The 72,089-nt window shown below is 44.5% G+C and overlaps 1 protein-coding gene across 1 annotated transcript; it reads left to right on the top strand.

Annotated features, from left to right (window-relative positions):
- The first annotated feature begins 40,893 nt into the window (after positions 1-40,893).
- On the top strand, positions 40,894-50,910 carry LOC141271360 (uncharacterized). Its single transcript, XM_073681464.1, has 5 exons — positions 40,894-41,083; positions 41,374-41,469; positions 43,263-43,334; positions 45,600-45,671; positions 50,421-50,910. The coding sequence occupies exons 1-5, from the start codon at positions 40,909-40,911 to the stop codon at positions 50,795-50,797; spliced, it is 792 nt and encodes a 263-aa protein (XP_073537565.1). The 5' UTR covers positions 40,894-40,908; the 3' UTR covers positions 50,798-50,910.
- Positions 50,911-72,089: the final 21,179 nt, after the last annotated feature.

The raw sequence follows: 72,089 nt of genomic DNA, 5'->3' as shown, positions 1-72,089 counted from the left end.
GGCCATCTCAGGTCTCTGACACATTTGCATATGTTCACTATATTCTCCATATTATGTAAGTTTAATTTCTCTCCTCTCTATATATACTCCTTAATGTCGTTTATATATGGATTTAATATAAGATTGTATTTATATGAATTGCATGGCCACTTTATTTAGTATTGCACTTATTCACTTTATACAATTTTTAATAGGTAATCTCTATTCTATTTGTGGCGCTTCCACTTGTCTCCTACCCATTTTTTGGTCCTGTCCTCCCGATCTCCCGTTGTGTAATTGATATAGTGGACAGATTGGTACCCATGGCTACGGGTAGGCGTTTACATGCATGCGCCGTCTGTGCTCCGTGAGGCTGCGGTCACGTGTCTCTATGCATCAGGTGACCCGGGTCACGTGTGTTCCCGACGTCAGCTGATGCATGACGCGATGCCCGCGGCTTCCGGTCCCTCCGGCCGGCGCATGCGTGTACATCAAACGCTGCCTGTACACATCGGTGGACACACAGCTGTACGCGCCCGCCTCGATTTAGGTCATGATTGCGGGTGGCCTTAATTATGTAGGATATCCGGTGCCTGCCGATTGGTCGCATCAGTATTTTTAAACACGCTGGTTCTTATGGACGCTACCCCCTGACGAAGGACGTGTGTCCGAAACGCGCGTCGGGGCTACGCCGCTTGGTGCCTGTCTACTTACGCTGACCAGCGTGCAGGTATATACTCTTTCATATATTCGTTTATGATTTGAGTCAGTAGATCGATTACTTTGATTACTACATAGATGGGTATGGCATACATGAATTGTCATTGATATGGAATATAGAGGAACTTTCCCCTCCATAGTGGTATATATTATCATGATATGGACATCTTTATGTTACCTTTTATTGCCCATTTGGTGATCTGAGTCTACTCTGTACCGTTTTCCAATTTTTAGTACATTGTATTTATTTATTCTAGTATCTACCTGCATACTCTATAGCATATATTGTAACTACATTGTATGGTCACTGTTATGCGGCTCTCCTTGTGCATGTAGTGTCACTTTAACCATAACTCTAATAAAGGTATTTAATTAATTACCTTTGTCTGATTGGACCTATCATTCGGTGGTTCTCTTTATTCTTGTATAAGACTACCAGTCTATTCATGGAAAAAAGACCCAATTACTACCTATATATATATCTCAACATGACTGCAGTTCATGGTTTGAGTTAACGAGCGACTGGGCCTCTATTACTGGTGCACTGGCACACACAATGCCACTAAAATTCAATCACATAGCCACCCCAACAAGTTTCACCACAAGGGCCTCCTCAGGGGGCTGGGGATATGTGATTGAATTTTAGTGGCATTGTGTGTGCCAGTGCGCCAGTAATAGAGGCCCAGTCGCTCATTAACTCAAACCATGAACTGTAGTCATTTGAGATGATGGACACTGGTGCAAATTCAGACAGTGCAGACCCTGGAACACTATGAAAAGATGGGTAACAGGTTCAGGTGATGGTTCAGACTAGACAGGTTGTGGAACACTTTGACACGACGGGTAACAGATTCAGGTGCTGGTTCAGACTAGATGGGTTCTGGACTCAGGATCAGGTTACGGTATGACAGGCTTAGGAACAGGTTCAAGTTCAGACAGGATGGATTTAGGTTCAGGTATTCAGCTTCATGTATTGGCAGAGCAGTTTCAGGTTCAGGGACAGACAAGATGATTTCATGTTCAGGTACCGACAGAGCAGTTTCAAGTTCAGGTACCGAAAAGGCTGTTTCAGGTTCAAGTTCAGGTTCAGGGACTGACAAGGCGGTTTTAGGTTCAGGGACCGAGAGAGCGGTTTCAGGTTCATGGACCGACAAGGTGGTTTCAGGTTCAGGGACCGAGAGAGCGGTTGTAGGTTTAGAGACCGACAAGGCTGTTTCAGATTCAGGTATAGACAGGGTAATTTCAGGTTCAGGATTCAGAATCAGGTACTGACGGGTTGGTTCAGGATTCAGGTTCAGGAACAGGGACCTGACAGAGAACTTGGCAGCATGTGAAATAACTAAACACAAATGTTGCAAATGTGTGGATCCTGGAACACTTGACAGGACGGACACTGGTGCAGGTTCAGACAGTGCGGACCCTGGAACACTTTACAGGATGGACACTGGCACAGGATCAGACAGTGTAGGTCCTGGAACAATATGAAAAGATGGGTAACAGATTGAGGTGCTGGTTCAGACTAGATGGGTTCTGGACTCAGGATCAGGTTCCAGCAGGACAACAAGCTTAGGAACTGGTTCAGGTTCAGACAGGATGGATTCAGGTTCAGGTATTCAGACTCAGGTACTGACAGAGCAGTCTCAGCTTCAGGGACAGACAGATCGGTTTCAGGTTCAGGTACAGACAAGGCGGTTTAAGATTCAGGTAGCGGCAGAGTGTTCTTTAGGTTCAGGTACCAACAGGGTGGTTTCAGGTTCAAATTCAGGTTCAGCAATGGACAAGGCAGTTTCAGGTTCAGGGACAGACATAATGGTTTTGACGCGCCCCTGGGCCTACTTGGTGTAGCGTTGCGCACGCGGGGACTACCCGGAGCCGGGCCTGTTGGGGGTAGTAGTCTCGTGGCGGTGACCCGGTCCGTGCCCAGGGAGTCAAACTGTGTGGCTGAGTATTAGCAGTAGATGTTGGACGACTACGCCACCCGTTGAATGCAGCTATGGAGCTGCCGCTGCAGGGCAGACCGCTGAGGCCGGTGGTAGGATTGTGCAGCGTGGATGGGATAACCCCCAACGGGAGGGGTATGGCCTCAGGGCAGCCGACGTGGATGATGGGGGTAGCAGGAACCACTCAGAGACGATGCGGTGTAGTTCAGGGTCTTTACTGGTGATAAAGATAGACCCTCCCGGAGTACTGGCTAGCGATCGGGGCCTGGTCAGTCTTTGAGCAGATGGGATTTCCCCTGGCCAGGCGGAGTTGTAGGCCTCCCCAACTAATTGTACTCTTCTGGCTACCTTGCTAGAGGCGGGTAAAAGTAGCCCACGTCCCTGAGTGTACCGTGTGGTGCTCACCCATATGGCCGGTGACTCGGGGCCTTCTAGTGGCTTCCGCTCCACGACGGCGGTGCTGGTCCCACGCGTGTGACCGTGCCTTCGGGTTTCTTGGCCAGAGGACCTGAAATCCCCTGCCGGTCGGTTTCTGCTGCTGGGTAAGGATTAGTCCCCACAGCCTCGGACTCCGGGTCCGGTGATAATTCTTCAATCAGGGCGAGCTCTACAGCTGCCAGCCCCTGATTCCTTGTAGCACTGCTCCCACTGAGCTCCTGATCTTTCTTTCCTATAGCTGCTTCTCCTCTTCTTAACTCCCTAACCCTGCCTCAGCCCAAGTTTTATATAGGGGAAGTTCTTCCCCTCCCAGGACTGGGCAGGAAGTGTGGCATGCATAGGATTCCTGACCAAGAGACCTCCCACCTGCTCTCAGACGTAATATCTCTATTACTGTGGCAACCAGACCCCTGGGGTGTCACAGTTTCAGGTTCAGGAACCAACACAGTGGTGTCAGGTTCAAGTTCAAGTTCAGGGGTTGACAAGGCAGTTTCAGATTCAAGGACTGACAGAGCGGTTTCAGGTTCAGGGACCGGCAGAGTGGTTTCAGGTTCAAGTACTGTTTCATATTCAAGCTCAGATTCAAGGACCAACAAGGTGGTTTCAGGTTCTGATATAGAGAGGGCAGGTTCAAGTTTAGGATTCAGATTTTGGTTCCGACAGGTCGGTTCAGGTTCAGGATTCAGATTCCGGAACAGGGACCTTACAACGGATGTATCAGCTTACGTACTAAACACAAATGTTTCACAGGCACCTGCCTACTGGGGAAGGTGCCTTAAATACTTTATTGTCTCCTAGCCATTGGTTGGGGACTAGTGATGAGCGAGCGTGCTCGTTTAACCCTTTAATCGAGCAAGCTCGGGTGCTCAGCGAGTATTTGTGGCTTGCTTGGCATCTATGTTTGATCTACCGCGGCTGCATGTTTCACAGCTGTTAGACAGCTGCGACACATGCAGAGATTTCCTGTTTGTTAGACAATCCCTGCATGTGTCGCAGCTGTTTAACAGCCGTGACACTTGCAGCCTCAGCAGATCAAACAAAGATGCCGAGCACGCCACAAATACTCAGCGAACACCCGAACGTGCTCGATTGAACTGTTAAATGAGCATGCTCACTCATCACTATTGGGGACACATCAGGAGTGCTGGCGCTACTCCTTTAACAGGTGGACTAAGCAAGCTGACAGGAGATCTGAGCATCAAGTGCAGGTCCTGGAACATGGGAGCCAGAGCAGAGGACATAACAGTGTGGTCGAGGTGGTGAACATGTCAGCATCCCTGCAATTAGGAAGGGAAGGATCCATGCAGGAATGCAGGTGTTACAGTACCCCCTTCCCTTACAAACCCTCTTCTTCAAAGCTGCAAGGAATTTCTACAGAGGAAGTTAGGCATGGCCAGCCAATTTAGAAGAGTGTCCCCACAGCAGAATGTGCCTCCCATCTAATTCTGACACTAAGTCTGCTCTGGAGGAACCAAAACAAGTTCATCAGGGCCACAGCAATCATTCTGGATGGCTGGGACTCCACCTCTTGGTCAGTTTAAATGACAACTGCATGAACTGCCCCTTCGATTAGGTAGCGCCACTCCACTAAATCTATCTTAATTGCCCATAACTTATGATCGCTAATCGAGTAGTTGAGTAGTTATGTTTGGGAACAGAGAAGAAACTGCAGGCTACCTTTCAGGATGGAGAAAGGCCTCTGAATGAACCATCTTGCTGAGTTCTCCTTAAAGTAACTGAACAAAGCTTTAGTCTCAGCCTGAGACAGATAGATGCGACCTAGAGGAGAAGAAGATCCCAGGAGCAGGTCAGACAGGTTAGATGGAGTCACTGACGGTCAAACTGGACATACAGGGACAAGACACCTCTCGTGGCAAGACACACACACAGGAGGTGCAGGAGCGCCCTGACAACCACTGCTATCAAGGATTCTGCCATTTAGGCATCCCCTCAGGGGTCATCATTAGTTATGAGCAAACGTGCTCGCCACTACTCGGTACTCGTCCGAGCACCACGGTGCTCGACAAACTCGGCGAGTATTTCCAGGTTGTTCAGGCAGGAGCTCGGGTCCCCACCCTGCATGTTTGGCACTCTTTAGAGAGGCACGGTGGCTCAGTGTTTAGCACTGCAGCCTTTCAGTGCTGGGGTCCTGCGTTCAATCCCACCAAGGACAACATCTGCAAGGAGTTTGCATGTTCTCCCCATGTTTGCGTGGGTTTCCTCCAGTTCTCCGGTTTCCTCCCACTTTCCAAAGACATTCTGATAGGGAATTTAGATTGTGAGCCTCAATGGGGACAGTGCCCATAATGTCTATAAAGCGCTGTGGAATTAATGGCGCTATATAAGTGAGTAAAATAAAGAAATAAAAATAAATAAATGAACACGCAGGGATTGCTTGCCACACACTGTAATGCCATAGCCATGTTGGTTGTGGGCATTACAGTGATTGGCTGGCTGCATAGCGTTATCGGGTCTATATAAGACCTGGTGCCACTATGCTCGTCACAGTCTACACCGGAAACAGGCAGAGTAGAGACAGCTGCTGCTGAGTCAGGGAGAGATTTGCTTGTTTATAGTTAGCATAGGTATTCCACAGCATATCTATATATCCATCTAAACTAACAGTCTTTCTGAGGACTAATTCAGCTCCATATATTCAGTGGTGAATGGTGATAGCAATGTCATGCAAGGTGTTGGAAAGATTGAATGCAACACAAAGGGAAGAGGGGAAGGGAACCCAGACTCTAGGGAAAGGAAGGAAGTCCTAGAGACCTCCCAACCTAGGTTGATCTAGTGTCTCCCTGTCTCCCCTAACGTCACTGTATTGGCTCTTCACCAATGGCCGCACGCGTTCCTCGCCCTGTCTTTCCCTGGCTTTTGGCTAAGGAAGGGAGGAGATGAGCACTAGTCGATCTCCACTGAACACTATAGACAGCAAGGGTGAACAAACAGGGGGAAATTGCTTAGCTTAGATTTAGATGACTACAGACAAATGCGCACACGTCCTCAAGCTCCAGAGAGGACGAAGTGCTGCTCTTGCTAAAGCCTTCAGAACTAGTAATGAATATCGCCGGAATTTCCCTCTGAAACACAGCAGGTATTTATACGCCCAGGCCAGGGAGTTAATTAGCCAGAGGGAGGTAGCCGCTGGGTCCTAGAGACAGCCTCTAGTAAGATGTCTGTAATGCCAAACATAGAGATCTCCTGCAACTAACTGCAGGGCAACTGTATGTCACTTCTGACACACCCGTGAAAGTACCCCCTACTCTACAAGTGGCCTCCAGACACCCAGGACCGGGTTTCTCAGGATAAGAGGTGTGGAATGAGCGAACAATTTGGAAGCGTTCACCTCTGAGGCTGAAACCCATATCCTCTCCTCTGGACCATAGCCCTTTCAGTGCACTAAGTATTGTAGAGAACGATGCTGCAGACGAGAATCTACAATCCTCGAAACCTGGTACTCCAGATTACATCAACCATTACTGGGGGTAGTGGTAGAGGTGACGGCCCAAGAGGTTCCATATACTTTTTGAGTAAGGACCTGTTGAACACGTTGTGGATCTTAAGGGCCTGAGGAAGTTCAAAACAAAACGCTGCTGGGTTAATGACGGCAGTTATTTTATAGGGAACAACAAACCTAGGTCCCAACTTTCGAGAATGAACTTTCAATCTTATATTCCTGGTAGACAACCACACAAAGTCATTCGCATTCAGGTCCGGAACTGGCAAGCGTTTCCTGTCAGCCATACGTTTATACCTGTCTCCCATTATCTTTAAATTACTCAAAACACCCTGCCATACCGAGGAGAGTGACGAAGCAAACCATTCCTCGTCAGGAACTCCTGAAGCTCCTCCCCCACTAAAGGCACCAAACTGTGGGTGATAACCGTATGCACCGAAGAACGGTGACCTGCCAGTGGAATCTTGTCGATGATTATTAATTGCAAATTCTGCCAGCCGTTAGTAAGAGACCCAATCCTCCTGATTTTCGGAGACGAAACACCTGAGGTAGGTCTCCAAATTCTGATTGACACGCTCAGTCTGACCATTCGACTGAGGGTGGAAGGCAGAGGAAAAGGACAGCTGCACCCCCAGTCGAGAACAGAATGCCTTCCAGAACTTGGAAACAAACTGGGTCCCCCGATCTGACACCACATCAGATGGAACCTCGTGAAGCTTCACCATATCATTTATGAACACCTGAGCAAGTGTCTTGGCATTTGGAAGTGCAGGCAATGCGACGAAGTGAACCATTTTACTGAACCTATCTACTACCACCAAAACCACCGTTTTGCCTGCAGAAACCGGTAGGTCGGTAATAAAATCCACGGACAAGTGTGTCCATGGCCTCCTAGGGATAGGTAGCAGAAGAAGAGTACCAGTCGGACGGGTATGCGAAATCTTAGAACACGCGTAAATACTACAAGCAGCATACGTGTTCAATCACATCCCGATGTAACCCCGGCCACCAAAAACGACGAGAGAGGAGGTCCACGGTTGCCTTACCATCTGGATGCCCAGCAAGCAGAGTTATGATGTTCCTTAAATACTTTTCGGCACAGATTCGATGGAACAAATAACCTTCCTGTGGGGCAGGAGGCAGGGGCGTCCCCCTGAGCCTCCAACACCTCACCCTCCAATTCAGGATACAGTGCCGAAATGACTACTCCTTTCTGTAACATTGGGGCAGGGTTCTCATGGTCACCACCACCAGGGAAGCACCAGCAAAGCATCAGCCTTGACATTTTTGACCCCTGGACGAAAAGTGACAACAAAATAGAACCTAGTAAAAAACAGGGACCATCTGGCTTGCCTAAGGTTGAGACGTTTAGCTGACTGGAGGTATAACAGGTTCTTATGGTCAGTAATAACAGTAATAGGATGGACAGCCCCATCCAACCAATGTCACCATTCCTAGAACGCCAATTTGATCACCAAAAGTTCCGTATTACCCACATCATAATTTCTCTCAGCCAAAGACTATTTTTTAGAAAAGAAGGCGCATGAACGCCATTTACCAGGGGACGAACCCTGAGACCACACAGCGCCAACCCCGACATCCAACGCATCAACCCGCACAATAAACGGTTGGGAAACATTGGGTTGACTGAGAATAGGTGCAGTGCCAAAATGATTCTTTAAGGAAGAAAAAGCCTGGAGGGAAGCATTCGACCATTTGGAAAAATCAGACCCCTTCTTAGTCATCTCAGTAAGGGGTTTTACAATAACAGAGTAATTTTGGATGAATTTCCTGTAAAAATAAGTAAAGCCCAGAAAATGTTGTAGAGCCTTCAGGTTCTCAGGACGTTCCCAATCAAGGACTGCACGGATTTTCTCCGGATCCATCCGAAAACCCAAAGATGACAACAAGTACCCTAAAAACTGCACCTCCCGAACAGCGAAAACACATTTTTCCAGTTTGGAATAAAGTTTGTTATCCCTTAATATCTGGAGCACCTGCTTAACATGCCCCCGATGAGTGAGTAAACCAAAATATCATCCAGATAGACCACCACAAACCTCCCCACCAAATGATTCAAAATATAATTTATGAAATGCTGGAATACCGCAGGTGCATTGGTCAAACCAAAATGTATAACCAGACTCTCGAAATGTCCTTCCGGGGAATTGACCGCTGTTTTCCATTCGTCCCCTCCTCTGATTCAAGCCAGGTTGTTGGCTCCCCTTAAATCCTAGTTGGAGAATACTTTAGCACCTACAACCTGGCTGAACAAATTAGGAATCAGAGGAAGAAGGTATGGATCACGGTAATTTGGTAATTTGATTTAATTCCCGTAAATCTAAACAGGCACTTAGACCGCCATCTTATTTCTTCACAAAGAAGAACCCTGCCACCACAGGGGAAGATGAGGGTCTGATACGCCCCTTCTCCAGACTTTCCGCAATGAAATTCCTCATGGGTTGTCTCTCAGGACCAGAAAGACTATACAGTTTGAATTTCGGTACATTAGCTCCGGGGGTCAGGTTACTAGGACAGTCATAAGCATGATGAGGAGTCATATCCTGACACCCCCTCTCAGAAAAAACGTTCTTAAAACCAGACAGAAAAGCAGGTAATATTTCCATAGAAGCAGTAGCAATGGAAATATCTAGACAGTTCTCCTAGCAGTAATCTCCCCATTCAATAATCTCCCCGGTTTGCCAATCCACCAACGGATTATGTTTAACAAGCCAAGGAATACCCAAAACAATTGGTGTGGGAAGATTCTCCAGGACATAGCAAGGGATTATTTCACAATGAACTGACTCCACCCTCAGTTTCACATTATGTACAATCTGAGTAAATGCTTTCTGTGCAAGTGGCGCCGAGTCAATGGCAAAGATGGAAATAGGTTCAAGCACAGAAAGTAAGACCATGAGTTTTCACAAACTCAGCATCAACCATGCTGACTCCGGCCCCACTGTCAACAAGCACAGAAATTTTCTCTGATTTGCTCTCTAGCACCACCTCTGCTGACAGGACAAAGCGGGAACTGCAGGTTGGTAACAAATGCACACCTTGTTTATCCAACTCCAGACTACCAAGAGTTAATCAAGACTCCTTTTGTTTAGGACTTGCAGGACAGGTCCCAACTAAATGTTTCTTTTTCCCACAAAAAAACATACAGCTTTTTTCCTGCAAATCTCCGCGGAGATGTATGATATAGAGACACTCCCTAATTGCATGGGTTCCTCCACCTCCCCCAGTACTGGCTCAACCCCAGACCACTCCCCCGATAATAAGGCCCCGGAGAAGGTGGTCTCACCCGTCTATCCCGAAGTAGTCTATCAAGACGTATGGCCAATGTCATGGCAGCCTCCAAGGACTGAGGGGTTTCATTTACTGCCAAGGCATCTTTCGCCCTTTCAGTAAGCTCCTCACAAAATTGACTTCTAAGGGTTGAGTCATTCCATTTGGAATCCATTGCCCATCTATGGAATGTATGTCTCCACTGACCAATTCCCCTGCTGAAGGCAATGTGGCCTAGACTCAGCCAAGGCGACTCAGTCAGGGTCATCATAGATGAGGGCCAGAGCCCCGAAAAACCCCTCCACAGATTGGGGACAAACCGAACCCTACGGTAAGGAAAATGCCCACAACTGAGGATCTCCCTGCAATAGAGGGATCACAATACAAACCCGTTGCTCCTCATTTCCGCAGGAGTAAGGACGAAGTTTAAAATACAATTTGCATGCCTCCTTAAATACAAAAAACTTGTCCCTACCTCCTGAAAACCTGTCCAGGAGGGAAACCTTGGGTTCAGGCTGGACAGGCCTACCTGCAGAGACCCTCACAGTGGAGGACATTCACCTCCAGAGACAGACAGCGGAACTGCTCTGCGAGCTCTGCAACTGAACCCATACCAAGGGAGAAAGGAAAAATAAAAAGTCCACGCTCAAAAACAGACAGGAAAAACAACAAAATGTTTTTTTTTTCCTTTTAAAATGTACTGGGCCAGTGTTAATTTCACGCAAGGTGTGGGAAACACTTAGTGCAACACAAAGGGAAGAGGGGAAGGGAGCCCAGACTCCAGGGAAAAGGGGGAAGTGGAGACCTCCTAGGTTGATCTAGCGTCACCCTGTCTCCCTTAACGTCCCTGTATTGGCTCTTCACCAATCGCCGCACGCATGCCTCGCCCTGTCTTTCCCTGGCGTATGGCTAAGGCTAGGGAAGGGATCACTAGTCGATCTCCACTGAACACTATAGACAACAAGGCTGAACAAACAGAGAGAAATTGCTTAGCTTTGCCTTAGATGACTCCAGACAAATGCGCACATGTCCTCAAGCTCCAGAGAGGACGAAGTGCTGCTCTTGCTAAAGCCTTCAGAAGTAGTAATGAATATCGCCAGCACCTCCCTCTGAAACACAGCAGGTATTTATACACCGAGGCCAGAGTGTTAATTAGCCAGAGGGAGGTAGCCACAGGGTCCTAGAGACAGCCTCTAAGAAGATGTCTGTAATGCCAAACATAGAGATCTCCTGCAACTAACTGCAGGGCGACTGTCTGTCACTTCTGACACACCCATGACAAGCAGGAGTTAGGTAGGCAGGCAGGGTTTGTGGCAGACTGCAGTACATATAGCACAAGGAGGTCCATTGCACGTTCTGTCTGCTACTGTGGTTGTTTCAGATATTTGTAGACATAGCCCCAGATATCAGGGGCCAGGGCTAATTTTTTTTTTATCCTAATCCTGGTTGTTTGCTTAAAAAGCAAGGCAGGCAGTGTATGTGGCAAACTGCAGTGCTTACTGCTCAAGAAGGGCCATTGCACGTCCTGCTGATCCTGCTATTTGTGGACATAGCTCCAGATATCAGGGGCCAGGGCTAATTTTTTTTAATCTTAATCCTGATTATTTGCTTAAAAACAATCCAAAGTACACCATTTTTTCTGCTCCATTTGCTTGTTAACACTGCAGAATACAGCCAGATCTTTTCCATATTACAGCGATAAAAATCCAGAAATTTGAACTGAACATGGAAAATATTGGCCTCCTTTTCCATTTTGTTGCAATGTGTCGGTGAAGCTATTCACACAAGGTCGCTGTGAAGAATAGTATTAGTAAACTACAGGCCCGGTTTTTAAAACCGTGATTCTCCGTCAGGCGTATCACATATAAGTGCATTCCAAAATCAGCGATTTCTGGCTTCCATTTCCATTTTTTTGCAATGTGTCGGGAATCTATTCACATGAGGTAGCTGTGAAGAATAGTATACGTAAACTACAGGCCAGCTTTTTAAAACAGTGTTTCTCCGTCAGACGTATCACATATAACTGCAGTTCAAATCCAGCCATTTGTAGTGAACGTGGAAAATATTGTCCTCCATTTAAAATGGGCAAGGTGCGTGGCAATGGGCAGGGAAATGAATGTGATGGTGATGGTGAATGCAGAGGTCGAGGCCGTGGCCATGGACAACCTGAAATTGTGCCACAACAAACACCCACATCTTGTCGCTCGACCTTCCTGTCCCAATTACTAGGGGACCACAGAACACCACTATTGAACCCAAAGCAGTGTCCAAAAGTTGTTGGTTGGATAGCAGATAATGCTTCCAGTTACTTTGCCACCACCACCACCACTACCACCACCCTGTCTTCCACACGGTCAAGTCTCAGTAGCTGTGAGTCTGGACCACATATTTCTCACCCTGATCCTCCTTCCTTCCAAAATGTTGAGTGCCCGGAGAGAACTGATCCCACACTTGGACAATCAGAAGAGCTGTTCACCATTCCATTTATAGATTCGGGCCTCTGCTGGCCAGATTCAAGAGGGTGAAGATGAGAACGCGTGTACCGATGCCCAAATATTTGAGCAGCCACAGTCACACGAAGGCAACAGTGGGAAAATGCACTTACTGTCGCAAGAGGTGGATGATTACGAGACACAATTGCCAGAAAGTCAGAAGGAGGACCAGGGTACAGAAGTGGAAGACAAGGTGGTGGATGATATAGTAACTAACCCAACCTGGCAGGAAGTTGCAGTGTCGTGGCCGCAGACACAAGGCGGGAAAGCGTTCACCGTAACGCCAACACGACGGAAGTTGCCAGTATAACTGTTAGTTCTTCCGAGTCTGGTTGTTTTTTAAAGACTCTGCAGATAACTCCAAAAAGGCCATTTGTACTACCTGCCAGGCCAGCATCCTCGACATTTGCCTTAATTGGTCAATCTGACCAATTATGAGACAGTGGTGAAAGTTGAGTAACTTTATATACAAATTGGCATTGTCAAATTGGCATAACATAACATTTATATCAACCTATTCTATGACCTTTTTCTTGTAGTACTTCTGTAAGAAATAAACAATTAACACAATTAAAACAATCAGCATCTTTTCCGCTGGAGCTTTTCGTATGTGTAACGGGTCTGGGAGGCGGAACCTCTGAGCAACTTATACAAGGGGGCAGTCCTTGTAAGGAAGCGGGTGGAGACCAGGGAAGACAGGCAGGCGGTCACAGCAGGTGACCGGGACAGTCTCTGGGTAAACGGGCAGGAGGTCACAGCAAGTGACTGGGACAGTCTCTGGGTAAACGGGCAGGAGGTCACAGCAAGTGACCGGGGCAGTCTCTGGGTAAACGGGCAGGAGGTCGCGGCAAGTGACCGGGGCAGTCTCTGGGTAAACGGGCAGGAGGTCACAGCAAGTGACCGGGGCAGTCTCTGGGTAAACGGGCAGGAGGTCACGGCAAGTGACCGAGGCAGTCTCTGGGTAAACGGGCAGGAGGTCACGGCAAGTGACCGGGGCAGTCTCTGGGTAAACGGGCAGGTACGACCTGTGACGGCTGAGCCTCCAGGTAGGCTAGCAGGCAGATGGCAGATGAGTGCTCCCAGGTGAGCAGGCGAGAGTCTCAGGATAAGCAGGTGGTCACAGCATGTGACGGCGGAGCCTCCAGGTAGGCTAACAGGCAGGTAGCAGATGAGCGCTACCAGGTGAGCGGGCAAGAGTCTCTGGACTGGCAGGTGGTCACAGCACGTGACGGCGGAGCCTCTAGGTAGGCTAACAGGCAGGTAGCAGATGAGCGCTCCCAGGTGAGCGGGCAAGAGTCTCTGGACTGGCAGGTGGTCACAGCACGTGACGGCGGAGCCTCTAGGTAGGCTAACAGGCAGGTAGCAGATGAGCGCTCCCAGGTGAGCGGGCAATAGTCTCTGGACTGGCAGGTGGTCACAGCACGTGACGGCGGAGCCTCTAGGTAGGCTAACAGGCAGGTAGCAGATGAGCGCTCCCAGGTGAGCGGGCAAGAGTCTCTGGACTGGCAGGTGGTCACAGCACGTGACGGCGGAGCCACTAGGTAGGCTAACAGGCAGGTAGCAGATGAGCACTCCCAGGTGAGCGGGCAAGCTGGTCCATAGACAGACTGACAAGTGTCGGAAGGCAGACCGTCGGACCTCAGGCTAGCAAGCGGGAAAGCGGATGACAGGCAGGAATCAGGCAGCAAACTGGCAGGAGACTGGCAGGTAACTGGCAGGTAACTGGCAGGAAACTGGCAGGAAACTGGCAACGGGACCTGAGGGCTGAAGCAGAGTAGTGAACAGTGCAACAACATTGCTCGGGCACCTCCATTTTGGAGGAGGTGCCTTATATATGGAGGGATCCTCCGGCCATTGGCCGGGGACTCCTTAGGGCGACGCACGCGGCCCCTTTAAGAGAGGGGGAGCGCGCGCCGGGCACGGAGCAGAGAGGTGAGGGGAACAGCGTCCCTGCCTAGCAGGAGGCAGGGACGCCGACGCTATAGTATGTCTTCAACCAGCTTTCTCTCTCACTAGGCCAAAACAAGTCTTTCCACCAGGTAACATTGTCTATACTGTCTCTCGGTGGTGAATACCACTCAAGTGGACTTACCTGGTCCGCCTGCAGAGATACCTGTTTCCTGTCACCTGTGCTTGTGTTATTTGTAATAGTTGCTGGATGCTTTTGAAGCAACAGCACTAATTCTGCATGTCACAGTCTTCCCTCCTTTTTGAATGTCCTCCTTAACATTCAATCTGAAAAATTCTGAGACACTGGTGAAAGATGGATAACTTTATATACAAATATGGCATTGTGAAATAGGTATAACGTTCATAAACATTGATAACCTAATCGTACGACCTTTTTCGTGTAGGATACCTATAAGAAATAAACAATTAACACAATTAAAACAATAAACATCTCTTCAGCTGGAGCTTTTCGTATGTCTTCAACCAGCTCTCTCTCACTAGGCTTTAACAGTTCTTTGGTTCTGCAAAGTCTTTAAACCACTTCGCGCCAGAGCCTGTTTTTGCCTTCGTGACCGGGCCAATTTTTTCAATTCTGACCACTGTCACTTCATGAAGTAATTACTCTGGAACGCTTCAACGGATTCCCCTAATTCTGAGATTATTTTTTTGTGACATATTGTACTTCATGATAGTGGTAAAATTTCTTCGATATCACTTGCGTTTATTTGTGAAAAAATCGGAAATTTGGCAAAAATTTGGAAAATTTTGCAATTTTCAAACTTTGAATTGTCATGCCCTTAAATCAGAGAGATATGTCACACAAAATAGTTAATAAATAACATTTCCCACATGTCTACTTTACATCAGCACAATTTTGGAACCAACATTTTTTTTTGTTAGGAAGCTATGAGGGTTAAATATTTTTTTAGGGACCACATCTTATTTGAAGTGACTTTGAGGGGCCTTTATGACAGAAAATACCCCAAAGTGACACCATTCTAAAAACTGCACCTCTCAAGGTGCTCAAAACCACATTCAAGAAGTTTATTAACCCTTCAGGTGTTTCACAGGAATTTTTGGAATGTGGAAGAAAATAATGAACATTTAACTTTTTTTCACAAAAATGTTACTTTAGACCCAATTTTTTTATTTTCACAAGGGTAACAGGAAAAAATGGAATACACAATTTGTAGTGCAATTTCTCATGAGCGCGCTGATATTTATAATATTGAGCTGTAAAAATAACATTTTCACATTTTTCCCACAAAAAACGTTTTTCATCCCTTAATTTTGCATTATCGTAAGGGTAATAGGATAATTTGCACCATGAAATTTGTTGTGCAATTTCTCCTGAACATGCCGATACCCCATATGTGGAGGCAAACCACAGTTTGGGCACAAGGCAGGGTTTGGAAGGGAAGGAGAGCCATTTGACTTTTTGAATGTAAAATTTGCTTGAATAATTAGCGGAAGCCATGTTGCATTTGGGGAGCCCCTGATGTGCCTAAACAGTGGAAACCCCCCACAAGTGACACCATTTTGGAAACTAGACCCCTTAGGTAACTTATCTAGATGTGTGGTGAGCACCGTGCACCCCCAGGTGCTTCACAGAAGTTTATAATATTGAGCCGTAAAAATAAAATTTTCACATTTTTCCCACAAAAAATGTTTTTCATTCCCTAATTTTGCATTATCATAAGGATAACAGGAGAAATTGCACCATGAAATTTGTTGTGGAATTTCTCCTGAGTATGCTGATACCCAATATGTGGAGGAAAACCACTGCTTTGGTGTACGGCAGGGTTCGGAAGAGAAAGGAGCGCTATGTTGGCTGGGATAGGTTGCAGACACCATGTCACATTTGAAGAGTCGCTGACATGCCAAAACAGCAGAAGCCCCCACAAGTGACCCCATTTTGTAAACTACACCTCTCAAGGAATTCATCTAGGGAAGTAGTGAGTGTTTTTTAATTTTAAATTTATACCATTGGGCAGTGAAAAAAACATAATTATATTTTTACCGCAAAAAAATGTTTTACCCTCAGATTTTACATTTTCACACAGGGCAATGGGTAAAATTGGTGCCGAAATGTGTCACACAATTTCTTCTAAAAGTGGCAATACCCCATATGTGACTGTATCGTACCGCTTAGCCATACGGCGAAATCTGGGAGGGACGGAGCGCTATTTGACAATTGGAGAACAAATGATTGTAGAATAGGCATTTGGATTTGGGAGCACAAAATTTTCTGAATTTCTTTTGGGGGGCAAGGGCCATTCGCTTTTCCAGAGCCTTTCTGCTACCGGTAACTTGGAATATTTTTAACAGATGACGGACCTGAGTGGTGACTAGCTTTTTTTGAGGACTGAGTTGAAGCTTTTATTGGGAACATTTTACGTAACATTTATCCGGCGCTCGAGGCTGAGCACTTACATCGGGGTTTCCATCTAACTTTCCAAGTGATGTAATTCAGATGAAACCCCTGCGGGATGCATTCGCTGTAATGAGGCAGCAGAGTTACTCTGGACTCCGTCTGGCCTGTGTTTAGCGGTGTTCTTTTTTTCAGAAGTGCACAAAACTGTGGCCAACCGCACTTTTATGCACGCCTAAAAAAACTGACACCGTGGGATCACAGTCCAGATGGCATCCACAGTGGCCTATATCTGCCTCATTACAGGGAATCTTCCGTCATGGGTTTCGTCTGAATCACTTATTTCAGAGATTTACATAGAAACTCTGGCGTAAGTGCTCAGCGCAGAGCGCAGGATAATTGTGAGCAGAGCTTTACTGCGATCTTTGGGAGACATAATAAACAAATCAGTAGCAGGTGAAGAATTGGTTTTATTTATTTTTTACGCCGTTCCTCGTGTGGTATAAGTGATGAGATTACTTTATTCTTCGGGTCGGTGCGATTACAGAGATACCAGATTTATATCGGGTATTTATGATTGACAGCTGTCACACGCTAAGAGACGCTTTTTTTTGCAAAATCTAGTTTTTGCATCGCCATATTTTGGAGCTATAATTTTTCCATATTTCGGCCGACAGAGTCATGTGACAGCTTGTTTTTTGCGGGATGAGTTGACATTTTTATTGGTATCATTTTTGGGTACGTGACATTTTTTGATCGCTTTCTATTCCGTTTTTTGGGAGGTAAAATTAACAAAAACCAACAATTCAGGAATTGTTTTTTGAGGTTTTTTTTTATGCCGTTCTGCGTGTGGTAAAAGTGATAAGGCGGCATTATTCTTCGGGTCAGTACGTTTACAGCAATACTACACTTACTGTATATTTTTTTATGTTTTGGCGCTTTACACAATAAAACAATATTATAGAAAAAATATTTTTTTTGCATCGTTTTATTCTGAGAGGTATAACTTTCTTATTTTTCGGCTGATGGAGCTGTATGACGGCTTTTTTTTTGCGGAACAATAGTACCGTCAGCGGTACCATTTTTATTTCCATTTTGCTTTTTGATCGCATTTTTTTCCACTTTTTGTTTGGCGATATGATGAAAAAGCATAGTCTTTTGCTCAGTTTTTTTTTTATTTTTATTACGGTGTGCACAGAAGGAGTTAATTAGTGTGACAGTTTTATAGATCAGGTTGTTTCGGATGCGGCGATACCAAATATGTGTACTTTTTTTGTTTTTGCATAAATATACGGATTTATTGGTTTAATATTTTATTTATTTATTTTTATTTATTTTGTGTTTTTTTTTAAACACTTTGAAAACATTTTTTAGACTTTTTTTTACATTTTTACTTAGTCCCTGTATGGGACATTAATTTTTATTTTTCTAATCACTGAATCACTGGGGGTCCTGAGGGCTGCGAGACCACCCACCATTTTTAAACGTCGGCGCTGCACAGAGCCCAGGCAGCGCCGACGTTTGTGTACAGTGGGCGGTCCTGAACCGGTTAAGGAAATCAAGGCATGAAAACCAGTCTTTCCAGTAGGGAACATCTTCCATACTGCCGCTCAGTGGTGAATACCACTCAAGTGGGCTTACCTGGTCCATAGGCAGAGATACCTGTTTTCAGGCGACAGTCCTTGGCACTTGACTCGGTTATCCAAGTGTCTCGTAAGTCAGCATCACGGGCCTTCTCATTTCTCAAGTCGACATCCTCCTGGTGGGTTGTTCCTCAGATACCACGGTTTCTTCGGTTACAGGAGTTTCTTCTGCCACTCTCATTTCTCGTACTTCCTCAAATGATATTGGAACTGCCTATGTAAATTCCTGTACTTCTCTTGAATCGTCCGTTTCCATCTGGTCTGGTAATTCTGCTACTCCTAAGTGTCGATCGGTCTCTTCAGTGACCGGTGTTCAATCATCAGATCTGAATTGGACTCCATCTATACTCCTTGGTACAAACTCTGGAGCCTCGGGACTTAGTTCACTCTTTTGAGGATGGTACATCCTTCTCCTTGCCGGTATGAGAAATACAACGGTGTGCTCTTCCTCATCTGAACTTTCAAGGTCCCTATCCACCACCAGAACTTCAGTCTGTGGTGGTCCCTTAGTCGATCTCGGTCGATGTCGGTCTGCTTCTGGGAAGTCTTGTTGTGGTGGGATATAATTACAGGGTAATAATAAATTCCGATGGACTATTCTGGCTTTCTTGTTCCCTTTTTCCAATCGGATTTCATACACTGGACAGTCATCGGCTTTCCTCTTTACTACCACATACACGTTGTCTTCCCAGTAGGAACAAAGTTTTCCTGAACCACCTTTCTCATGTACGTTCTTGACTAGCACCCGGCTTTCCGGTGCCAATTCTGCTCCTTAACATTTTTGATCATAGTACTCCTTACTCTTGCTCTGTACTTGCGTAACCACTTTGGACACTATGTTGTATGCCTCTGCCATCCGTTCCTTCCATTTCCGAACGTACTCCTTATACGTTCTGAAAGTCTCTGACACCTTAGTATCGAACATGATTTTGATTGGCAAGCTTGGCGATCATCCATACAATAGGAACGTGGGTGAGTAACCCGTTGCATTGCTCTGTGTACAGTTATAGGCATGTACCACTTTTGACAGACAACTCTTCCAGTCTTTCTTCTCGTCAGCTGTTAAAGTACACAACATTGACAACAATGTGCGGTTAAAACGTTCCACTTGCCATTACCCCCTGGGTGATAGGGCGTTGTGTGGGATTCTACAGTACTTTCCTAGCTTGTCAAACAGCTGGTTCTCAAATTCTCTTCCTTGGTTGTGGTGTAACCTCATAGGGAACCCTAACCTCAAAGTAAAATCATTGAAGATCTTCTCTGCCACAGTTCAACCAGCTTTATTGGTGGTGGCATATGCTTGGGCAAATGGAGTAAAATGGTCCATTACCACCAATATGTATTCATAACCACCCTTGCACGTCTCGAGATGTAGAAAGTTTATTGAGACCATCTCAAATGGATACGTAGTTTGTATGTTGCCCATAGGTGCCCAGGTTGATGTGCTGGGATGTTTATCTTTCAGACATCCACACTCCTTGGTAACGTACCTCTCAATATCTCTCTGCATGTACGGCCAGAAGAAAAGTTCACGGATCAAGTTGGTTGGCCTTTCCACTCCCAGGTGTCCCTTTTCACTCTCAGTTGTGCCATGTTTTCATGGAGTTCTTTGAAGACCAACCTACGGAATACTCTGGGTAGTACCAACTGACGGTTTTGTCCTCCTTTATAATACAGGATACCGTGTTCACAGCATTCCACCAATTATCTGATCTTCCCGTTGTGCTCTATGGATTTTTCCTTTTGGTAATTGTTGAATGGACAGTGGGTGATCTTGTTCTCTCACTTGTTAGGTGGTTTCCACTGTCAACAGACACCACAATGCTGTGTCTTCCTCTTGATAAGCTTGCACTGCTTGGGTAGTGCTCTCAATTGCTTCCAAACTGACTTCCTCCGAGCATTCTTGCATGAACTCCTCAGGCTCTAGTGGCATTCTTGACAATCCATCACCATCCGCATTGAATTTTCCTGGCCTGTACTTGATGCTGAAATTGAAGACAGATAGTCCCTCAACCCATTTCTGACCTGTTGCATTCAGTTTGGCTGTAGTGAGTACAAAAGTCAAAGGGTTGTTGTCAGTGTATACCTCAAACTCTTTGCTGTAGTTCAGATAATCTCTAAATTGTTCACAGATAGCCCATTTCAATGCCAGGAACTCCAATTTCCCGGACTGTAGATGGTATTTCTTCCCGGTGTCTGTCAACGTTCTAGAACCGTAACCGATGACTCTCAATTTTCCATCTTGATGCTGATACAGGGCAGCCCCCAGTCCAACTTGAGAAGCGTCACAATGAAGAAAAAATGGTAAGTTGAAATCAGGATATCCCAAGATGGGTGGTTTTACCAGGTAGTCTACTAGTTCTTCCAATACCTCCTGGTGGTCTGCTGTCCAGAGAATGGGCTGTTGGAAAGAAAAGGGGCATTATATGGGGGGGTGACATCCTGCATGGGGCATTATATGGGGGGGTGACATCCTGCATGGGGCATTATATGAGGGGGTGACATCTTGCATGGGGCATTATATGGGGGGTGACATCCTGCATGGGGCATTATATGAGGGGGAGAGATGACATCCTGCTTGGGGCATTTTATGGGGGGGGGAGGTGACATCCTGCATGGGGCATTATATGGGGGAGAGGTGACATCTTGCATGGGGCATTGTATGTGGGTGGAAAGGTGACATCCTCCATGGGGCATTATGTGGGGGCCAGTATTCTGTATGGAGCATTATAAGGGGGCCAGTATCCTATATGGAGCGTTATATGCGGGCACGTATCCTGTATGGAGCATTATATGGGGACAAGTTTCCTGTATGGAGCGTTATATGGGGACCAGTATCCTGTATGGAGCGTTATATGGGGACCAGTATCCTGTATGGAGCGTTACATGGGGACTAGTATCCTGTATGGAGCAATATATGGGGCCCATAATACTGTAAGGAGGACTATACTGTCTGGTCTGCACTGTGCGTTGAGAGAATTAGCTGGTTTCTGAGCTATTGTAGAATTTACAATAGATATCGCTTATGTAATGTAAGAAGTGAAATCTTTGGCTTTGTAATATATATATATTTCTCTGTGGTATCTGTGTATCATGAATCGTGGTATGTGTTAAAGGGGCCCAATGAGACTTTTTCGCCCAGGGCCCACAAAAACCTGGAGCCGGCCCTGCTCAGGGCGACCATAGGCTGAAGCTTCTCTCAGGCACACGATAGATTCAATTGCAGACGAGACACATCTGATAAGAGTCTTTTTCAACAATTTAACAGTGGAATTTAATCTGAAGCACGGCCAGAGCAATTCAGGGATCTTACAGCAACAATCTTCGTTACAGTACAGTCTGAGTTTATTGAGCAACCGGCTACAGTAACAATACAGTATTTTCTTCACAAGGCACAGTATTACAGTCTCTTCAGTAGCATAATTCAGCACAGATTAGATCTCTTGGCAGCACACTTCTATGCATACAAACAACCACAGGCTTTTCCTTCACAAGGAGACAATAGTACACAGCATTCTTTTTCCTGCCTGGAGGTGGATTGGGGGAGGGTTTTCTGAAGGAGATGATCCCTGTGACTTAATTCCTTCCAGTCCTTATCTTACTGCCCAATAATAATCTGCACTGTTAGTTCAGGGAGTTTATCTGACCTGTTTCTCTCCTGATCTGAATCCTGTTCAGTTGCCTTCTGTCTGATACAGATAAGACACTACCTTTCTCTCTGGCTTCAGCCAGACTACAGTAACAAGTTCCCCACAATTCCCCTGGGGCTCTGCTAAAACACTCCCTGTCTCCTGTGACTGTGTTAACCCCTCTGGTTGCTGGATGCTTCTGAAGCAACAGCACTACTTCGCATGTCACAGGAATCCAAGCTGGACACGTGGCATGAACTGGCTCTCTACGCCTTGGAGATCGTGGCCTGGCCTGCCACTAGCCTTTTGTCAGAGCGGGTTTTTAGTGCTGCTGGTGGAATTATAAATTATAGGCACATCCGCCTGTCATTTGAAAATGCTGACAGGCTGGCTCTTATAAAAATGAACAAGGGCTGGATTGGACCAGACTTCTCAACACCACAGAATGATAGCAGCGTAACATAAACTCAAATACAGTGTCTTTTTTTTTGGGAGATCTAACTCTATTCCCATGCAGCTCTGTCTTCACACCCAGGCATGTGTATACGGTTCCTGATTTTGTTTATTTTCTCTTGTCCTCCTCCTCCTATTCCCATCCTCATGCTCCACCACCATATCTAGTGTAAGGGGCATTGGAGTTCCTCCAAATGTTTTGGCAGTCGTTCCATTCACTGCATAGGCAAACAGTATGGGAGACCCACTTCCTAATAATGGGAACATTTTTTTCAGGAGGCCCTTCAGTATCCTGTATGGAGCGTTATATGGGGACCAGTATCCTGTCCTACATCCTACATCTCTTGAAAGGGGCATTGGAGTGCCTCCATTTTTTTGGCAGCCTTTGAATTCACTGCATAGTCAAACAGTATGGGAGACCCACTTCCTAATAATGAGAACATTTTTTTCAGGAGGCCCTCCTCTACGTCTCTTGCAAGGGGCATTTGTGTGACTCCAAATTTTTGGCAGCCGTTGCATTCACTGCATAGGCAAATAGTATGGGAGACCCACTTCTTAATAATAGGAAAACTATTTTCAGGAGGCCCTAGTCTGCATCTCTTGCAAGGGGCATTGGAGTTCCTCCAAATTTTTGGCAGCCCTTGCATTCACTGCATATGAAAATAGTATGGGAGACCCACTATCTAATAATGGGAAAAAAAATTCAGGAAGCCCTCCGACCTCTACTTCTCTTGCAAGGGGCATTGGAGTGCCTCCAAATTTTTGGCAGCCGTTGTATTCACTGCATAGGCAAACAGTATGGGAGACCCACTTCCTAATAATGGGAACATTTTTTTCAGGGGGCCCTTCAGTATCCTGCATGGAGCGTTATATGGGGACCAGTATTCTGTCCTACATCCTACATCTCTTGAAAGGGGCATTGGAGTGCCTCCAATTTTTTGGCAGTCATTGTATTCACTGCATAGACAAACAGTATGGGAGACCCACTTCCTAATAATGGGAACATTTTTTAGGAGGCCCTTCTCTGCATCTCTTGCAAGGGGCATTGGAGTGCCTCCAAATTTCTGGCAGCCATTGTATTCACTGCATAGGCAAACGGTATGGGAGACCCACATCCTAATAATGGGAAAAAAAAATTCAGGAGGACCTCCGACCTCTACATCTCTTCCAAGGGGCACTGGAGTGCCTCCAATTTTTGGCAGCTGTTGCATTCACTGCATAGGCAAACAGTATGTGAGACCCACTTCCTAATAATGGAAAAAAAAATTCAGGAGGTCCTCCTCTACATTACTTGCAAGGGGCATTGGAGTGCCTCCAAATTTTTGGCAGCCATTGCAGACACTGCATACGCAAAAACAGTATGGGAGACCCACTCCTTTCTAATGGGAACATGTCGTTACTGTGGACCACCTCTATGTGTCTTTAAATTGTTATTAGTGTTATTCCTAAATTTTTGCAGCTGTTGTACTCACTGCATACCCTATAACTGGACAGCAGAACTGCTCCTTTCTAATGGGAACATGTCATTACTGTGGCCCACCTCTATGTGTCTTTAAATTGTTATTGGGGTTTTTCCTAAATTTTGGCAGCTGTTGTACTCACTGCATACCCTATAACTGGATAACAGACCTGCTCTTTTCTAATGGGAACATGTCATTACTGTGGCCCACCTTTATGTGTCTTTAAATTGTTATTGGGGTTTTCCAAATTTTGACAGCCCTTGCAGTCACTGTATGGGCATTACAACTATAGGAGACCCATTTTTTATAATGGGAACATTTTTTTTACTGAGGTCCTCCTCTATGTCTCTTCAAAGGGGCATTGGGGTGCGTCCAAATTTTTGGCAGCCCTTGCAGTCACTTCATACGCAATAACAGTATTGGAGACCCACTCTTTAATAATGGGAACAACAAAGCATAGCCAGCTGATGGCCCTCTAACAATAGTGAGGGCCGACTGCTGGCACTTTAAAAATAGTAAGGGCTGCCTGATGGCCCTATAAAAATAGGCTTTGTGACTTTCAGAGTCCCTCCTTCATATGAAACAGGATTTTTCTGATCATGTCTCATACATCACATAGCCAGATAAGGTAGTAAAATGTTAAAATGACATTTATCGGTGAATGTATTTTTCACCGTTGAAAGCAATGCAAAAGTGCAAAAATGCATCAAAAATGCTACGTGTGAACAAAGCCCAAGGTGTGGAGGAGCATTTTTGTTTTTGGTTATTTATTTTGCCTTATATACAAGTTATTATCCTGGAAAGGATGTTCCTTAACATTTTTCCCAGAAAAATCCGTTTTGCTTTAGTTTTTGTATGTTTGATTTATTCTGAGTCTATAAAAGTGGCTAACAACATTGTTGACAGCAGTGACCTGAGAGTCAGGAATGCTTCCAGGGGTCTTCCCCATGCTATTCTCATGTCATTTGAGCCCTGTTCCCATCGATTTGTGCAATTTTTAGGCCATTTGCAGACCGGCGGGGGGCACTGGAAAAATGTTTGAGTTTGCCATAGACTTACATTGGGCTCGTTGCTAGGATCGAGCACTCGAGCATTCTAATTTGCTCGACCCGAGCAACCAGTACCCGAGTATTATTTGGAGCATTCCAGATTTTCCCAGAGCGACTATGTGAACAAGGCCCAGGAGCAGGTCAAAACGTTAAGTCACCTCTAACTTAAGTATCTCTACCTTATCCACCACTTGCACTTGTCTTGAATTATGATTAAAAACATTTTGCATTGAGCTTTTGAGTGTGCGGTTAAAATTTCTATACATCAGTGATCTTGAAGCCCGCTTCTTCCTTCCACCTGCACCTCACTCTACTGCTGTGTGCACACCATTCTCTTAATTATTACCTCTTGTGGCAAGACTGTCCCCAAAGAAGCACTTCACTGGATCTCCAGTCTAGGACGGGTTCAGGAAGACATAACCATCGCAGACCCAGGAAAAGTAGATGTGGCGGCCTAGGCAACACATAGAAGGCAATCTTCTTCGTATACCGAATTTCCATCCAAAGTCCCAACTACTTGGCAACAAAATTAATAGTTTAAGATAGAACTCCTCCAACGACAAATGACACCATCAAAGGACTTTGGAGACGTCAGTCACGAAGCTGGTAGCGATCCACCAAGGCCTGCTGTATGACGTTTCCAGCCAATCCGGAATCTAAGTAGACTGTCTCAGAGAATTGAGTATCTCCACTTGACATGGTTAAGGACAGGGTCAATGGTAGAGAGGAATTACTTTCACCTAGGCTAGCCCCTCCAACAGAGCCTAGCATTGAGAGCTCTCCCAACTTCTCGTTACAGGATTGGGAAACAGAAGTAGCACAATCCCTTGGATACCTCAACAGATTTCTTGCCGTTGCTCGGCCAGCTTCACGTGGTTGACCTGGATATCTTCAGGGTAGACAGCTTACATTGATAACCAAAGAATAACACGGGAGCTGGAGCAGATGACATAGCTGAGCAGTCAAGGAGGTAAACATGTTGACATCCCTGTGGAGAGGAAGCGGGGAATCATGCAGAGACGCAGGCCTTTCAATACCTGAATGCAGGTTTTAAAAGAGGGTTTGTATTCCATTAAACCGGTTATTGAAAGCATCAGAGCAAGATGTTAGGTGTCAGCCATTCAAATATGTGATTGATATAGCAGTTTTTTTCTCCAAACAATAGTGCTTCTTTAATAAGGCTGTGTTTGTTAATTTATTTCAGTTCTTCAATACAAAAAATTAAACTCATATATTATATAGAGTCATTACAAACAAATTGATCTATTTCAAGTGTTTATTTCTGATAATGTTGATGATTATGGTTTACAGCCAATGAAAACACAAAAGTCATGATCTCAGTAAATTAAAATAATTAACAAAAAACACCTGCAATGGCTTCTTAAGCATTTAAAAAGGTCCCTTAGCCTGTTTCAGTAGGCTCCACATTCATAGGGAAGACTGCTGACTGGACAGATGTCCAGAAGGCAGTCATTGACCCACTCCAAAAGGTCCCATAGTTAAAATTTTCATTTGGAAATCAAGGTCTGGAGGGAGAGTAAAGAGGCACACAATCCAAGCTGCTTGTGGTCTAGTGTGAAGTTTGCACAATCAGTGATGGTTTGGGGAGCCATGTCATCTGTTGGTGTAGGTTCACTGTGTTTTATCAAGACCAAAGTCAGCGCAGCCGTCTACCAGGTAATTTTATAGCGCTCCATGCTTCCGTCTGCCGACAAGCTTTTTGGAGATGAAAATTTCATCTCCAGCGGAACTTGGCACCTGTCCACACTGTCAAAAGAAGAAAAAAATGGTTTGAAAACAACAGTATCACTGGGCTTCTATAACACTTCAGCAGTGTCACAGGTTGATCGCCTCCATGCCACGCCGCATTGATGCCCTAATTGATGCAAAAGGAGACCTGATCAAGTATTGAGTACATTTACTGAACATACATTTCAGTAGGCCAACATTTCAGATTTTAAAAACATTTTTCAAGCTGTTGCTATAAAGTATTCTAATTTAATTTACTGTCATAATGACTTTTGTATTTTCATTAGCTGTACGCCATAATCATCAACATTAACAGAAATAAACACTTGAAATAGATCACTCTGTTTGTAATGACTCTATATAATTGTTACACGCATGCCGCTAGGTTCAGATAGGTGGGAAATAGGTTGCATGAATTCTTTGGAATCCTGGGGGAACCGTTACTCAGGGCGACCATAGACCATGTTGTGCAGCTTCTCTCAGGTACACAGAGGTATTGACCTTCAGGCACAGACACGTAGGTTGTTTCACTTGCTGACCAGACGCACTTGACAAGAGTCCTCATAAACGGTAGCATTTAATAAGAAGGCGCGCAGCCAGTGCAAGTTAAGTCCAGTGACAAACAGTACAGTTTCCTTAGCAGCACAGCAGTTCACAGTCTTCCCAGTAGTATAGGACAGCACAGTTCTAATGCAAAAGCACATTAACAAACACAGCACTCTTTACAGCACAGTGAGATGGAGGGTGGGGAGGGTTTGCTGAGGGAGATGATCTCTGTGACACCATTTCTTCCAGTCCTTATCTTTATGCCTGACAATGCTCTGCACTGCTAGTTCAGTAACTCTACCTGACCTGTGCTTAGCTTCACTCCAGACTTAAACCCTTTTCACTTGCAGGGATGCTTCTGTGAGATACAGAACACACACACCACCATTTTCTTCGGCTCCAGCCAGACAATAAACAACTTCCCCCTAATCACCCTGGGGCTCTGCTAAAACACTCCCCTTCTCCTGTGACTGTGTTAACCCCTCTACTTGCTGGATGCTTTCAAAGCACCAGCACTACTTCTGCAAGTCTCACTCTGCAAAAGCACTATTTCTGCATGTCACATAATATATGAGTTTCACTTTTTGTATTGAAGAACTGAAATAAATTAACTTTTCGATGATATTCTAATTTAGTGAGAAGCACTTGTAAAAGGAGTTCAATATAGTTCTTAAAAGATCTCAGAGTCTTTTACACGTATTTTCTGGCCAATTACAGGCTCATACTGGGAAAATTTGACAAAGCTGATAAATTCAAATTTCAAGCACTTATCTCTAGTCAAATTCAAACTTTCAATGCTCATCTCTTGTCACAACTATTCCAAAATGTGTAAGCAGATGATTGGATTCAAAGCAATAACTAGCACAAGGCGGAACAGACAACTAAATTGCCTATTACTTCCAATGTGGCGGGAATTTGTGGAACTGGGGAAGCAGTTTAACAATAGGAAACAACACAAACACAAGTGGGTTATGCAATTCAAAACACCGAATAAGTTTCACAGTTCAATCAGAATAATCAGGGAAGTTTCTTAAAGATTATAATAGTGTCTCTTTGGCAGGGGATGATACAACCATTCCTGAGAGAGCCGATATGATAGCTCCTCTTGGCACAATGGCCCTAACGGGGGTCACCAGGTATTCCCACTAGGCCACAAGTCCTCCTAATGAAGTCAATCAAGGAACGCTGAGCTTCCTTCTCTCCAGCCGACCCCCAACCCACCTGTTGTCCTAACCCACGCCGACACCTGTACCGTATATTGGTGTAGGAAGTGATGGCCTGTCTGATTTGTGTCTCCCTCATTTAACCATAAGCGTTCTCCCCCAGTTGAAGTCTCCTCTTGGCTCTTCGGTGCTTTACTGATGGCGGATGTCTCCTAGTCCTAGAGGAAAGAGGGCTGGGCTCTGGCTCATGTCTGGCTTGGTCTGGTTTCTGTAACTTGACAGGTGTAGATTGGGGGCTTGGGCCTTGACCCACACAGTCTTAACTCTGGGCCTTGACCGGCATGGATCTGGTCAAGGATCCACACAGTTTTTGAACAAGCTTAGCAGGGACGTTGTTCCAATCTTGGGGAACTAAAGCAGATCGTCTGTGGTTGTAGACTTGTATAAATCATTTTTTCTCTTCATGTCATCCCAGACAGATTTAATGATGTTGAGATCTGGGCTCTGTGGGGGCCATATCATCACTTTCAGGGATCCTCATTCTTCTTTAGGGCTCATTCAGATGTCTGTGCAAATTGGTACAATTTCGGAACGCAATGCAAGGACTGATAGCGGCTCTCCTGACCAAAGCATCACAACATCTACGAATATGAAGCTGTTATGCTCTGGTTGGCCAATCTGTACATTGTAGTCCAAAATCAGACCGATTTACATAGATATCTGCATGAGCCCTTATGCTGAATAATTTAAGATATTTCTTAATAACACTGGTAGTACATTTTGGGTCATTGTTCTTCTGCAGAATAAATTTGGAGCCAGATACAGCCATGATGGCATTGCATGATGGATAAGTATTTGCCTGAATTTCTTAGCATTGTGAACACCATTAATCCTGACCAAATCCACAACTCTATTTGCTAAATTGCGCCCTAAAATTATAAGGAGCCTCCACCATGCTTCACTGATACCTGCAGACACTCATCACTGTACTGCTCTCCAGCCCTTTGGCAAAAAAAATTGCCTTCTCTTACAACCAAATATTTCATATTTTGACTCATCAGTCTAGAGCACCTGCTTCCAATTTTTTGTGGCCCAATTTCTGAGTTTTCATGCATAGTTGAGTCACTTGGTCTTGCTTCCATGTGAAAGTTAAGATTTTTTATCTCTATTCTTTCATGAAGACCACTTCTGTCAGACTTCTCTGAAGAGTAAATGAGTGAAGCTGGGTCCCCCTGGTTACTGCCAATTCTGAGCTGCTGGTCATCTTCTAATTTCAAAAAGATCTAAGCATTAAGTATATTTCATCAGCTGCGCTGTTTCCTTTGCCAATCACTGCATCTACAGTCATCAATGTTACCAATTTATTGGTGTTCTCAATGCTGAGAAGTACAAACAGATACTTTACCCCATCATGCAATTCAATCAGGGAGGCATGTAATTGGCTACAAATTTGTCCTGCAGCAGGACAATGACCTAAAACACACAGCCAATGTAATTAAAAACTAAAGAGGAACAATGAGTCCTGAAATTGATTATATAGTCTCACTGAGCCCTTGTCTCAGCATCAAGATGTTTGTATGTACATGAAAAGACAGAAGGCTTTGTACAAACCGATATCCACAGAAGATCTATAATTAATTCTCCATGAAGTTTGCAACAACGTCTTTGCTGAGTTCCTTCAAAAGCTGTTTGCAAGTGCACCTATAATAGAAAAATTGATAATTTTATGCTGTTTTGCAGACGAGTTGTACTTTGGAATGACACCATTCATATTGTCATGTGATGTACTGGAAAGAATCCACAATTGTTTTTTGAGCTTTTTCATTTCGGTATTCCATATATGGTAAAAATGAACAGGTTATATGACTCTCCGGATCAGTACAATTACCGAGACACCAAACTTGCACCATTTTTTTCATATAAGTGGTGAAAAAAAAAATAAATTTGTAAAAAAAAAAAATTAGCTTCTGTCACCATTTTCCACGACCCAAAATATTTAAAATTTTTGGTCAATGGAGCTGAGTGATTGCTTGTTTTCACTTAGTGAAAAATAATATCAGCTGGTTCAACTGATGGCCTATAAAAATGTGACTCATTACCAAAGTGCCACACAAGAAACATTTCATGATCAGCAAAATTAGAGAGCTGTTTTAAGACCTTCACAGCCTTATGGTGGTGCATTACCTCACATACATGTTACATAAGTCTAGCAAACCATTATGGACGCCTCCATTGGAACAAACAGGTTGAAGTGTCTTGCTATGGTCCCTCATGGCTAGTCTCAATTCCATGTTGATTTGTGAGGATCTCACTGGCTGAGGTACATTGGTACAGTTCCTCACTACTACTCTCAAAATCAATTTGATAACGGCCATACAGTCCCTGCTGTGCCACTTCATCTTCAGTTCCTCGTAGGAGAACTTGTGTCCCAGTGTGGTGACACTCAAGCTTCTTATCTAGTATAGATTAAGAATCACTTGTCTTCAGCTTATTCCTTGCTTTAGACCTCCTGGCCTGAAATAAGGAACCCACCCTCCTCTTAGTCTTTGTTAGGCCTGAGATCCAGATTTCTTCTGCCACTTAATCATTGGTTCCTTCAGAACATACTATCTGATATATGATGGTCTCCCCTCTTCGAACACGAACGCCGGCTACAAGGCAGGTCTGCGAGCAATAAGACATTAGGTCTGTTCACTTGTCACTGCATTCCCTATCTAACTAATTAACAAGATACCGCATTCCTATGTGCCTACATAATCCCTCCCATCCTGGGCTAGTCCAAATAATTAAGCCTGTCTGCTGCTAACTCACTGTTGCTAGGTAAAAATAGATACAATGGGGAAAAAAGTATTTAGTCAGCCACCAATTGTGCAAGTTCTCCCACTTAAAAAGATGAGAGAGGCCTGTAACTGACATCATAGGTAGACCTCAACTATGAGAGACAAAATGAGAAAACAAATCCTGAAAGTCCCATTGTCTGATTTGGAAAGAAATTTTTTTTAAATTTTGGTGGAAAATAAGTATTTGGTCAATTACAAACAAGCAAGATTTCTGGCTCTCACAAACCTGTAACTTCTTCTTTAAGAGGCTCTTCTGTCCTCCACTCATTACCTGTAGTACTGGCACCTGTTTGAACTTGTTATCAGTATAAAAGACACCTGTCCGAGATACTTTTTTTCCCCACTATATAACAATATTTTAAACATAGCAATGCATTATATAATCATGTATTCATCAAGGGGTGTGTGGGCAGCATCTTCACCCCCCCGCCATCCTGGACCTGTAAAACAACAAAAACAATAACACCATAAAACAATATAATGTAATCTTGAACTTTGGAGGCTCTGGAGCCTTTAAGATGCAACAGTCTCTAGAGTTGATCTGATCCTTCTCGGTAAGGGCCCCGAACAGAAACAAACACTATTTCCTTTAATTCTATAACAGTTCATAGTGTCATGGTAGTAACTCACATACATTCCCAGCACCGTGCTACTCACTGTGTTCACAGCTCTGCTTATCCTCATGTCAGGCCGCTGCACTGACTCCTCATGCAGCACTTCCAACTTTGCTGTATATCCCTGATGCCTTCACATGGCTATAAGGGCGGCGCAGCCAGATCCTGCAGGAAGTTAAACCTATTAAACATAAACAAAGTGTGGATCAAAAATTCCACAAGAAAAAGTAAAATCACTCCAAAATAGCAAGATAAAACAGGAGAAAAAATTGGAGTTTGAATGGTTAAAAAGGCATATTTTATTTATACAAAATTGGCAATAGAATATTTAATTACATAGTACAAAAAAGACAGACAGGTAACAATTGCTGGTAAAAATTAGATGTATAGGAAGTAGTTTAAACAACATACCAGCTGGGTAAACATGGAAACTCCCAAATGGGTAACATAATAGTCAAAAGTACCCAGAATTTTAATAGCATATAATCAATATTTGTAGGTTAAGGAGAGACAACCTTAATAGTGTTGAGCGAGCACTAAAATGCTCGGGTGCTCGAAGCTCGGGCCGAGCTCACCGTGATACTCGGGTGCTCGACCCGAGCAATGAGCTCAATGTTAGTCTATGGGAGACGAGAGCATTTTTGCGGCGGCACCCCCGGCAGTCTGTAGAAAGCCTAAAAAGTGCCCAAAACGATAGTGACAGTGCTCAAATGACATGGGGACAGCATGGGGATCGCCCCTGGAAGCATTTCTGACCCCCAGGTCACTGCTGTCAACAACATGGTCAGAGGTATTAAGCCACTTTTACGGGCTCACAATAAAACATACAAAAGCGAAACTGAAAATGTTTCCTGTGAAATATGTTAAGGAACATCCTTTCCAGGGTAAAGACTTATATATAAGGTAAAATAAATAACCAAAAACAAAAATACTCCTCCACACCTTGGGCTATGTTCACAAGTAGCATTTTTTATGCGTTTTTGCAATTTTGTATTGCTTTCAACCGTGACAAATGCTTTCACCGTGAAATGTCATTTTAACATTTTACAACCTTATCTGGTCATGTGCTGTGTGACACATGCATACAGTGCTGAAAAGACATGGGAACAGCATGGGGAAGACTCCTGGAAGCATCTCTGACACCGAGGTCACTGCCTAAACGTGTGACCATCAGAAGTGATCCTTGCCGCATCAGAAGATGCAGACTTGCAACTATTCCTGTTCAAGTCCTTGTCCCAGGGTAGTGTTCAATTGTACCTCCCCCTTTCCTTGCAATGCAAGCGCAAGTATGCAGCCTGCCACCCACCCACCCCCAGGCTGCAATACCATACAGCTTGCTTTCTTGCACTTGAAATTGGGCCTTTTAGGCATGTGGAGGCGGAATCTGGCCACCACGTCATGGCTGCATCGGCGGCCTGGTATCCATACTCAGTCCCCAGCCGCCCGGCGGCCGGGTGTCCACGCCAGGTCCCCTGCCACCAGGGGGCGGCCGGGTGTCCATACTCGGTCCCCAGCCACCAGGGGGCGGCCGGGTGTACATACTCGGTCCCCAGCCGCCCCGCGGCCGTGTGCCCACACACGGTCCCCAGCCACCTGGGGGTGGCCGGGTGTCCATAAACGGTCCCCAGCCACCCCTATTTGTCCCGGTGCGCCTTATATACAAGCGCGCATACCAAAACATTACCTGTGCCCTCCCCAGTGCATTTAGTGGGAAGGACAGCCTAACCACAAACACGTAGACAAGTGAATGTGGCCAGGGATGGTCCATCTCACTGACGCCTTCACACTGGGTTAATATTGTGGAAGCCGGGACACAGTTGGACACTGGGATGCAACACGTCCTCCAGACAAAGAGGATTGCGGGTCCTGGGTCAATCAGGCTTCAACACAAAGTTCAGAAGGTAGACAGCAGCTGTGGTCGGCCTCCTACACAACGATTAAATTATTCATGATCATGAGGCCATCCATCTCCTTAGCTTTCTGTTCCTTGGAATGCAAGCGCATGTATGTAGTAGCGGCTAGGCCTGAGGTGGTCAGCGTTTTGGCGCATATCCTACCTCCTCCGAGGATTGCTGGATATTTTCCTGCTACTATCCCTGTTCTATGACTCCCATTAAAACAAAGCTTCAGGTGATGAATGATGGATGAGGTGGTGGCAAAGGAGAAAGATCAGGAGGAACAGGGACCATTCGCATCAATATCAGGCCAGTCAACCACACATGTCTTGTAGGATATGTTTCTGTACCAAAAGGAGTGATTCAGCTACACAGTTATAGGGCATACAGTGAGTGCAATGCCTACCAAAAATTTTGAGGCACTCCAATGCCCCTTGTAAATGACATGGAGGTCAGAGGGCCTTAACTAAACCCTTTTTTCCATTTGTAGCAACTGGGTCTCCTGTACACTGTTGGCCTAAGCAGTGAATGGAAGGCTTTCCAAAAATTATGAGGAACTGCAATGCCCCTTGAAACAGACGTGGATTACAGCATACTAATATCCTTCTACCGATTATTAGGGAATGGGTCTCACTTAGTGTTCGCCTATGCATTGAAAAGCAAAAGCTGACTAAAATTAGGAGGAAATGCAATGCCCGTTAGAAGAGCCGTGGAGGTTAGAGGTATTTAAAAACAACATTTCAATGCCCCTTGGTAGAGACGTGGAGGTCCCAGTGGAATAAAAAGACAATATCAATGCCCCTTGGAAGAGTGGTGGAGGTTACAGTGGAATAAAAAGACAATATCAATGTCCCTTGGATGAGTGGTGGAGGTCGCAGTAGAATAAAAAGACAATATCAATGCCCCTTGGAAGAGACGTGGAGGTCACAGTAGCTTAACAAGACGGTTTTAATGCCCCTTGGAAGAGACGTGGAGTTCAGAGTGGTTTAACAAGACGGTTTTAATGCCCATTGGGAGAGACGTGGATGTCCCAGAGGAATAAAAAGACAATATCAATGCCCTTTGGAAGAGTGGTGGAAGTCGCAGTGGAATAAAAAGACAATATCAATGACCCTTGGAAGAGTGGTGGAGGTCTCAGTGGAATAAAAAGACAATATCAATTCACCTTGGAAGTGTGGTGGAGGTCCCAGTGGAATAAAAAGACAATATCAATGACCTTTGGAAGAGTGGTGGAGGTCGCAGTGGAATAAAAAGACAATATCAATGCCCCTTGGAAGAGTGGTAGAGGTGCCAGTGGAATAAAAAGACAATATCAATGACCCTTGGAAGAGACGTGGAGGTCACAGTAGCTTAACAAGACAATTTTAATGCCCCTTGGAAGAGACGTGGAGTTCAGCGTGGTTTAACAAGACTGTTTTAATGCCCCTTGGAAGAGACGTGGAGGTCACAGCAGCTTAACAAGACGGTTTTAATGCCCCTTGGAAGAGACGTGGAGTTCAGAGTGGTTTAACAAGAGGGTTTTAATGCCCCTTGGAAGAGAAGTGGAGGTCCCAGTGGAATAAAAAGACAATATCAATGCCCCTTGGAAGAGTGGTGGAGGTCACTGTGGAATAAAAAGACAATATCAATGACCCTTGGAAGAGTGGTGGAGGTCTCAGTGGAATAAAAAGACAATATCAATTCACCTTGGAAGTGTGGTGGAGGTCCCAGTGGAATAAAAAGACAATATCAATGACCTTTGGAAGAGTGGTGGAGGTCGCAGTGGAATAAAAAGACAATATCAATGCCCCTTGGAAGAGTGGTAGAGGTGCCAGTGGAATAAAAAGACAATATCAATGACCCTTGGAAGAGACGTGGAGGTCACAGTAGCTTAACAAGACAATTTTAATGCCCCTTGGAAGAGACGTGGAGTTCAGCGTGGTTTAACAAGACTGTTTTAATGCCCCTTGGAAGAGACGTGGAGGTCACAGCAGCTTAACAAGACGGTTTTAATGCCCCTTGGAAGAGACGTGGAGTTCAGAGTGGTTTAACAAGAGGGTTTTAATGCCCCTTGGAAGAGAAGTGGAGGTCCCAGTGGAATAAAAAGACAATATCAATGCCCCTTGGAAGAGTGGTGGAGGTCACTGTGGAATAAAAAGACAATATCAATGACCCTTGGAAGAGTGGTGGAGGTCGCAGTGGAATAAAAAGACAATATCAATGCCACTTGGAAGAGATGTGGAGGTCACAGTAGCTTAACAAGATGATTTTAATGTCCCTTGGAAGAGACATGGAATTCAAAGTGGTCTAACAAGACGGTTTTAATGACCCCTGGAAGAGACGTTGAGGTCCCAGCGGAATAAAAAGACAATATCAATGCCCCTTGGAAGAGTGGTGGAGGTCGCAGTGGAATAAAAAGACAATATCAATGACCCTTGGAAGAGTTGTGGAGGTCGCAGTGGAATAAAAAGACAATATCAATGACCCTTGGAAGAGAAGTGGAGGTCACAGTAGCTTAACAAGACGACTTTAATGCCCCTTACAAGAGCCATGCAGTACAGCATATTAAAAACATTATTCCCATTATTGGGGAGTGGGTCTCCCATAGTCTTTGCCTATGCCTTCCAAGCAAAAGCTGCCAAAAATTAGGACAGAGGAACTTGCTATACCCCTTACAAGAGCCATGCAGTACAGCATATTAAAAACATTATTCCCATTATTGGGGAGTTGGTCTCCCATAGTCTTTGCCTATGCCTTCCAAGCAAAAGTTGCCAAAAATTAGGACAGAGGAACTTGCAATGCCCCTTACAAGAGCCATGCAGTACAGCATATTAAAAACATTATTCCCATTATTGGGGACTTGGTCTCCCATAGTCTTTGCCTATGCCTTCCAAGCAAAAGCTGCCAAAAATTAGGACGGAGGAACTTGCAATGCCCCTTACAAGAGCCATGCAGTACAACATATTAGAAACATTATTCCCATTATTGGGGAGAGGGGCTCCCATGGTCTTTGCCTATGCCTTCCAAGTAAAAGCTGCTAAAAATTAGGATGAAGGAACTTGCAATTCCCCTTACAAGAGCCATGCTGTACAGCATATTAAAACATTATTCCCATTATTGGGGAGTGGGTCTCCCATAGTCTTTGCCTATGCCTTCCAAGCAAAAGCTGCCAAAAATTAGGACAGAGGAACTTGCAATGCCCCTTACAAGAGCCATGCAGTACAGCATATTATAAACATTATTCCCATTATTGGGGAGTGGGTCTCCCATAGTCTTTGCCTATGCCTTCCAAGCAAAAGCTGCCAAAAATTAGGACGGAGGAACTCAGCTAAAAACGGAGGGTAGAGTAATAGTAAAAAGAAAAATAACCAATCAATTACAAGAAGGACACAAAGCTAAATGATTAATTTAATCCCACAGGAGTCATTGTACCTAGGGTAAAAATCCACCTTGTCTTTTGTTGAGCAATAAAAAAAAATTATATTGCCCCCCCTGATTCCAGGAAGGATGGATGATGTCAATACAAGGGGTATCTGAAGAGATTTGGGATCACTATTGTGAAAAATTCTACAATAATGGGGAATGGTCTTTAGTTCAGAAACATCCGCCACTGTCTTGGTGGCGCCAATGTCCCTCACATGCACATGCACCCTGACTCTTAGTTCTCTTGACATAAGGCCCACATATTTCATAGGACAGCCACAAGTGGCATAATAAATCGTGCTACTGCAGGATATGTGTTGATTAATTCGGAAGTGTTCCTTGCCATCTGCCTCGTCAAAGGTGGTGCTGTGAAAGACTTTGACACAGGCAAAACAGCGGCAGCAGAGAAAACATACCAAAAAAGGCCTGTGGATACTCAATGATAGGATGGTATAGGTAGCGGCCGCACCAAGATTATCCTCAAACCACAAAAGAGGAATATTTAAAAGACACTGAATAGAGTGATGATCTCAGTGAATACATAGTTTACATGTGTCTGAGAATATACTGACTCATGCGAAATTTTAAAATTATATTCCTTTAATTCAGTAATTAAAAGTTATATTTTATAGTTATTAGTTAAGGAGTATTTGCCTAAGGCAATTTCTTAGAAGTATTGGACCCATACCTATGTGATATTTATGACCTATAATATGAGTGGACAACCCCTTTAACTTTATGTTTGTCTAAGAGGTGGTTCCTTCCTAGCTCTTGGTGAGGTGCAGCTAATGAGGCAGTTTTCACAGAAGCAAATTTAAAAGGCACAGTCTTTCCTCTTATCCCAGCAATCTCTGCTTTAGCAACATTAATCACTCCGTTTGTTCATATTTTAGTGTTATGCAGAGTACAGTAGATAAATGAAAGCTATGTTAAACAGCATTTTTTTTAATTTTGGCATTTTCTTCCACATAGATTGTGATAAGAATAGTTGGTTTAAAGAATGAGATCCCAGAAGAAAAAGTTTGAAATCCCCTAATATAACTCACTTAAAGGGAATCTGTCAGATTCATGTTGCCTCTTTCAATCTGAAATGATGGTGTGTTTCAGAGAAAACAGTTTGAAAAGCTGGCCTGGGACTATAGAGAGACCGAACTAGTCCGATGAGGTCACAGACCAACTCCAGTTGATTTGCAGGTCTCTCCCATGTCTGTACATATAGAGAGACCTGTCAATCAACTGGAAAAGGGCAGGGAAAAGCCATGCCGGGATAAGTCAATTAGTTAATCCGGCAGCATGAATCTAATGACAGGTTTTCTTTAAATTTGCAAATACATATTATTATAATATTTAATTCATTCAAATATGTAGTCCCTGTAATTTTAACACTAGTCTCAATATTTAGCGCAGTGTTGATTTGCTAGTTGCTAGGTAATAGTATTAATAGATTAGTTACTATTCAAATAATAATATTGTGTTTTTCTGCCCTTACAAAATAAAGTTATATGAACAAACTTTGCAGCAATAAGGTCATTGCATCATGGATTGGTCAAGTTCATCATGAAATACGCCACTCAGATTTGTTCTGAACAACTATAAATACTTGAAAGTTCAGTTTGGTAATTTCAAATACCCTTTAATCCTTTAGTGTTTGCAATTTGGAAATATCTGAGTTAATTCAAGATGTTTTATAATACTTATAGAAATAATAAGGAAACTGTAAAGTGGATATTTACTTTCCAAAGTAACATCATATTACCATCTGATGCAAATAAGTGTTACAAAACAATATAAAAACACGAGAAAGTGACCAATGTCCTCTACACTTGGATTTTTCAGAGGTATGTATGACAAGGGTCTTCTCATCTCAGTATAACAAATTTATATGATTGTCACTTAAAGTGGCTATTGCCTTAAATATCAGATTGATATGGGTCTGACTCCTATGTCCCTATTGATAAGCTGATTAATGGGGCCATGACACACCGGTTAGCACTGCAGCCCTTTATTATTTCATTGTCATAGCGCCATACATTTTGTAGTGGATGTGTCTGGTAATGCAGCAAAGAGAATGGGACTGAGCTGCAAAATCTGGCACAGTGGCTGAAAAATGCACGCTGCAATGCCAGGTAACAAAGTACAAGAGTACCACAGCCTTATAATAAGCTAAATATTGGGAGTGCTGGAAGTTGTACAACCCATTGTTACTAATGGTCTTTCCTAAGTAAAGACAATTAACCCTTGCACCCCGAGCCATTTTCCGTTTTTTAGTTTTCGTTTTTTCCTCCCCTTCTTCCAAGAGCCATAAGTTTATTATTTTTTTGTCAACATAGCCATATGAGGGTTTGTTTTTTGTGGGACTGGTTGTACTTTTGAATGTCACTATTCATTCTACCACATAGTGTACTAGAAAACGGTAAAAAAATTCCAAGTGCATTGAAACTGCAAAAAAAGTGCAATTTCACAATTGTTTTTTGGGTTTTATATTAACCATGTTTACTATATGGTAAAACTGACTTGGCAATATGATTTTCCAGGTCAGTACGAGTACACAGATACCAAATGTATGTTTTTTTTTTCATTTAAGTGGTGAAAAAAATTGAAAAATTTGCAAAGAAAAAACTTTTCCGACACCCATAACGTTTTCATTTTTTGGGATATAGGGCAGTTTAATGGCTTATTTTTTGCACCCTAAGCAGACATTTTTACTGACACCATTTGAGGATAAATACAATGTTTTCTGATCACCTGTTACTGCATTTTTTGCAATGTTCTGGTGGCCAAAAAAACTTAATCCTGCCGTTTTGACTTTTTTTTCCCCTCGTTATGCCGTTTACCGATTGGATTCATTTATCTTATATTTTGATAGATCGGACTTTTACGAATACAGGGATACCAAATGTGTACTTTTTATTTTTTTTAATTGTTTTATTTTCAATGAGGTAAAAGGGGGTGATTTGAACTTTTGTGTTTTTTCTATTTTTTTCATATTTTTACAAACTTTTTTTTCACTGGATTTAATAGTTTCCTTAGGGGACTTAAAACTGCAGTCATCTCATTGCTTGTGCTAAACATAGCAGTGCATCATCACTTCTATTTATAGCAGAAATCACGATCTCTTATGAACGCCAGCCACGGGCTGGTTTTCACAGGAGGGTCGTAATGACAAGCATGAGTGACCTTCAGCAGACCATGTGCTGTCATGAGAACCTATCTGCGCCCTGCGATCATGTCACAGTCATATGGATGGGAGCGTGGAACTCCGATGGGAGCGTGGAGCATGGCTCTCCTGTCGGTGCATGTTAAATGCCGCTGGCAGATGTTGACAGCGGGATTTAACAGGTTAACAGTCATGGACGGAGCACCACTCCACCCATGGCTGTTAAAAATCCATGATGGCTAATTAAATCAGTTATCATATGTGGAGAAAGATGCGGGCTCAGAATGCGAGCCTACATCAAAGTGAGGGAGCCGGCATAAGTCGGTAAGATGTTAATAATTTAACATCTTTAAATTTGATGCATTAGGGGCATAAAGAAAACACATTGCTATGTTGTAGCTTATTTAAATTTGCCAGCATTTGAAGAACCTTCTACCACACATTAGAATAAAGCAAACATGGTGGCTGGAGAATTCTGCTGTAAATTCTTATGGGACCCAGAAACATCCAGTCCAAGACTGTCAGAGCCAAATCAGACTCTCTATTGGACTTAATGTTCCTACATTAGAAAGATAAGAATGGTTGTAATTTTGTTTTGTTGTTTTTTTATTTTATTCATTAGGCAAATTATAAAATTTCAGCTTTCTTTCCTCAGCTATCCACAAAAATGTTGTGTCATGGATCCCTGGTGCTCACAGTAGTAGTCGGTCTGGTGTCTTCCTTTCCTCAGCCATTTGATTTTGGGAAACTTCCATTAGTTGAAAATCTTCCAATTCCTTTGCCTCCCAAGGCAGATGCACAGATACCAAATACGTCATGGGGAATAATGGATAAAATCTTAGGTATGTGATTTCTAAAATTACCATTAACGTAAATACAACTGAATTTTTTTTTTCTTTATTTGATCATTTATATAAAAGCCTCCCTGACTTGACCAGTGTAGTTAGATTGAAAGATATTTTATCTGGTTAGGACAATAAATAAAATGTCTTCCTTAAGTATAGAAAGGCTGCTATACATTTTAAGTAGGATGAGCATAAAACTTACAGAAATGAAACAAGTTTTAACCAATATTTTTAGACAATTGCTAATACACTAAGTTAATGAAACCTTATGTATCTCTGTCTTTAAGGACTGCTTCGATTACTCGGACTATTATCAACACCCATACCTGGATTAGATAGTATAATGGGAGCCACGTCAAGTTTACCAGCCTTTGGTCTTCCAGGTGGATATGAAACAATAAATATATTCATGAATCTTGACATCACATTGTAAATTCTTAATGATTGATTATAAAAGTAGTTTTAATACTAATAACATTATTTATAAAGGTTGTTACATTTGGTATATACACTGTGTTCCAAATTATTATGCAAATATTATTTTCTCAGATTTTCCCAAATTACCTATATGAATTGCAGTCATTGTAATTTTCCAGTCAAATAACTATTAGAGTACAATTGAAAGGTTTTTGTACAAACTGCCTATGATAATAGTATATTTTTAAAAAAATAAACAACTCAAACTGCACTCAAAATGCATGTTCCAAATTATTATGCACAGCAGAGTTTTCAACCTTTTCATTTTAATAAAGAACAAAAAAATGGTCATTTTTGAAATTATAAGCATTAGCAGGTTATTACAAACTGAAATCAAACAGTTTTCAACTCAAAACTTTATTCTAGGTGATGTTACATTTGCACATAGGACCCCTTGTTCAAAAGGAGCTTCTGAACTCTCTCGTCCATTGAATTTGTCAGGTTTTGGATGGTTTCTGCTATAATTGTTTTGCATGAGGACAGAATACCCTCCCAGAGCTGTTGCTTAGATGTGAACTGCCTCCCACCATCATAGACACTCCTTTTGATGATGCTCCAGAGGTTCTCAATGGGGTTGAGGTCAGTGGAGCATGGGTGCCACACCATAAGTTTGTCCCCTTTTAAGCCCATAGCAGCCAGATATGTAGATGTGTTATGTGCAGCATGAGACGGGGCATGATCATGCATGAAATGATCTCGATGGTCCAGATGGATGGAGTGGAGGATGGCTGGTTGATGGACAACCCATGCAAACACGGCTACGGCGCTAACAATGAGGAGGTGGAGTAATGTTTTGGGCTGGAATCATGGGGAGAGAGATTGTCGGCCCTTTTAGGATCCCTGAAGGGGTAAAGATGAACTCCATAATGTATGTTGAGTTTCTCAAACAGCACTTCCTTCCATTGATAAAGAAGAAGAACCTTGCATTCCGCAGCAAGATAATTTTCATGCATGATAATGCCCCGTCTCATGCTGCACATAACACATCTGCATCTCTGGCTGCTATGGGCATAAAAGGGGACAAACTTATGGTGTGGCACCCATGCTCCCCTGACCTCAACCCCATTGAGAACCTCTGGAGCATCATCAAAAGGAGTGTCTATGATGGCGGGAGGCAGTTCACATCTAAGCAACAGCTCTGGGAGGGTATTCTGTCCTCATGCAAAACAATTATAGCAGAAACCATCCAAAACCTGACAAATTCAATGGACAAGAGAGTTCAGAAGCTCCTTTCGAACAAGCGGTCCTATGTGCAAATGTAACATCACCTAGAATAAAGTTTTGAGTTGAAAACTGTTCGATTTCAGTTTGTAATAACCTGCTAATGCTTATAATTTCAAAAATGACCATTTTTTTGTAATTTATTAAAATGAAAAGGTTGAAAACTCTGCTGTGCCTAATAATTTGGAACATGCATTTTGAGTGCAGTTTGAGTTTTTTATTTTTTTAAAAATACACTGTTATCATAGGCAGTTTGTACAAAAACCTTTCAGTTGTACTCTAATAGTTATTTGACTGGAAAATTACAATGACTGCAATTCATATAGGTACTTTGGGAAAATCTGAGAAAATATTATTTGCTTAATAATTTGGAACACAGTGTATGTTTGATGCACATTGTATGAATGTATTAATTGAGTGATGTAATAGAGAGACTTGAGATGATGCCCGTCCATTTAATATTAATTTTTATCATTAGGTATCCCTGCTGTAGGAGGCTCACCTAACGAACTGAAAGATGCAAACAGTCCGATAAGCACACTGGGAGCAGGTTTGCAAATCTTTAACCTAACAGATAATTAATTAAATATAGTTTTCAGGTTTTTCATAAGTTTACACACTGCCAGTTTAGAAAGAGAATGTGATTCGTAAACACAGTACTATATTTTTAACATGAATTGTCTAAAATTGACAACTCCTTTAACACATGAAGTCTGTTCTATGAACGGTTGATCACAAAGGGAAGCTGTGGTGGCTGTATAGTACATGAATGGCCCAAGTACATTACGTATTACGAGTATTTTTATATCTGTGTCCGTTACTTGAAAAGAGGAACTCTCTGTGAATATTGTGCTGTATTCTGACACCTAATCACTACTGGATTCTGCACCCATATGAATGTCCACTTCAAATATGATGAAATTCCACCCATCATTCTTCTAGAATCATTTGATACATGGACAGGCTAGATCTGCCAGGAAGACTAATGTTATTTTTAGGCCACGGCCCCACTATCAGTACTCAGTCAGTATTTTTTCTCAGGAATGGGAGACAAAACCAGGTGAGGAACAATCCGAGAAAAGGTATAATAGAAACAAGTCACCAATTCTGCATTTATCACCCACTCCTGGTTTGGCTCCCACTCCTGAGAAAAAATACTGACTGAATACTAACCAAATACTGATAGTGGGGCCATAGCCTTAGTGTCTATCTCCACTCAAGCTCATACAGAGTTCCCAAAGGGTCTAAAGGGGCATAAGTAGTGTTGGACTAGGGTGCCAAAGGCCCAACTGTGACATTGACGCTGGGGGCCAACATTACCTTCATTCACAAATTTACCTGTGCATCTACGAAATAATAATTGGGTAGTTTGTTCCATGAATGATGAGATGCTGCCTTTATCTGTACATAGAGAATTAAGTGTATTTTGCAAGCAATTGCTCACATATAGGGGAGGAGGGCCCATGCCTGCCCAGGGGCATAACAGTGTATTCACCTAATTCCCTGTGGGCCACTCTGAGCCTGGGCACAGAGCATTTAGACAAGAGTTGTTTGGTCGGTCATGTTCATTCAAAAAGACATTAATCAATCCTTACCTAGAAAAGATCACCCTGTAGATGCTATATAGTCTATCAGAAACCTACAAATGATAGAATCTGCAATGATTCAAATTTTCCAAATTGCACAGATTTTACTTTGAAAATCTATACACAACAAAGTTATTCTCTGTGAATTGAATGTTCCTTATTATTCTCAAGAGTCTCTATCAACCACAGCACAGATTATAATAAAAATAGAATTTAAAAAGCATAATAATACTCAATTCACTGCTCACCTGTCCCACGGAACCTGCTACAGCCGTCTGATCCTCGACGAGGCCTCAAAATGACGTCACTGTGAGTCATACTATCGCTCAGACACTGCGCATCATAATGTCGTGACATCATTCAGAGGCCTTGTTGAGCTGGGCCGGGAAGGAAGAAGGTGTGTGAAGAGGTCCTGAGGACCAGACAGCTGGTGAGCAGTGAGTTGAATATTCTTTATTTTTTTAATCTTTTGCTTTGCCCTCTATGGTTCGGGAAAATAGCAACCCAGATGGAAATAATTTTGCTGAATTCGCCAGGAGAAAATTGGTGAAAATCAGTATTCTGGATAATAGGTATTCTTATAATAGGACAATTCAATTCCACGTATGGCAGGAAATAATTATTATATTATTTAAAAGGAACCTGTCATTAGATTCATGCTGCCTAAATCATTGCCAACATGATTCAGAGCTTTGCTGTGCAATTACAGCCAACTATGTCTTTCTCTGAAATTCTGCTGCCTTCCACAGAAAACAAAGTTGAAAAGCCAGTGAGAACAGTAGACAGAGACCTAACTTGTCCACTGCAGTCCCCGGCTGGCTTCTTTGCTCCAGTTCATTGATAGGTTTTTCACTATATACACGCATGGGAGAAATCTGTCAATTAACTGTAGTAGGGTGGTGAGAAGATGGTCGATAGCCCCTCCTGACTAGTCAGATCTCTAACTATAGTACCATGACTTTCTAAAGAACGTCATACCTAGCGGTAATTGTGCAGCCCGGCTTTGGTTCATGCTGCTTTTGGTTCAGGCAGCATGGATTTAATGACAGGTTCTTTTTAATAAATGGAAATATATGTAAAATGGAAATGAAAAACTACTTTTAACATCATTTGTTTATACTAAAGGTTATATTTTTTATTTGATTGTTGTTGCACATTATATTAATTCACTGATGTAATAGAGAGCCTTCAGATAATATTCGTCCATTCAATATTCTTTTTGCTATTAGGTGCCCCTGCGGTAGGAGGTTCACCTAATGAACTGCAAAACCTAAATCATCGGATAAGCAGACTGGAAGCAGGTGAATAAATATTTAACCTATTAAATATTTATTAAAATTTTTGGGACAGAGGTTTGCCATTGGTTTACACACTGTCAGTTAAAAAGGAGAATACAATATAAACATACATTAATATTCACTCAACACTGAAGTTACAGCATCATGAAGAAAAAGTCATTATGAAATCGATAAGATGGATAGACATGTTACTGATATGCAAAATGCAAATGATGAAAAAATGGAAACAAAATTTTCAAAAATCTCAATTTACGCAGAAATCCCCACACTTTCACACCCTGGCTGCTATCAGTGAGCTTATTAATGGTTGTCTGTGGAATGTTCTTCCACACTGAATGCACTTGAATAAATCATCAAGAGCTGGAAACTCCCTGCATACATCGCATACCAAATCTACTGCGTCATATAGTGTCTACAGAAACTATCAGAAGGTATTTGCATGCCTTTGGCCTGTAAGACAGATGCCAGTTCTCACTGACCTCAAGCCACTGCTCTTAAAGGCTATTTTGGTGCAGAGCAAGATGGCAATTAAAGCTGGAATGGAGGTCTATCCTATTCAGCAATGAGTCTTTGGTGAGCAAAACCATGAAAAGGAACTTCACGAGGGAATGTGAAAGTATGAAAGTGTCCCAGGAGCCATATTTCAGCACAATAACACCAGGCTGCTTGTTGATACTGTGAGCATCCAGCATTGTTTAAACATGCTGCCATGGTCTGCAGCTTGTACGGACTTGTTTCCCATCAAGAATATCTGGGATGCTACTAGTCGATGATTACACAGAGAGCTGACAGCAGTGGATCTTGATGATATACCCAAGTGAATTGAGTGTGGCAGAACAATCCTCAGACAGCCATTAATAGCCTCAATGATAGCAGCCAAGGCATATAAGTTCTGGGATTTCTGCACATGGTGCTTAAACTCCATACTGAATAATTTGAGATGTTTAAAGAATTTATTTTCCATTTTTTCATCATCTGCATATCAGTAAAATGTCTATCCATCCTGTGATTTTCATAATTTCACAGCTTTTCCTTCTTTGTTTTGTTACTTTATTGTTTAAGAGTGTTTTTTATCATGAATTGTTTAAGAAGACAACTTGTTAAAAGAGAACCTATGAGCATGATTTTATAATGTAAAGTAAAGACATGACTGTAATGATGCTGTAATATTCATTAAATTGATACTTTTGGGGAGGAAATCCACGTTGTGGTTCCTCTTTATTCACTCTTTCACATTTTCTGATAATTAGATTTCGGTGCACAGTGTACGGACTGTGCACTGGGTCTTCTCCTCCCTGTCTATGATTCTCCGGTTCTTCTGCCTCCTCCGGTCTTTGAAAAACAAGTCACCTGACTCCTCTGTTTGAAATCTCCTCTTTAAGCAGAGAATGCAGGTGGAAGGGCAGGTAATCACAGACAGGGAGGAGAAGACCCAGTGCACAGTTCGGCCCCTGTGCACCAAAATCTAATTAGCAGAAAACTTCAAAGGGTGACTTAAGAAGAACAGCAAAAAGGATTTCCTCATATAAGGGATCAATTTAATAAGTATAACAGCCTCATTACAGCCATGTCTTTACTTCACATAACAAAAATCATGCTGACAGGTTTTCTTTAATAAGTGAAGCCAGTTGTACGATTGGTTGATCATGATCAAAAGCTGTGATGGCCATAAACCCTTGTGTTCTGAGACACCTAATCACACTTACTGATACTACCTGATTCTGCGCCTATATTGAAGTCCTCTTCACATGTGATGAAATTCCACCCATCATTCTACTACAATCAACCATTTAATACCTGGGCCGATCGGATTTTCAAGGGAGACTGATGTTCTTTGTTATTATATCTCTCCTCTCATACAGAGGATTCCAGAAAGGTCTAATGGAGCATAGGACTTCAATTAATACTTGTCTAGAAAAGATCCTTCTATGAAGGTTGTACTGTATAGCCTAGCAAAAAGCATAAATGTAAAATTGAAAGTGAGGTATGAATTGACAATTGTAACATTATATTGGGTCTGCCTAAAATCTAGGGCCCAGGTGTGACTGGAATCCTCGCAGCTATTATAGTTACGTCTATGCATACATATAAATGAGATCACTTCTCAGGCACATTTTTCTAATTTGAACAGGCCTTTTTATTTTCCAACTATTCATTATACGGCGACATTCACATGGCGATATTTCCCATCCGTGTTTGTAAGCTAAAACCATGAATGAAAAATGCATAAGTGGAGCACATGTTTCCATAGTCATGGCCAAAAGTGTAGGCACTCTTGAAATTGTTCTTGAAGTATTTTTCACAGAAAATTATTCCAATTACACATATTTTGTTATACACATGTTTATTCCTTAGTGTGCATTGGAACAAAACAAAAAAGCTAAGAAAAAAAAGCAAATTAGACATAATTTCATACAAAACCCCAAAAATGGGCTGGACAAATTTGTTGGCACCTTTCCAAAATTGTCGGTTGACAACTTTGTTTCATGCATGTGATGCTTGTTCAAACTCACATGTGGCAAGTAACAGGTGTGGGCAATATTAAAATCACACCTGAAACCAGATAAAAAGTGGAGACATTGACTCAATCTTTGCATTGTGTGTCAGTGTGTGCCACAGTAAGCATGGAGAACAGAAAGAGGAGAAGACAACTATCTGAGAACTTGAGAACCAAAAAAATTATTGAAAAATATCAACAATCGTGATATCCATCTCCAGAGATCTTGATGTTCCTTTCTCCATGGTGTGCAACATAATCAAAACATTTACAACTCATAGCACTGTAGCTAATCTCCCTGGACGTGGATGGCAGAGAAAAATTGAGAAAAAGTTGCAAGGATAGCCCGGATGGTGGATAAGCAGCCCCAATCAAGTTACAAAGAAATTCAAGCTGTCCTGTAGGCTCAGGGTGCATCAGTGTCAGTGCAAACTATCAGTCTACATTTGAATTAAATGAAACGCTATGGCAGGAGGCCCAAGTGCACTCACTGCTAATACAAAGACATTAAAAAACTAGTCTGCAGTTTGCAAAAATGTTCATGAGTAAGGCAAAATCCTTCTTGGAAGACGTCTGGTGGACAGATGAGACAAAGATAGAGCTATTTCCTAAAGCACATCACTCTACTGTTTACCGAAAATGGAATGAGGTCTGCAAAGAAACAAACACAGTACCTAAAGTCAAATATGATGGAGGTTCAAAGATGTTTTGGGGTTGTTTTGCTGCTTCTGGCACTGGGTGCCTTGACTGTGTACAAGGCATCATGAAATCTGAAGAGTACCAAAGGATTTTGTTTCGCAAAGTAGTGCCCAGTGTTAGAAAGCTGGGTTTGCGTCCTATGTCATGGGTCAACCATCAGGACAATGACCCCAAGCACACTTCAAGGAGCACCCAAAAAGTGCTGGACAGTTCTCAAGTAGCCAGCAATAGGTCGGATCTAAATCCCATTGAACAACTGTGAAGAGATCTTAAAATTGCAGCTGGGAGAAGGCAATCTTCAAATATGAGAGACCTGGAGAAGTTTACAAAAGAAGAGTGGTCCAAAATACCAGTTGAGAAGTGTAAGAAGCTTGTTGATGGTTATAGAAAGTGATTAATTGCAGTAATTTATTCCAAAGGGTATGCAACCAAATATTAAGATGAGGGTGCCAACAATTTTATGCTGCCCATTTTTGAGGTTTGGTGTGAAATGATGTCCAATTTGCCCCTTTTCACATTTTTTTGTGCTGTTCCAATGCACACAAGGGAAATAAACGTGTATAGCAAAACATGTCTAATTGCAATAATTTTCTGGGAGAAATTCTTCATTTTATGGAACACTTTCAAGGGTGCCAACACTTTCAACCATGACTGTATTATACTTTTCCTCTGATTGTTCCACTCCTGGTTTTGGCTTACAAATACTGGTCAAATACTGAATGTGTAAATGTAGCCTAAGAGAGACCTAACCTGTTTATTAAAGAAACACTCCCATCAAAAAAAATGTATCTTCCTAATATATTGCAATCATCATATTATATATCACTGTGTGCTCACAGTTGTCCATTTTGCTTTTCTACCCAGTTAATTCTTTTCTTTTCCACTAGGTTTATGACATCACGTGATTAAAAACTGACTAGCTTAATCCTTCTAAGCTCTATGTAGAAATAAGAAAGTCAATTTTCCTTGTATGAGTCATATGTCACTTCAATAGTGGCTGGCAGGAGGAGGAGTGGAGCAGCTGGGACAGGAGTTGAAGAGGGGAATGATAAATGCAGGGACAAAAGACTTCAGGTTTCTACATAGAGCAGAGAAAAGAGAAGAATTAGCTGGGTAGAAGGGCAAAATGAGCAATTGTAAGTACACAGTGCTTTATAATATGATGATTGCAATATATTAAGACAATAAAAGCTTTGATAGGAGTACTTCTTTAATCTCATTTTCTGCCTTTGAAGCCTCTCTAGCTTTCGAATATTCTTTTCAGAGTGTGGAGAAGAAATCTGGATCCCTTATTAAAGATGTGGTTTAGGTTTAGAGGGGTAATTTTACATTGATATCACAGAATTTAATCTTGCTTTTTATGCACCCTAAAATATTATTAACTAAGTACTGCTGCTTAGTTTACTTCTACCCAAAATACCCAAGCCCTTCTACTCCTCTGCAATTCTCAGTTTTATTCCATTTCATCTATATGAAGTAGTAGGTGTAGTGGGTATATTGTGAATTTTATGATAAAATGTAATATGATTATAATCATTTATTATTCAATTATTTAGTTCTCAAACTTGAAGGGAGAATCCAACTAGTAGGTGACAAGATGATGGCTACAAATGGAAAAGAAGAAGACTTTGAAACATCAAACTCTTCATGTGATGTGGTTGGTGGACACATTGTTTCTCCCATGAATGAAGCAGAGAACAATGCTGCATTGGAATTTGTGAAGAAATATAACAGATATGCATACCTGGGAATGAAAGAGGGACCAGTACCTGGCGCCTTCAACTACTTGAATGGAGCCCCTATAGTTTTCTCTCGCTGGAGAAAAGGTGAACCCAGTGGAAAAGGAAGTGAAGGCTGCACTGAAATGTATACGGATGGCCAGTGGAATGATAAAGCTTGTAATCACAAACGTCTTACTATCTGTGAGATATAAAGCTACAATATGTTGAGTACATCATGAAGCAATCATAAAGATGGTAAACTGAGTCTCTTTGGGTATTTACAATACAGTGCAATAAATTGTTATACCTTACAGAAAAACTTATTGCAACCGGTGAATATAAAAAAAAAACTTTTACTGTGACATCTAAATAAACCTAAAAGCATATAATAATATTGTCTATTTATTTTTATCATATTATTCCATTCATTCATTTTAAAACAAAAAAGATGAGCATTAGTGATGAGTAGGCATGAGCGAATATTTCAATTTTAGTTCGCCGAACAAATTAATATTCGCCAAATTTATTCACCGAATGTTCATCGGAAATTTTCCGAATCCCATAGGAGTCAATGGGGGGACCAAAAAAATGCATATACAACACCTAGAAATGGGATCAAAAGCTGCCAAAACACTTCAAATTAGGTGTAGACACCAGGGAAGTGCCATCAATTGACCCAGAGTACAAGTACTATAATTATTATTACTGTGACAGCGACATTTATTTAGTTGCGCTTTACATGTCAAAGGGGTCACCGACTGGTACAACAGGAGAGAGGACCCAGCCTGCGAAGGCCCACTGTCTTGAACGTGGTTTGTGGAATTACTGTGCCACGGTCCCCGGAGAGCCTGGAGGGGCGTGACTAAGCGAGCACCGGACTGTTCACTAGAGCCTCTGATGGTGAGGTTAGACTTGGCTCCCGATGAACGCCAGGTGCCACTCCAGGACAGACTAATGGAAGCGCAGCAGCTGGACCCAGTAGGACAGACTAGAGGGTGCAGCAGGCAGAGTCTGTATCAGGAGTACAGCAGGCAGAGTCTGTATCAGGAGTGCAGCAGGCAGAGTCTGTATCAGGAGTGCAGCAGGCAGAGTCTGTATCAGGAGTGCAGCAGGCAGAGTCCGTATCAGAGTGCAACAGGCAGAGTCCGTATCAGAGTGCAGCAGGCAGAGTCTGCATCAGAGTGCAGCAGGCAAAGTCTGTATCAGGAGTGCATCAGGCAGAGTCTGTATCAGGAGTGCAGCAAGCAGAGTCTGTATCAGGAGTGCAGCAGGCAGAGTCTGCATCAGGAGTGCAGCAGGCGATGCCTGCATCAGGAGTGCAGCAGGCACAGCCTGTATCAGGAGTGCAGCAGGCACAGTCTGTATCAGGGGTGCAGCAGGCACAGTCTGTATCAGGAGTGCAGCAGGCACAGTCTGTATCGGGAGTGCAGCAGGCACAGTCTGTATCGGGAGTGCAGCAGGCACAGTCTGTATCGGGAGTGCAGCAGGCACAGTCTGTATCGGGAGTGCAGCAGGCACAGTCTGTATCAGGAGTGCAGCAGGCACAGTCTGTATCAGGAGTGCAGCAGGCACAGTCTGTATCAGGAGTGCAGCAGGCACAGTCTGTATCGGGAGTGCAGCAGGCACAGTCTGTATCGGGAGTGCAGCAGGCACAGTCTGTATCGGGAGTGCAGCAGGCACAGTCTGTATCGGGAGTGCAGCAGGCACAGTCTGTATCGGGAGTGCAGCAGGCACAGTCTGTATCAGGAGTGCAGCAGGCACAGTCTGTATCAGGAGTGTAGCAGGCACAGTCTGTATCAGGAGTGCAGCAGGCACAGTCTGTATCAGGAGTGTAGCAGGCACAGTGTCAAGTATATACTCCTGAGGCTATGGAGACCGATGGCATGGGTCAGAGTGAAAACAGACACAGTATATCACGTCTTCAATAAGTATATTGTAGCAATCAGGATTTAGTAATAAATGATAAGCAAATACAGTCTCTAGAAACAGATCTGATGTTTTGTACGAACCGATAAGTATTCAAGGTCCAGAAATGCAAGTCCAAAGATCCGGAGCCCGGACTGGGCTCCTTGCGGAGAGCAAGCCGCAATGGAGATAGATGCAGGGCAGAACCGGATGAGTTGAATCTTCAGACAAACGGTAGATAAGTAGCAGACGAAGAACCCCGATGAGAAGAGGCAAATACAATACAAGTCCTCCAAGCTTGGCAACAGGTGAAGCACGAGATACACAAGCAAAGGTATAATGGACAGAGTCCCTTTATATATCCAGCAAACAAGAAGCAGGAAATGTCACACAGGAAACAAGATGGCTCCCGTGAAGCTGTTAACTCCATCTTGGATAAGGGCAAAACCAGGCAGAACAGGTATATGGTTCAGATCCTTACATTACTCCCCCCCTTTAAAGATGTCCTCCGGATGACCTCAGAGCCGGTTTCTTGGGGTATCTGCGGTGGAACTGTTCGATCAGGCTGGTAGCGTGAATATTCTCCTGAGGCTCCCAGGAATTCTCCTCCGATGGGTACCCTTGCCATTTTACCAAATACTGCAGCCGTCTCCTATGGATCCGAGAATCGATGATCCCCTCCACGACAAATTCTTCTTGCCCGTCAATAAGAATCGGATCAGTTGGAACAGGTGTACGTCCGGGGAAGGGATTTGGTACTACCGGTTTAAACAAGGAGACATGAAAAACAGGGTGTATTTTCAGAGATCTCGGCAACTTGAGTCGGCAGGCTACAGAACTTCAGCTAATTTTGTATGGTCCAACATACTTCTGCCCCAGTTTAGATGTTGGAACCCTTAGTTTTAAGTTTTTTGTTGAAAGCCAAACCATGTCTCCTACCTTGTATGTCGGTGCTAGCTTACGGAACCTGTCTTCCGCCTCTTGTATCCCTCTTGAGCTGTAGCCAGCGTTTGTTTCAAAACCTCCAAATTCTGTTGAAAAAGTGCAATCCGGGCGGCTACTGCAGGTACGGACATGTCTATCGGGAATTGAGGGAGAATGCTGGGATGGTACTCCTTGTTAGCAAAGAACGGAGACTGTTTGGTGGACGCACTTTGTGAATTGTTATACGTGAATTCAGCAAACGGGAGTAAGTTCACCCAATCATCCTGTAAGTGACATACGTAACAACGCAGATACTGCTCCAAGGTCTGATTCGTCCGTTCAGTTTGGCCGTTAGACTGATGATGGAAAGCAGATGACAAATTTACCTTGATGTCGAGAGCAGCACAAAAGCTTCACCAAAATCTTGAGGTAAATTGGACCCCTCGATCCGATACCACTTCATCAGGAACTCCATGTAGCCGAAAAACATTTTGTACGATAAGATCCGCTGTCTGTTTGGCTGTTGGTAAGCAGGTACAGGGAATGAAATGAGCAGCCTTGGTTAACCAGTCGACTACTACTAGAACAGTGTTATTTCCTTTTGACGTAGGCGACTCTACGATAAAATCCATTGAAATAGACCCCCAGGGACGAGATGGAATAGAAAGGGGTTGTAACAGTCCAGAAGGTGAGGAGCGGGGAACTTTTGATCTTGCACATACCTCACATGATGAAACGTAATGCTGAACGTCTTTCCGATGGGTCGGCCACCAAAAGAAGCGAGACAAGAATTCCTGAGTCTTCTGGACACCTCTATGGCCAGCAATCTTAGAGTCATGCATTAATTTTAGCACACTTAATCTAACCGTTTCCGGGATATACAGGCGCTGTCCCTGGAAGCAAAGTCTATTTTTCAAGGTTAGATTTACCTGACAGGGTGGTTGAATCAAAAATGGATCTGTAGCGTATGCCTCCTTAATATTCGTTAGTAGATCTTGATTGTGAAACAAGCCTATAAAGTTACTTTCCGAGAGTATTAGTTCTCGGAGGTGAAGCCGGAGTTACGTCAACCGAGTAAATTCTAGACAATGCATCGACTTTCCCATTGCGAGAGCCCGGCCTATAGGAAATAATAAAATTAAACTGATGGAGAAAGGAATTCCACCGGGCCTGTCTGGGTTTTATACACCTTGCCGACCTCATGAATTCAAGATTACAGTGGTCTGTAAGTACGACAATCTGTTGGGATGCCCCCTGTAGCAGGTATCTCCATTCTTTGAATGCAGTTATAATGGCCAACAGCTCTTTGTTTCCAACATCATAATTTCTTTCCGCAGGTGATAATTTCTGCGAAAGAAAAGCACAAGGATGTAAATGCTCTTTCTTACCTGTTCTTTGCGAGAGTATGGCCCCTATAGCACAGTCTGAGATGTCCACTTTCACTATGAAGGCCCGATCCGGGTCCGGGTGTATAAGAATAGGAGCTGACTAGTGTTAAGTGGGTGCTCGAAGCTCGGGCCTAGCTCACCGTGATACTCGGGTGCTCGATCCGAGCAATGAGCCCAATGTTAGTCTATCAAGAAAGAAGGAATTGTGCGGTGTTAGTGAAGTGCTAGAACAACTAGACATGGGATTAGGTTATAACACACAAACCATTTATTGTTTAGTACGCTCTCTAACGCCACGATGCGTTTCGATAGCAGACGCTATCTTCCTCAGGTAGAATCTACCATTGGCGCTCCAACTGCTTTTGTTTTCCAATGTTAGTCTATGGGAGACCCGAGCATTTTTGTGGTGACACCCCCGGCAGTCTGTAGAAAGCCTAAAAAGTGTCCCAAAACGATAGTGACAGTGCTCAAATGACATGGGGACAGCATGGGGATCGCCCCAGGAAGCATTTCTGACCCCCAGGTCACTGCTGTCAACAACGTGGTCAGAGGTATTAAGCCACTTTTACGGACACACAATAAAACGTTCAAAAATGAAACTGAAACTGTTTTCCTGTGAAATATGTTAAGGAACATCCTTTCCAGGGTAGAGACTTGTGTATAAGGTAAAATAAATAACCAAAAGCAAAAATACTCCTCCACACCTTGGGCTATGTTCACAAGCAGCATTTTTTATGCGTTTTTGCACTTTTATATTGCGTTCAACCGTGACAAATGCATTCAGCGGGAAATGTCATTTTAACATTTTACAACCTTATCTGGCCATGTGCTGTGTGACACATGCATACAGTGCTGAAAAGACATGGGAACAGCATGGGGAAGACCCCTGGCAGCATCTCTGACTCCCAGGTCACTGCCTAAAAGTGTGCCCATCAGAAGTGATCCTTGCTGCATCAGAAGATGCAGACTTGCAACTATCCCAGTGCAAGTCCTTGTCCCAGGGCAGTGTTCAATTGTACCTCCCCCATTCCTTGCAATGCAAGTGCAAATATGCAGCCAACCACCCACCCGCAGGCTGCAATACTATACTGCTAGCTTGCACTTGAAATGGGGCCTTTTAGTTTGGAGGAGGCCGAAGCTGGCCACTACCTCATGGCTGCTTCCGCAGCGAGGTCTCCATACTCAGTCCCCAGCCGCCCCTATTTGTCCCGGTAACCTTCCCCACACTTTTCTTAGCCTGGCCTGCTTTAGGGCAGCATTGGACGAGCCCACCAGACAACCAGACTCCTCCGGTGGGCCTTGGCTTCTCCATCAGGGGAGTTGAGAGTGCCAAGGTGAGGAGCATGATGATGATGATAGAAGTTAGCATCTGCTTTGTTTTCTTGGAATGCAAGCGTAAGTGTGCAGCCTGCCACCCACCCACCCCTAGGCTGCAATACCATAATGCTCGCTTGCTTGCACTTGAAATGAGGCCTTTTATGCTTGTGGAGGCAGACGCCGGCCACCATGTCATGGCTGCGTCAGCGGCCTGGTATCCATACTCAGTCCCCAGCCGCCCGGCGGCCGGGTGTCCACATTCGGTCCCCAGCCACCAGGGGGCGGCCAGGTGTCCTTACTCGGTCCCCAGCCCCCCTATTTGTCCTGGTGCGCCTTATACACAGGCGCGCATACCAAAACATTACCTGTGCCCTCCCCAGTGCATTTAGTGGGAAGGACAGCCTATTCCCCTGTAGTGTGTGCACACCAACCCCCAGTTCATGGCATATGAGACGATGCCTACCGCCCTGCCCCTGTCATTGCAGACTTGCAACTATCCCCGTTCAAGTCCTTGCCCAGGGCAGTGTTCAATTGTACATCCCCCATTCCTTGCAATGCAAGAGCAAGTATGCAGCCTGCCACCCACCCACCCCCAGGCTGCAATACTATACTGCTTGCTTGCACTTGAAATTGGGCCTTTTAGGCATGTGGAGGCAGAATCTGGCCACCACGTCATGGCTGTGTCGGCAGCCTGGTATCCATACACAGTCTCCAGCCGCCCGGGTGTCCATACTCGGTCCCCAGCCGCCCGGCGGTCGGGTGTCCATGCTTGGTCCCCAGCAGCCAGGGGGAGGCCGGGTGTCCATAAAAGGTCCCCAGCTGCCTCTATTTGTCCCGGAGAGCCTTATACACAAGCGCGCATACCAAAACATTACCTGTGCCCTCCCCAGTGCATTTAGTGGGAAGGACAGCCTAACCACAAACACGTGGACAAGTGAATGTGGCCAGGGATGGTCCATCTCACTAATGCCTTCCCAATGGGTTAATATTGTGGCAGCCGGGACACAGTTGGACACTGGTGGGCAACACGTCCTCCAGACATAGAGGATTGCGGGTCCTGGGTCAATCAGGCTTCAACACAAAGTTCAGAAGGTAGACAGCAGCAGTGGTCTGCCTCCTACACAATGAGTAAATTATTCATGATCATGAGGCCATCCATCTCCTTAGCTTTCTGTTCCTTGGAATGCAAGCACATGTATGTAGTAGCGGCTAGGCCTGAGGTGGTCAGCGTTTTTGCGCATATCCTACCTCCTCCGAGGATTGCTGGATGTTTTCCTGCTACTATCCCAGTTCTATGACTCCCATTAAACAAAGCTTCAGGTGATGAATGATGGATGAGGTGGTGGCAAAGGAGAAAGAGCAGAAGGAACAGGGACCATTCACATTAATATCAGGCCAGTCAACCACACATGTCTTGTAGGATATGTTTCTGTACCAAAAGGAGCGGTTCGGCTACACAGTTATAGGGCATACAGTGAGTGCAATGCCTACCAAAAATTTTGAGGCACTCCAATGCCCCTTGGAAGTGACATGGAGGTCAGAGGGCCTTAACTAAACTGTTTTTTCCATTTATAGCAACTGGGTCTCCTGTACACTGTTGGCCTAAGCAGTGAATGGAAGGCTTTCCAAAAATTATGAAGAATTGCAAAGCCCCTTGAAACAGACGTGGATTACAGCATACTAAAAACCTTCTGGCCATTATTGGGGAGTGGGTCTCCCTTAGTGTTCGCCTATGCATTGAAAAGCAAAAGCTGATTAAACTTAGGAGGAAATGCAATGCCCGTTGGAAGAGTCGTGGAGGTTAGAGGTAATTAAAAACAACATTTCAATGCCCCTTAGAAGAGCTGTGGAGTTCAGAGTGGTTTAACAAGACAGTTTTAATGCCCCTTGGAAGGGACGTGGAGGTCCCAGTGGAATAAAAAGACAATATCAATGCCCCTTGGAAGAGTGGTAGAGGTCCCAGTGGAATAAAAAGACAATATCAATGACCCTTGGAAGAGACGTGGAGGTTAACAAGACGATTTAAAAAGACGGTTTTAATGCCCCTAGGAAGAGACATGGAGGTCACAGCAGCTTAACAAGACGGTTTTAATGCCCCTTTAAAGAGACGTGGAGGTCACAGTGGAATAAAAAGACAATATCAATGCCCCTTGGTAGAGACGTGGAGGTCCCAGTGGAATAAAAAGACAATATCAATGACCCTTGGAAAAGATGTGGAGGTCACAGTAGCTTTACAAGACAATTTTAATGCCCCTTACAAGAGCCATGCAGTACAGCATATTAAAAACATTATTCCCATTATTGGGGAGTGGGTCTCGCATAATCTTTGCCTATGCCTTCCAAGCAAAAGCTGCCAATTATTAGGACGGAGGGACTTGCAATGCCCCTTACAAGAGCCATGCAGTACAGCATATTAAAAACATTATTCCCATTATTGGGGAGTGGGTCTCCCATAGTATTTGCTTATGCCTTCCAAGCAAAAGCTGCAAAAATTAGGACGGAGGAACTTGCAATGCCCCTTACAAGAGCCATGCAGTACAGCATATTAAAAACATTATTCCCATTATTGGGGAGTGGGTCTCCCATAGTCTTTGCCTATGCCTTCCAAGTAAAAGCTGCCAAAAATTAGGACGGAGGAACTTGCAATGCTGGCAACACGGACCACGGTCACCCTGGTGGTATAGTGGTGGTGGAGGCTGAGGATAAGGAGAAGAGCAAAATACAGCCGAAATGAGGAAGCGTATACCCATGTGTGGGTGTGAAGCGGTGCATGGGAATACACCTCCCGAAATAACACAGTGGATTTGACTTTATGTTACTCTGCTGTCATTTTGTGGTGTTGAGAAGTCTGGCCCAATCCAGCCCTTGTTCATTTTGATAAAGGTCAGCTTGTCAGCATTGTCAGTTGACAGGCAAGTGCACTTATCAGTTATAATTCCCCCAGCGGCACTAAAAACACGCTCCAATAACACGCTAGCGGCAGGGCAGGCCAGGACCTCCATGGCGTATAGAGCGAGTTCATTCCAAGTGTCCAGCTTGGATGCCCAATAATTAAAAGGCACAGAGAAATCAAGTAGGACGCTGGTACGGTCGGCAAGGTACTCCCTCACCATCGCTTGAAACTTTCCACTCCTTGTGAGAGTACCCCGTGCCTCAGGGGCTGTAAGCTGGGCGGGTCTCAGAAAACTGTCCCAGAATGTTGACAGTGTTCCCCTGCCTCTGCGGGATTGAAGTTGCATCTCTCTCGCCTATTCGCCTTGGTTGGGCAACGAACTGTGACCTCTGCCGCTAGCGTGTTCAGATGGGAATTTTTTGAACAGTTCTGCAGCAAGGGCCTTCTGGTACTGCCCCATTTTTGTAGACCTCTCCACCTCAGGAATAAGAGAGTGAAAGTTCTCCTTGTAGCGGGGGTCTACAAGTGTCACCAACCATTAATGGCTGTCACCCAACATTTTGACAACGCGAGGGTCACGGTTAAGGCAGCGTAACATAAAGTCAGCCATGCGTGCCAGACTGGTAATGGGCAAGACTTTCGTGTCCTCACCAAGATGATGACTGACCATGCTCTTCTCCTCCTCCTACTCCTCCTCCTACCCCCTGTCCTCAGGCCACCCACGCTGAACCAACGGAATGACAGTTGTACAGGTACTACCGTCTATAGCGCATGATACCAGCTCCTGTTCTTCCTCCTCCTCCTCCTCCTCTCCTTCATTGTCCCCCAATGCACGTTGGAATGAGATGAGGCTGGGCTGTGTGTAATCGCCCGCTATGGCTTCTTAATCCATCTCATCATACTCTGGCTGCAATGCCTCCTCTTTAATTCTCTGCAGAGAGCATTGCAAAAGACAGACAAGTGGGATGCTGACGCTAATGATGGCGTCATCGCCACCCACCATCTTGGTGGACTCCTCAATGTTTGTCAGGATGGTACATATGTCAAACATCCAGGTCCACTCCTGAGGTCTTATGTGTGGAGTCTGACCTGAATATCGACAGCCTTGTTGCAGCTGGTACTCCGCAACTGCTCTCTTCTGCTCACAAATCTTTGCAACATGTGGAGGGTAGAGTTCAAACATGTGGGGACATCACATACCAGTCGGTGTGCCGGAAGCTGAAAACTCTGCTGCAACACAGCAAGGGCGGCGGAAGCTGTAGCCGACTTCCGGAAATGAGCTGACAGGCGGTGTACTTCGATAAGCAGATCTGGCAACTCGGGGTACGATTTAAGAAACCGCTGAACCATGAGGTTAAGCACATGAGCCAGGCATGGTACGTGTGTGATCTCGCCTCAGAGCTGCCACCAGGTTAAGGCCATTGTCACACACGACCATGCCTGGATGTAGGTTCAGCAGTCTCAGCCACAGATCTGCCTGCTCTTTCACAGCTGTCCACAACTCACAAGCAGTGTGAGGTTTATCACCTAAGCTTATGAGTTTCAGCACAGCCTGTTGCCGCTTGGCTGAAGCAGTACTGCAGTGCTTCCAGCTTGTAACTGATGTGGTGATATCTGAGATGGAGGCTGAACATGAGGAGGAGGAGGAGGATGATGCGCAGGAGCTGTACACTGTGGGGGCAACTCTGACTGACATAAGGCCCGAAATCCTCGGTGTGGAGAGGATGTGTTCTGTCCCAAGGTCCGACTAGGTCCTGGTCTCCACTATGTTTACCCAGTGTGCCGTCAGGGAGGTGTGCCGTCCCTGGCCACAAGCACTTGTTCACATGTCTGTTTTCAGGTGGACTCTCCCAGTAACTGCTTTGTTGAGGGCACGGCAGATGTTTTGGGACACGTGCTTGTGTAGTGCTGGGATGGCACACCGGGCAAAATAGTGTCGGCTGGGGACCGAGTACCAAGGGACGGCCACCGCCATAAGGTTGCGGAAGGATTTCGTCCTCACCAGCCTAAAAGGCAGCATTTCCAACGCAAGCAGTCGTGAAATTTGCGAATTTAGGAATGTGGCCTGTGGGGCGTCGGCTGCGAATTTGCGCTTTCATTCAAAGCTCTGGGATATGGACAATTTAACGCTGCGGTGGGACGTGGACGTGGACGTTGATGCTGTTTCTTGAGAAACTGCCATAACAAGTGAAGACTGAGAGGAGGGGGCATCTTTGCATGCAGTATGGACAGGGGATTGCCTTGCACACACAACAGGGGGTTCTCTTACATACACAACAGCGGAAGAAGCAGTGGTGACACCCGCTGACACTAGTCGTGAACCCTGGGGTTCGCACCACAAAGTCGGGTGCTTTGCTGACATGTGCCTGATCATGCTGGTGGTGGTCAGGCTGGTAGTTTTGTCACCCCTGCTGATGCTGGCCTGGCAGGTGGTAAAAATGGCCTTTTTGGGGTTATCAACAGAGTCTTTAAAAAAATTCAAGACTCTGGAAGACCTACACGTCCCTCGTGTTGGTGTTACGGGGAACGTTTGCCCACCTTCTGTCTTCCTGCCTGTTTGCTTACTCTGCCTCCCTCCACCTGTGTGCTGCTGGCCTCGCTCTGCGAGTCCTCCTGCCATGTTGGGTCAGTTACTAGATCATCCACCACCTCCTCCTCTTCCACTTCCGCACCACGGTCCTCCTCCTCACATCGTGGCAATTGTGTCTCGTCATTGTCCACCTCTTGGGACAAATTGCCAGCGTCGCCTTCCTGTGGCCGTGGCTGTTCAAATATTTGGCTATCGCTACATGGGATCTCCTCTTCCACCACTTCAAGCGGAGCAGGCGAGGGACCCAAATATGGAAATGGACCAGTGAACAGCTTTTCAGAGTGTCCAACTGTGGAATCAGTTGCTGTCTGACGACACTCGGCATGGTGGGAGGAAGGAGCATCAGGGTGAGGAGGAGTATGCGGTCGAGACTCATGGCTTCTAAGACTTGACCTTGTGGAAGACAGACCAGAGGTGGTGGTGCCCAGGTGACTGGAAGTGTTATCTGCTATCCAATTAATAACCTGTTCACACTGATCAGTTGGCAATAGTGGTGTTGTTGAGTGCTTCCCTAGTAATTCGGTCAAGAACTGGAAGCGAGAAGATGTGGCTGTTGGTTGTGGCACATTTTCACCTAGGCCACGGCCCCGTCCTCTGCATGCACCATCACTAGAACGTCCAGTTCCACGTCCCTTGCCACGCGCCTTGCCCATTGTAAACGAAGTAAAATAGCTTACATTCGCACTTTCAATGGCAAAAGGGTAATAAAAAGGAGATTAGAACCGTGGACGAGGAAAACCACAGTTCTAGTTCTCTGGCCTACACCAGAATCTTTTAAACAGATATTTTTGTGTCTGAACAGTCAGCGAGAAACTCAAACTTGTTTTTTTTTATGGAAAAAAAGGCAAAAAGGTGGATAACACAAAGATTTGAACCGTGGAAGAGGAAAACCACAGTTCTATTTCTCTGGCCTAAACCAGAATCTTTTTAACAGATATATTTGTGTCTGAACAGTCAGCGAGACACTCAAACTGTTTTTTTTTATGTAAAAAAGTCAAAAAGGTGGATTATACCCAGGTTTGAACCGTGGAAGAGGAAAACCACAGTTCTAGCTCTCTAGCCTACCCCAGAATCCTTTAAACAGATATATTTGTGTGAACAGTCAGCAAGACACTCAAACTGTTTTTTTTTATGTAAAAAAGGCAAAAAGGTGGATTATACCCAGATTTGAACCGTGGAAGAGAGGAAAACCACAGTTCTAGCTCTCTGGCCTACCCCAGAATCCTTTAAACAGATATATTTGTGTCTGAACAGTCAGCGAGACACTCAAACTGTTTTTTTTTTATGGAAAAAAGGCAAAAAGGTTTATTACACCCAGATTTGAACCATGGAAGAGGAAAACCACAGTTCTAATTTCCTGGCGTATACCAGACTTTTTTAAATAGATATATTTGTGTCTGAACAGTCACCGAGACACTCAAACTGTTTTTTTTTATGGAAAAAATGCAAAAAGTTGGATAACACCCAGATTTGAACCATGGAAAAGGAAAACCACAGTACTAATTTCCTGGCATATACCAGACTTTTTTAAATAGATATATTTGTGTGTGAGACACTCAAACTGTTTTTTATGGAAAAAAGGCAAAAAAGTGGATAATACAGAGATTTGAACTGTGGATCTGCAAAACCACAGTTCTAGTTATCTGGCCTAGGCCAGACTCTTTTAAACAGATATATTTGTGTCTGAACACTCACAGACACACTCAATTTTTTGGAGGGAGTGGGGGAAATACCAAAAGGTTAATAAGATGGGTATTTGTACAGTCTGACAGAGGAAAAAAAAAAAAAAAGAGGATTTAGATTAAAAAAAAGGATTTTTCCTGGCCCCTGAGGAGGGCCGGCGTCAGCACCCAGTGCACCCGGGCAAGTGCCGGGGCCCTGAGCAGGCGGGGGGGGGCCCACTGGCGGTCAGGTATCCCGCCCGGCTATAGGCGGAGGAGAGCGGTGCCAGTGCCCGCCCTTCTCCCCTGCTTGCTCAGGGCCCCGGCAGCCGGATACTTACCTCTCCCTGTGCTTCCTCAGGTCTACTGTCTTCCTGCTGTGCGCTTCCTGTGACGTCTCAGGTCAGAGGGCGCGGTAACGTCTTTCCACCACGCCCTCCCCTGAGCCGTCACAGGCAGCGCAGAGCGGGAAGACGCCGGCGATGCTGGAGTCCGGACCTGAGCAGTGGCAGCAGGTGAGGAGGAGTGAGGTGAGTATTTGATTTTTTTTTTTATGTATTGAGGCATGGGGCATTATATAGGGGGGTGACATCCTGCATGGGGCATTATAAAGAGAGGGGGTGACAGCCTGCAAGGGGCATTATATGGGGGGGTGACATCCTGCATTGGGCATTATATGGGGGTGACATCCTGCTTGGGGCATTATAAAGAGAGGGGTTGACATCCTGCATTGGGGCATTTTATGGGGGGGGTGACATCCTGCATGGGGCATTATAAAGAGAGGGGGTGACATCCTGCATGGGGCATTATATTGGGTGGTGACATCCTGTATGGGGCATTATAAAGAGAGGGGGTGACAACCTGCATTGGGCATTATATGGGGGGTGAGATCCTGCATGGGACATTATAAAGAGGAGGGGTGACATCCTGCATGGGGCATTATAAAGAGGAGGGGTGACATCCTGCATGGGGCATTATAAAGAGGGGTGGTGACATCCTGCATGGGGCTTTATAAAGAGGAGGAGTGACATCCTGCATGGGGCATTATAAAGAGGGGGGTGACATCCTGCATGGGGCATTATAAAGAGGGGGGTGACATCCTGAATGGGGCATTATAAAGAGGGGGGGTGACATCCTGCATGGGGCATTATATGGGGGGGTGACATCCTGCATGGGGCATTATATAGGGGGTGACATCCTCCTTGGGGCATTATAAAGAGGGGGGGTGACATCCTGCATGGGGCATTATATGGGCAGGTGACATCCAGCATGGGGCATTATAAAGATGGGGGGTGACATCCTGCATGGGGCATTATATGGGGGGGTGACATCCTGCATGGGGCATTATATTGGGGGATGACATCCTGCATGGGGCATTATTAAGAGAGGGGGTGACATCCTTAATGGGGCATTATATGGGGGGGTGACATCCTGCATGGGGCAATATAAAGAGAGCGGGTGACATCCTGCATGGGGCATTATCTGGGGGGTGACATACTGCAGGGGGCATTATAAAGAGAGGGGGTGACATCCTGCATGGGGTATTATATGGGGGGTGACATCCTGCATGGTGCATTATAAAGAGGAGGGGTGACATCCTGCATGGGGCATTATAAAGAGGAGGGGTGACATCCTGCATTGGGCATTATAAAGAGGGGGGTGACATCCTGCATGGGGCATTATAAAGAGGAGGGGTGACATCCTGCATGGGGCATTATAAAGAGGAGGGGTGACATCATGCATGGGGCATTATAAAGAGGGGGGTGACATCCTGCATGGGGCATTATAAATAGGGGGGTGACATCCTGCATGTGGCATTATAAAGAGGGGGGGTGACATCCTGAATGGCGCATTATAAAGAGGGGGGGTGGCATCCTGCATGGGGCATTATAAAGAGGAGGGGTGACATCCTGCATGGGGCATTATAAAGAGGGGGGGTGATATCCTGCATGGGGCATTATAAAGAGGGGGGGTGACATCCTGCATGCGGCATTATAAAGAGGAGGGGTGACATCCTGCATGCGGCATTATAAAGAGGAGGGGTGACATCCTGCATGGGGCATTATAAAGAGGGGTGGTGATATCCTGCATGGGGCATTATAAAGAGGAGGGGTGACATCCTGCATGGGGCATTATAAAGAGGGGGGTGACATCCTGCATGGGGCATTATAAAGAGGGGGGTGACATCCTGCATGGGGCATTATAAAGAGGGGGGGTGACATCCTGCATGGGGCATTATATGGGGGGGTGACATCCTGCGTGGGGCATTATATAGGGGGGTGACATCCTGCATGGGGCATTATAAAGAGGGGGGGTGACATCCTCCATGGGGCATTATATGGGCGGGTGACATTCTGCATGGGGCATTATAAAGATTGGGGGTGACCTCCTGCATGGGGCATTATATGGGGGGGTGACATCCTGCAATGGGCATTATATTGGGGGGTGACATCCTGCATGGGGCATTATTAAGAGAGGGGGTGACATCCTGCATGGGGCTTTATATGGGGGGGTAACATCCTGCATGGGGCAATATAAAGAGAGGGGGTGACATCCTGCTTGGGGTATTATATGGGGGGGTGACATCCTGCATGTTGCATTATGAAGAGGAGGGGTGACATCCTGCATGGGGCATTATAAAGAGAGGGGGTGACATCCTGCATGGGGCATTATAAAGAGGGGGGGTGACATCCTGCATGGGGCATTATAAAGAGGAGGGGTGACATCCTGCATGGGGCATTATAAAGAGGGGGGGTGACATCCTGCATGGGGCATTATAAAGAGGGGGGGTGACATCCTGCATGGGGCATTATAAAGAGGAGGGGTGACATCATCCATGGGCATTATAAAGAGGGGGGTGACATCCTGCATGGGGCATTATAAATAGGGGGGTGGCGTACTGTATGGGGCATTATAAAAAGGGGGGTGACATCCTGAATGGGGCATTATAAAGAGGGGGGGTGGCATCCTGCATGAGGCATTATAAAGAGGATGGGTGACATCCTGCATGGGGCATTATAAAGAGGGGTGGTGACATCCTGCATGGGGCATTATAAAGAGGAGGGGTGACATCCTGCATGGGGCATTATAAAGAGGGGTGGTGACATCCTGCATGGGGCATTATAAAGAGGAGGGGTGACATCCTGCATGGGGCATTATAAAGAGGGGGATGACATCCTGCATGGGGCATTATAAATAGGGGGGTGGCATCCTGTATGGGGCATTATAAAAAGGGGCGGTGACATCCTGAATGGGGCATTATAAAGAGGGGGGGTGGCATCCTGCATGAGGCATTATAAAGAGGATGGGTGACATCCTGCATGGGGCATTATAAAGAGGGGTGGTGACATCCTGCATGGGGCATTATAAAGAGGAGGGGTGACATCCTGCATGGGGCATTATAAAGAGGGGTGGTGACATCCTGCATGGGGCATTATAAAGAGGAGGGGTGACATCCTGCATGGGGCATTATAAAGAGGGGGGTGACATCCTGCATGGGTCATTATATAGGGGGGTGACATCCTGCATGGGGCATTATAAAGAGGGGGGGTGACATCCTGCATGGGGCATTATATGGGCGGGTGACATCCTGCATGGGCCATTATAAAGATGGGGGGTGACATCCTGCATGGGACATTATATGGGGGGTGAAATCCTGCATGGTGCATTATATTGGGGCTGACATCCTGCATGGGGCATAATTAAGAGAGGGGGTGACATCCTGCATGGGGCATTATATGAGGGGTATCATCCTGCATGGGTCAATATAAAGAGAGCCGGTGACATCCTGCATGGGGCATTATAAAGAGAGGGGGTGACATCCTGCATGGGGTATTATATGTGGGGGTGACATCCTGCATGGTGCATTATAAAGAGGAGGGGTGACATCCTGCATGGGGCATTATAAAGAGGGGGGGTGACATCCTGCATGGTGCATTATAAAGAGGAGGGGTGACATCCTGCATGGGGCATTATAAAGAGGGGGGGTGACATCCTGCATGGGGCATTATAAAGAGGAGGGGTGACATCCTGCATGGGGCATTATAAAGAGGGGGGGTGACATCCTGCATGGGGCATTATAAAGAGGGGGGGTGACATCCTGCATGGGGCATTATAAAGAGGAGGGGTGACATCATGCATGGGCATTATAAAGAGGGGGGTGACATCCTGCATGGGGCATTATAAATAGGGGGGTGGCGTACTGTATGGGGCATTATAAAAAGGGGGGTGACATCCTGAATGGGGCATTATAAAGAGGGGGGGGTGGTATCCTGCATGAGGCATTATAAAGAGGATGGGTGACATCCTGCATGGGGCATTATAAAGAGGGGTGGTGACATCCTGCATGGGGCATTATAAAGAGGAGGGGTGACATCCTGCATGGGGCATTATAAAGAGGGGGGTGACATCCTGCATGGGTCATTATATAGGGGGGTGACATCCTGCATGGGGCATTATAAAGAGGGGGGGTGACATCCCGCATGGGGCATTATATGGGCGGGTGACATACTGCATGGGCCATTATAAAGATGGGGGGTGACATCCTGCATGGGACATTATATGGGGGGTGACATCCTGCATGGGGCATTATATTGGGGCTGACATCCTGCATGGGGAATAATTAAGAGAGGGGGTGACATCCTGCATGGGGCATTGTATGAGGGGTATCATCCTGCATGGGGCAATATAAAGAGAGCCGGTGACATCCTGCATGGGGCATTATAAAGAGAGGGGGTGACATCCTGCATGGGGTATTATATGTGGGGGTGACATCCTGCATGGTGCATTATAAAGAGGAGGGGTGACATCCTGCATGGGGCATTATAAAGAGGGGGGGTGACATCCTGCATGGGGCATTATAAAGAGAGGGGGTGACATCCTGCATGGGGCATTATAAAGAGGAGGGGTGACATCATGCATGGGGCATTATAAAGAGGGGTGTGACATCCTGCATGGGGCATTAAAAATAGGGGGGTGACATCATGCATGGGGCATTATAAAGAGGGGGGGTGACATCCTGATTGGGGCATTATAAAGAGGGTGTGTGGCATCCTGCATGGGGCATTATAATGAGGAGGGGTGACATCCTGCATGGGGCATTATAAAGAGGGGGGGTGACATCCTGCATGGGGCATTATAAAGAGGGGGGTGACATCCTGCATGGGGCATAATAAAGAGGAGGGGTGACATCCTGCATGGGGCATTATAAATAGGAGGGGTGACATCGTGCACGGGGCATTATAAAGAGAAGGGGTGACATCCTGCATGGGGCATAATAAAGAGGAGGGGTGACATCTGTTAGAACCTTGCTGTTAGGTTTTTTTTCCTTTGCTGGTCACATGACCTTGTTGGCCTATTTAGTCCTGCTCCGCCCTTCTGGCTTTGCTGGACTTCATTGTATATCTACTTTCTAGCTAGCCTGTGCTCTGTATCTAACTCTGTTAGTTTGCTTGGTCTACGGACCTCTATGTTCTATCTATTTTGTTTGTTCGTCTGTCTGCTACTATTTCTGTTAGGAGGTGTCCCATATTCCTCCCAGTCCTTAGTACTTGTAGGGATTCCCTCCCCACATCTATAGGTCTCCGTACAGACTAGATTAGGACTTTAGCAGGTCTGATCGCAGGATCAGGTTCCCTGTTACATCGTAGGGATTCAGCTGAGTCCTATAGTAGGGACGGATCTCCTCTCTTTCCTTAGCTTTGGTAGCAGAACATAACAGTAAGTCTTTCTAAGGAAAGATTTTTCTGTTCCATCATGGTGTCGGTTCAGGATTTGGCTCATCGCCTGCAGGGACTCTCTCTGGAGGTGGCCGAGCTCCGTCAGCACGTGAGTAACTGTCCTGGAGCACATTTCTTGGAGCCTAAGGTATGTTTGCCGGATTTATTTTTTGGTGAACACCGAGAATTTTTTTCATTTAAAAATGCTTGCTTATTGTATTTTCGTTTGAGACCTAAGTCCTCTGGGGATGAATCCCAGCGCGTAGGGTTCATAATGTCACTTTTGCGCAAAGAGCCTCAGGAGTGGGCCTTTTCTTTGCAACCTAGTGATTCATGCTTCAGATCAGTGGATAGTTTTTTTTCTGCTTTGGGACTATTATATGATGATCCTGACCGTGTCGCATCAGCTGAGACTGAGTTGAGACGTTTAAAACAAGGATCGGGTAATGTGGAAAAATATTGTACACATTTTCGTCGTTGGTCCACTCAAACAGGGTGGAACGATTCTGCTCTGAAAAGTCTATTTCTTGCTGGGCTCAGTGAAAGGGTTAAAGACCTGCTAATTGCTTATCCTACACCTGAGGATTTGCAACAGGCTATGCAATTAGCTATACGGGTGGATAGAAGACTGCGTGCTAGGGTTAATGAGAGCAAATCCTCTGCTATGTCAGTTTCTGGTTATGAGAATGTGTGTACTAACAGTGGTGAACCGATGGAGATTGGATCGGTGGCACCTCGCTCTCAAGAAAAAGACCGTCGTTTTTCGGAAGGCTTGTGTTTCTATTGCGGAAAATCTGGTCATTTGATTAAAGGCTGTGAGCTTCGTATGAAGAAAGAAAAAAAAATGGTCAGTCACGCCCGTATTGCCTGTTTAAATTCCAAGGGTATATTTTTAGCTGCTTCCACGATTGCTCAGGAAAAATTGATGGAATTTCGGGTGTTTGTTGATTGCGGGTCTACACTGAATGTAATTGATGGGGGATTCGTGGAAAAACTCAATTTAAAACCTGAACCTTTATCATCCCCCATTGCTGTGGTTTCTGTGGATGGCTCCCCTTTGAAGAATATTACTCTCAAGGTCAGTGAATTTCCTCTCACTATTAATGGTGTTCACCATGAGAAATTGGATTTGGTAGTGTTGAATAACTTGCCTTCTCCAGTAATATTGGGTTTGCCCTGGTTAAAATTTCACAATCCTGTACTGGATTGGTCTACCAGTGAAATTAAATCCTGGAGCCATAAATGTTATGACAAGTGTTGTAACGGGCGTATTGCAGCTTTGGATAGGGGAGAATTGCCTGTTCCTATTCAGGATTTTTGGAGAGTTTTTTCTGAGAAAGAATCGCAGGTTTTGCCTCCCCATAGAGACTATGATTGTTCTATTGAATTTGTCCCTGGAGCGACTCTTCCTAAAAGTCGTTTATTTAACCTTACTATTCCTGAGAGGAAGGCTTTGGAGGAATACATACAGACAAGCTTGGCCGCCGGTCACATTAGGCCCTCTAAGTCTCCTGTGGCGGTTGGATTTTTTTTTGTAAAAAAAAAGGACGGCGGTTTACGTCCTTGTCTGGATTTTCGTGAGATTAACAAAATTACGGTACGCAATCCTTACCCACTGCCATTGATTCCTGATCTGTTTAACCAGTTATTGGGGGCCAAGTGGTTCTCTAAAATTGACCTTAAGGGGGCATATAATCTGTTGCGCATGAAGGAGGGTGATGAATGGAAGACTGCTTTTAACACTCCTGTGAGTCATTTTGAGAATCTGGTTATGCCTTTTGGTCTTACTAATGCTCCTGCATTTTTTCAGAATCTGATTAATGACATCCTTAGACCTTTGATCGGTAAAAATGTGGTTGTGTATTTGGATGACATTTTGATTTATTCGCCAGATCTGGAGTCTCATTGGCGGAGCGTGCGTGAGGTATTACAGTTATTAATGGACAATTCGCTTTTTGCTAAGCTGGAGAAATGTGAGTTCGCTGTACAGAGAATTAGTTTTTTGGGCTACATTATCTCCAGCAAAGGTTTTGAGATGGATCCGGTTAAGGTTCAGGCTGTGCAGGAATGGCCTAGGCCTATTGGTTTGAAATCGATACAGAGGTTTTTGGGTTTCGCCAATTACTATAGAAAATTCATAAAAAATTTTTCTAGTATTGTCAAACCTCTGACTGATCTCACCAGGAAAGGTGCTGATGCGGTTCAGTGGTCTTCTGAGGCCATTGAAGCTTTTGTGTATCTCAAGGAGAGGTTCACCTCTGCTCCCATCCTTATGCAGCCTGATGTTACTAGGCCGTTTTTGGTTGAGGTTGATGCTTCCTCTGTGGGGGTTGGCGCAGTATTGTCTCAGGATAACGGGGATGGATTACATCCCTGTGCCTTTTTTTCAAAAAATTTTTCGGAGACTGAACTGAATTACGATATTGGTAATCGGGAATTATTGGCTATTAAACTCGCATTTGAACACTGGCGCCACTTCTTGGAAGGTGCGGAATTTCCCGTTCAGGTTCTTACGGATCATAAAAATCTGATATATCTTGATGCTGCCAAGCGCCTGAATGCCCGTCAGGCTAGGTGGGCACTGTTTTTCTCGCGGTTTAATTTCTCCGTTACTTACATCCCTGGTACTAAGAATGTTAAGGCGGATGCCTTGTCTCGCAGTTTTTCTCCCATAGTCGGTGGTGAGAAAGAGGAGAACATTTTACAAGAAGGTGTTGTGATAGCTGCTTTAGACTCCGTTTTGGAAGATGAGATTCTTAAAGCTCAGGAGAATGCCCCATCTAACACTCCTCATGGGAGGTTGTTTGTGCCTGGGACCTTTAGGAGAGATTTGTTTGTTGAGTGTCACGAATCTCGGTTGGCAGGTCATCCCGGAATCTCTGAGACCAAGAGACTGGTGGTTCGCAGGTTTTGGTGGCCTGGATGGCAGAAGGAAGTCATTAAGTGGGTGCGCCAATGTACTATATGTGCTAGATCTAAGTCCTCACATACTCCTGCTGCGGGGTTGCTTTGTCCTTTGGAGGTCCCCAGTGCTCCTTGGACACATTTGGCTATGGACTTTATAACTGACCTTCCCCCCTCTGAGGGTTTTACTGTCATCTGGGTGGTC

The sequence above is a fragment of the Phyllobates terribilis genome, unplaced genomic scaffold (assembly GCF_046119375.1).
Source record: "Phyllobates terribilis strain yellow unplaced genomic scaffold, ASM4611937v1 Scaffold_5__5_contigs__length_657084704, whole genome shotgun sequence".
Lineage (NCBI taxonomy): Eukaryota > Metazoa > Chordata > Amphibia > Anura > Dendrobatidae > Phyllobates > Phyllobates terribilis.
Note: the sequence above shows the minus strand (reverse complement) of the source record. Positions and strands in the feature narration are given on the sequence as shown.

What these genes read in the sequence shown, in the direction of transcription:
- LOC141271360 (XM_073681464.1), top strand. Translation starts at nt 40,909, where the DNA reads ATGTTGTGTCATGGATCCCTGGTGCTCACAGTAGTAGTCGGTCTGGTG. An exon ending in GATAAGCACACTGGGAGCAG is followed by an intron (nt 43,335 to 45,599) that starts GTTTGCAAATCT and finishes TTTTGCTATTAG; the next exon opens with GTGCCCCTGCGGTAGGAGGT. An exon ending in GATAAGCAGACTGGAAGCAG is followed by an intron (nt 45,672 to 50,420) that starts GTGAATAAATAT and finishes TCAATTATTTAG; the next exon opens with TTCTCAAACTTGAAGGGAGA.